Source organism: Herpailurus yagouaroundi, unplaced genomic scaffold (genome assembly GCF_014898765.1).
Source record: "Herpailurus yagouaroundi ecotype Mexico unplaced genomic scaffold, PumYag 77, whole genome shotgun sequence".
Classification (NCBI taxonomy): Eukaryota; Metazoa; Chordata; class Mammalia; order Carnivora; family Felidae; genus Herpailurus; species Herpailurus yagouaroundi.
In genome coordinates, this window is record NW_024412388.1 from 93,209,636 (window position 1) to 93,281,724 (window position 72,089).

Below are 72,089 nucleotides of genomic sequence, written 5' to 3' on the forward strand. Positions count from 1 at the left end.
TGCAAGAGGGTTCCCGTTTCTCCACATCCTCTCCAGCATCTATAGTCTCCTGATGTGTTCATTTTGGCCACTCTGACTGGCGTGAGGTGATACCTGAGTGTGGTTTTGATTTGTATTTCCCTGATAAGGAGCGACGCTGAACATCTTTTCATGTGCCTGTTGGCCATCCGGATGTCTTCTTTAGAGAAGTGTCTATTCATGTTTTCTGCCCATTTCTTCACTGGGTTATTTGCTTTTCGGGTGTGGAGTTTGGTGAGCTCTTTATAGATTTTGGATACTAGCCCTTTGTCCTATATGTCATTTGCAAATATCTTTTCCCATTCCGTTGGTTGCCTTTTAGTTTTGTTGGTTGTTTCCTTTGCTGTGCAGAAGCTTTTGATCTTCATAAGGTCCCAGTAATTCACTTTTGCTTTTAATTCCCTTGCCTTTGGGGATGTGTCAAGTAAGAGATTGCTACGGCTGAGGTCAGAGAGGTCTTTTCCTGCTTTCTCCTCTAGGGTTTTGATGGTTTCCTGTCTCACATTCAGGTCCTTGATCCATTTTGAGTTTATTTTTGTGAATGGTGTGAGAAAGTGGTCTAGTTTCAACCTTCTGCATGTTGCTGTCCAGTTCTCCCAGCACCATTTGTTAAAGAGACTGTCTTTTTTCCATTGGATGTTCTTTCCTGCTTTGTCAAAGATGAGTTGGCCATACGTTCGTGGGTCTAGTTCTGGGGTTTCTATTCTATTCCATTGGTCTATGTGTCTGTTTTTGTGCCAATACCATGCTGTCCTGATGATGACAGCTTTGTAGTAGAGGCTAAAGTCTGGGATTGTGATGCCTCCTGCTTTGGTCTTCTTCTTCAAAATTACTTTGGCTATTCGGGGCCTTTTGTGGTTCCATATGAATTTTAGGATGGCTTGTTCTAGTTTCAAGAAGAATGCTGGTGCAATTTTGATTGGGATTGCATTGAATGTGTAGATAGCTTTGGGTAGTATTGACATTTTGACAATATTTATTCTTCCAATCCATGAGCAGGGAATGTCTTTCCATTTCTTTAAATCTTCTTCAATTACCTTCATAAGCTTTCTATAGTTTTCAGCATACAGATCCTTTACATCTTTGGTTAGATTTAGTCCTAGGTATTTTATGCTTCTTGGTGCAATTGTGAATGGGATCAGTTTCTTTATTTGTCTTTCTGTTGCTTCATTGTTAGTGTATAAGAATGCAACTGATTTCTGTACATTGATTTTGTATCCTGCAACTTTGCTGAATTCATGTATCAGTTCTAGCAGACTTTTGGTGGAGTCTATTGGATTTTCCATGTATACTAGCATGTCATCTGCAAAAAGCGAAAGCTTGACTTCATCTTTGCCAATTTTGATGCCTTTGATTTCCTTTTGTTGTCTGATTGCTGATGCTAGAACTTCCAGCACTATGTTAAACAACAGCGGTGAGAGTGGGCATCCCTGTCGTGTTCCTGATCTCAGGGAAAAAGCTCTCAGTTTTTCCCCGTTGAGGATGATGTTAGCTGTGGGCTTTTCATAAATGGCTTTTATGATCTTTAAGTATGTTCCTTCTATCCCGACTTTCTCAAGGGTTTTTATTAAGAAAGGGTGCTGGATTTTGTCAAAGGCCTTTCTGCATCGATTGACAGGATCATATGGTTCTTCTCTTTTTTTTTTTGTTAATGTGATGTATCACATTGATTGATTTGCGAATGTTGAACCAGCCCTGCATCCCAGGAATGAATCCCACTTGATCATGGTGAATAATTCTTTTTATATGCCGTTGAATTCGATTTGCTAGTATCTTATTGAGAATTTTTGCATCCATATTCATCAGGGATATTGGCCTGTAGTTCTCTTTTTTTACTGGGTCTCTGTCTGGTTTAGGAATCAAAGTAATACTGGCTTCATAGAATGAGTCTGGAAGTTTTCCTTCCCTTTCTATTTCTTGGAATAGCTTGAGAAGGATAGGTATTATCTCTGCTTTAAACGTCTGGTAGAACTCCCCTGGGAAGCCATCTGGTCCTGGACTCTTATTTGTTGGGAGATTTTTGATAACCGATTCAATTTCTTTGCTGGTTATGGGTCTGTTCAAGCTTTCTATTTCCTCCTGATTGAGTTTTGGAAGAGTGTGGGTGTTCAGGAATTTGTCCATTTCTTCCAGGTTGTCCAATTTGTTGGCATATAATTTTTCATAGTATTCCCTGATAATTGTTTGTATCTCTGAGGGATTGGTTGTAATAATTCCATTTTCATTCATGATTTTATCTATTTGGGTCATCTCCCTTTTCTTTTTGAGAAGCCTAGCTAGAGGTTTGTCAATTTTGTTTATTTTTTCAAAAAACCAACTCTTGGTTTCGTTGATCTGCTCTACAGTTTTTTTAGATTCTATATTGTTTATTTCTGCTCCGATCTTTGTTATTTCTCTTCTTCTGCTGGGTTTAGGCTGCCTTTGCTGTTCTGCTTCTATTTCCTTTAGGTGTGCTGTTAGATTTTGTATTTGGGATTTTTATTGTTTCTTGAGATAGGCCTGGATTGCAATGTATTTTCCTCTCAGGACTGCCTTCGCTGCGTCCCAAAGCGTTTGGATTGTTGTATTTTCATTTTCGTTTGTTTCCATATATTTTTTAATTTCTTCTCGAATTGCCTGGTTGACCCACTCATTCGTTAGTAGGGTGTTCTTTAACCTCCATGCTTTGGGAGGTTTTCCAGACTTTTTTCTGTGGTTGATTTCAAGCTTCATAGCATTGTGGTCTGAAAGTATGCATGGTATGATTTCAATTCTTGTAAACTTATGAAGGGCTGTTTTGTGACCCAGTATATGATCTATCTTGGAGAATGTTCCATGTGCACTTGAGAAGAAAGTATATTCTGTTGCTTTGGGATGCAGAGTTCTAAATATATCTGTCAAGTCCATCTGATCCAATGTCTCATTCAGGGCCCTTGTTTCTTTATTGACCGTGTGTCTAGATGATCTATCCATTTCTGTAAGTGGGGTGTTAAAGTCCCCTGCAATGACCACATTCTTATCAATAAGGTTGCTTATGTTTATGAGTAATTGTTTTATATATTTGGGCGCTCCGGTATTCGGCGCATAGACATTTATAATTGTTAGCTCTTCCTGATGGATAGACCCTGTCACTATTATATAATGTCCTTCTTCATCTCTTGTTACAGCCTTTAATTTAAAGTCTAGTTTGTCTGATATAGGTATGGCTACTCCAGCTTTCTTTTGGCTTCCAGTAGCATGATAAATAGTTCTCCATCCCCTCACTCTCAATCTAAAGGTGTCCTCAGGTCTAAAATGAGTCTCTTGTAGACAGCAAATAGATGGGTCTTGTTTTTTTATCCATTCTGATACCCTATGTCTTTTGGTTGGCACATTTAATCCATTTACATTCAGTGTTATTCTAGAAAGATATGGGTTTAGAGTCATTGTGATGTCTGTATGTTTTATGCTTGTAGTGATGTCTCTGGTACTTTGTCTCACAGGGTCCCCCTTAGGATCTCTTGTAGGGCTGGTTTAGTGGTGACAAATTCCTCCAGTTTTTGTTTGTTTGGGAAGACCTTTATCTCTCCTTCTATTCTAAATGACAGGCTTGCTGGATAAAGGATTCTCGGCTGCATATTTTTTCTGTCTAGCACACTGAAAATCTCGTGCCAATTCTTTCTGGCCTGCCAAGTTTCAAAAGAGAGATCAGTCATGAGTCTTATAGGTCTCCCTTTATATGTGAGGGCACGTTTACCCCTTGCTGCTTTCAGAATTTTCTCTTTATCCTTGTATTTTGCCAGTTTCACTATGATATGTCGTGCAGAAGATCGATTCAAGTTACGTCTGAAGGGAGTTCTCTGTGCCTCTTGGATTTCAATGCCTTTTTCCTTCCCCACTTCAGGGAAGTTCTCAGCTATTATTTCTTCAAGTACCCCTTCAGCACCTTTCCCTCTCTCTTCCTCCTCTGGGATACCAATTATGCGTATATTATTTCTTTTTAGTGTATCACTTAGTTCTCTAATTTTCCCCTCATACTCCTGGATTTTTTTATCTCTCTTTTTCTCAGCTTCCTCTTTTTCCAGAACTTTATCTTCTAGTTCACCTATTCTCTCCTCTGCCTCTTCAATCCGAGCCGTGGTGGTTTCTATTTTGTCATGCATTTCGTTTAAAGCGTTTTTCAGCTCCTCGTGACTGTTCCTTAGTCCCTTGATCTCTGTAGCAAGAGATTCTCTGCTGTCAGCTATACTGTTTTTAAGCCCAGCGATTAATTTTATGACTATTATTCTAAATTCACTTTCTGTTATATTATTTAAATCCTTTGTGATCAGCTCATTAGCTGTTGTTATTTCCTGGAGATTCTTCTGAGGGGAATTCTTCCGCTTGGTCATTTTGGATAGTCCCTGGCGTGGTGAGGACCTGCAGGGCACTTCCCCTGTGCTGTGGTGTATAACTGGAGTTGGTGGGCGGAGCCGCAGTCAGACCTGATGTCTGCCCCCAGCCCACCGCTGTGTCCACAGTCAGACTGGTGCGTGCCTTCTCTTCCCCTCTCCTAGGGGCGGGATTCACTGTGGGGTGGGGTGGCCTGTCTGGGCTACTTGCACACTGCCAGGCTTGTGATGCTGGGGATCTGGCGTCTTAGCTGGGGTGGGTAGGCAAGGTGCACAGGGGCAGGAGGGGCAGGCTTAGCTTGCTTCTCCTTAGGTGATCCACTTCAGGAGGGGCCCTGTGGCAGCAGGAGGGAGTCAGATCCGCTGCCGGAGGTTTGGCTCCGCAGAAGCGCAGAGTTGGGTGTTTGCGCGGAGCGAGCAAGTTCCCTGGCAGGAACTGGTTCTCTTTGGGATTTTCGCTGGGGGGTGGGCGGGGGAGATGGCGCTGGCGAGCGCCTTTGTTCCCCACCAAACTGAGCTCTGTCGTCCGGGGGCTCAGCAGCTCTCCCTCCCTTTGTCCTCCAGCCTTCCCGCTTTCTGAGCAGAGCTGTTAATTTATGACCTCCCAGACGCTAAGTCGCGCTTGCTGTCGGAACACAGTCCGTCAGGCCCCTCCGCTTTTTGCAAGCCAAACTTGGGGGCTCTGCTTGGCCGGCGAGCCGCCCCTCCGCCCCGGCTCCCTCCCGCCAGTCCGTGGAGCGTGCACCGCCTCGCCTCCCTTCCTACCCTCTTCCGTGGGCCTCTCGTCTGCGCTTGGCTCCGGCGACTCCGTTCTGCTAATCCTCTGGTGGTTTTCTGGGTTATTTAGGCAGGTGTAGGTGGAATCTAAGTGATCAGCAGGACGTGCGGTGAGCCCAGCGTCCTCCTACGCCGCCATCTTCCCTCTCCATCCTAAAGAAGAAATTTAAAAATACATGGAAGTTGGGGCACCTGGGTGGATCAGTCAGTTAAGTGTCTGACTCTTGGTTTTGACTCAGGTTATGATCTCATAGTTTGAGTTTGAGCCCCACATCAGGCTCTGAGCTGACAGCATAGAGCCTGCTTAGGATCCTCTCTCTCACTCTCTCTCTCTCTGCCCCTCCCCTGCTCGCTTGCTCGCTTTCTCTCTCTCTCTCTCTCTCTCTCTCAAAAATAAATAAATAAACATTTTTTTTCAAAATACATGGAAGCAAATGAAAATGAAGCCTGACAGTCCCAAATCTTTGGGATTCAGCAAAGGCAGTCATAAGAGAGAAGCATATAGTGATACAGCCATACCTCAAGAAGGAAGAAAAGTCTCAAATACACAACCTAACCTTACACCTAAAGGAGGTAGAAAAGGGACAGCAAATAAAGCATAAAGCCAGCAGAAGAAGGGAATAAAGATTAGAGTAGAAATAAATGATATAGATGGGGCTCGTGGCTGGCTTGGTCAGTTAAGCATCCAACTTTGGCTCAGTTCATTATCTCAGGGTCCAGGGATTCGAACCCATGTCAGGTTCTGTGCTAACAGCTCAGAGCCTGGAGCCTGTTTTGGATTCTGTGTCTCCCTCTCCCTCTGTCCCTCCCCTGCTCATACTCTGCCTCTTTCTCTCTCAAAAATAAACATTAAATTTTTTTTTAAAAAATAAATGATATAGAAACAAGCAAAAAACAGGTAGAACAGATTATAGAAACTAAGAGCTAGTTCTTTGAAAGAATTAATAAAATTGATAAACCCCTAGCCAGACTTACCAAAAAGAAGAGAGAAAGGACTCAAATAAATAAAATCATGAATGAAAGAGGAAAGACCACAACCAACACCAAAGAAATACAAACAGAAAAGAATATTATGAAAAATTATATGCTAGCAAACTGGGCAATCTGGAAGAAATGAATAAATTCCTAGAAACATAAAAACTACCAAAACTGAAATAGGAAGAAAGAGAAAATTTGAACAGATCCATAACCAGGAAAAAAAAAACAGGAGTCAAAAATCTCCCAGCAAACAAAAGTCCAGGATCAGATGGTTTCCCAGAGGAATTCTACCAGACATTTAAAGAGGAGTTAATACCTATTCATCTCTAACTGTTCCAAAAAATGGAAATGGAAGAAAAACTTCCAAACTTATTCTACAAGGCCAGCATTACCTTGATTCCAAAACCAGACAAAGATCCCACTACAAAAGCATTACAGGCCAATAACCCTGATGATCAGGGATGAAATTCTAAACAAGATACTAGCGAATTGAGACCCCAAGGTCTTGGGATCGAGCCCTGCACTGAGCTATGCACTGAGTGTGTGAGATTCTCTGTCTCCCTCTACCTTTCTACCCTGCTTGCATTCTCTCTCTCTCTCTCTCTCTCTCTCTCTCTCTCTCTCTCTCTCTCCCAAAATCCTGAAGGAAAACACAGGCAACAAATCTTTGACCTCTGGAGCAACTTGATCTGGAGCAACTTCTTACTAAACATGCCTCCAGAGGTAAGGAAAAAAAAGCAAAAATGAACTACTGGGACTTTGTCAAGATAAAAAGCTTCTGCACAGCAAAGGAAACAATCAACAAAACTAAGACACAATCTATGGAATGGGAGAAGATGTTTGCAAATGACATATCTGATAAAGGGTTTGTATCCAAAATCTATAAAGAACTTATCAAACTCAACACCCAAAAAGTAAATAACCCAATTAAGTAATTGGCAGAAGACATGAACATTTTTCCAAAGAAGATGTACAGATGGCTAACAGACATGGTGAAAAGATCCTCAATATCACTCATCATCAGTGAAATGCAAATCAAAACTATGATGAGATAACACCTTACACCTGTCAGAATGGCTAAAATTAACAACATAGGAAAGAAAACATGTTGGTGAGTATGTGGGAAAAAAGGAACCCTCTTATACTGTTGGTGGGAATGCAAACTGATGCAGCCACTCTGGAAAACAGTATGGAGTTTCCTCAAAAAAGTTAAAAATAGAACTGCCCTAAAACCTAGCAATTGCACTACTAGGTATTTACCAAAAGGATACAAAAATACTGATTCAAAGGGGTACAAGCACCACTATGTTTACAGGATCATTATCAATAATAGCCAAATTATGGGAAGGGCCCAAATGTTCATCAACTGATGAACAGATAAAGATGTCATATGTATATGCAATGGAATATTACTCGACCATCAAAATGAATGAAATCTTACCATTTGCAGCAACATGGATGGAACTAGAGTATATTATGCTAGAAATAAAGAAACAAAACAAAACAGATAAACATAGGGGAAGGGAAAAAAGAGAGAGAGAGGGAAGCAAATCATAAGAGACTCTTAATGATAGAGAACAAACAAGGTTGATGAAGGGAGGTGGGTGGGGGCTGGGCTAAATGGGTAGTGGGTATTAAGGTGGGCATTTGTTATAATGAACACTGGATGTCATATGTAAATGATGACTCATAAAATTCTACACCTGAAACCAATTTTGCCATCTATGTTAACTAGCTAGAATTTATATAAAAACTTGAAATAAAAAAAAAATTCTGTGGGAGAAACTGGAAATCACAACTGGAACACACATAACTGGAAAACACAACTAACTGCAGAAGAAATATATACCAGCTACTTAAAATATCCAGTCCTTCATTTTGAATATGAAAGAACAATAAAGGAACACCACATATATGAGGGAAGGAATGGCAGCATAAAAATCTAAAACTAAGATTAAGCAAACTAATTCCACAGAAAATAGTGACAATTCAGGAAACTACAGCTAAATAAAATAAACAATATAAGGGACCTCTAATATCGTCAGAAAAAAATCATCTGATAATAAAGCAATAAATAAAACCAAACAGGAAAAATATGCTGTAAAGGAATAGTCAAAGGGTTAAAAAGAACTCTTGGAAATCTAAAATGTGATCGCTAAAATAAGAAGTTCAATAGATGTGTTGAAAAACAAGACTGAAGAAATTCCCCAGAATTCTGAGTAAAATGACATAGTGATAGAAAATATTTATGAAAAGGTAAGAGGTATAGTAGTCCAATCCAAGAGATACAATATCCAACTACTAAGAATTCCAGAGAGAGAAAATTGAGGGTAGAAAATTAAGAAATAAAATATACTAATACAGAGGAAAGACTTAAGTTTACATTTAGAAAGAGCCCACCAAGTATCAAGCACAATGGATGATAAAAGAACCTACTTAAACTCACACTGTACAATTTCAGAACACCGGGATAGAGGCATGACTAAAAGCTTCCAGAAAGAAAACCCAGATCATCTACCAAAATTTCAGAGTGGCATCAGACTTCTCAAGTACACTAGATGTTAGACAGTAATAGGGTAATTCCTTAAAAGTTCTGAGGGACAGCATTTTTGACCTTGGTGTCCGTGCTCAGCCAATTGCCAATAAAGGGGAAAAGCAAAATAAAAATAATTTTTGGACATGCAAGAAATTGAATTTTAGTAAAAATGAGAGATTGGCCACACATGTTTATTCTTCCTCCACCAAAATCAAAATGATAGTAAAGTAAATGATAGTAAAGTAAAAAAGAAGGCAATAACTAGGATGGCCGTATATCATAGTTTGCCCAAAACTTGTCCTTCCATGATTATTTAGATTCCCCTTTTTTGAGAAAGAGAGAGAGATAGCGAGAGAGCATGCAATCAGGGTAGAAAGGCAGAGGGAGACAGAAAGAGAATCTCACACACTCAGTGCAGAGCTTAATGCGAGGCTCGATCCCAAGACCTTGGGATGGTGACCCGAGCCCAAATCAAGAGTCAGATGCTCAACCCACTGAGCCACCCAGGTGCCCCTCCCTTTCACTTTTAAAAGTGTCTTGGTCCAGATGAAAATTTTATGGTCACCCCACCACTACTTTGCAAGGGAAAAGTGTACTAGGGATTTCAACAGATGTAGGGGTGGTGGAAAATAAAGGGAAAGGTGATAACTGATTTAGAAGAGTAAAAGTTACAATTTAAGTGTCTGTGGAAGAGAATGCACAAAGAAGGCAATTTACCCTTAAAAACCCCTGAGGCTTGGGGCACGTGGGAGGCTCAGTACGTTAAGCATCTGACTCTTGGTTTCGGCTCAGGTTATGATCTTATAGTTTGTGAGTCAAGCCCCACGTTGGGCTACGAGCTGACAGTGCAGAGCCTGCTTGGGATTCTCTCTCCCTCTTTCTGTCCTTCCCCTGCTCAAGCACACACACACATTCTCATTCTCTCTCTCTCTCTCTCTCTCTCTCTCTCCAAAATAAATAAATAAACTTTTTTAAAAACCTGGCTTTATTCTCTGGAGAAAGCAAGGAAGCTTTCTTTTGAAGGCATAGGACTTTCTTTGGAAGGCAAAGAGAGGCATAGGACTGAAAACAGATGGATTAAGTAAAAAAAAAAAAAAATACGTACAATGGACAGTAGGCCTTCTGCCCCCTTCCCCTTGAAATCTAGAACACTAGCAGCCAGACAGGCTTCTTTACTTTGTATATTTTATATAAAAATTATAGAGAAATTTGTTGCTTAGTGACCCAAAAGAGATAAAAGGAGATATTGACTGAGTGTTGTCATAGGCTCATAATTTCTGTCTTGAGTAGAACAACAAATAGAATGGAAACCCTTTTCCTCTTTGTTTCAGTTGTTCAGCCAAAACTACAGAGACTTGGCCACCAGGCTTAGATAATACCCACATTGCCTACACTGTCTTCAAAGGGACCACAACAGCTCTAGAACCCCAAACTTTTCAGACAATTGAAGAATTCCATGTACAGAGCTCTGTATTTGATAAAGAATAAAGAGGGAGAGCAACTCTTTGACCAGCCTCTGATTCTTGGTGTCATAATTTCCAACCCGTGGAGAGAATCCGAGTATTGTCTATCATCTTCCCCCACCTCACAAAAAAGGAGACTGTTGGGGCGCCTGGGTGGCGCAGTCGGTTAAGCATCCGACTTCAGCCAGGTCACGATCTCGCGGTCTGTGAGTTCGAGCCCCGCGTCAGGCTCTGGGCTGATGGCTCAGAGCCTGGAGCCTGTTTCTGATTCTGTGTCTCCCTCTCTCTCTGCCCCTCCCCCGTTCATGCTCTGTCTCTCTCTGTCCCCCCAAAAAATAAATAAACGTTGAAAAAAAAAACAAAAAACAAACAAACAAACAAAAAACAAAACAAAAAAGGAGACTGCCCTAATCTTTGCCCTCCCTACAATACTAGTGCTATTATATTAGATTGCATTTAGTTATTTCTAAAATTTTTTTTTTCAACGTTTATTTATTTTTGGGACAGAGAGATACAGAGCATGAACAGGTGAGGGGCAGAGAGAGAGGGAGACACAGAATTGGAAACAGGCTCCAGGCTCTGAGCCATCAGCCCAGAGCCCGACGCGGGGCTCGAACTCACGGACCGCGAGATCGTGACCTGGCTGAAGTCGGACGCTTAACCGACTGCGCCACCCAGGCGCCCCTGCATTTAGTTATTTCTTTACATATCTGCCTCCATCACTAAACTCTAAAATACATATGGATGAGAATGGTGTATTATTTTTTTTCACTGTTAAGTTGAGTTGCCTGCCTGGCAGCTTATGGAATAAAATGAGTCTAGATTACTGGCAATGAAGTAATTTGTGCATGAGAATATAAAGGAATAGTGTTAAGACCTCTGAAACCCTTCTTTTGAAAAGCATCAAATATTATTCACATTACTCAAAAATATGCACATGAACTATGCAACACACCTGCATTAGGGTTTTTAGACATTCTAATGGTGCTGTACATGTTTGAGCACAAGTACCAGCTATGCCTCCAGCCAACAGATATTTCCATAACAGGCCAGAACTTCTTTTTTCATCAAGTAAATGAGGAAACGTCCATCTTTCTCCCATATCAATTCCCTATTAAAACAAAATAAATAAATAACACTATAATTAGATCTCAGATGAGTAATGTTCTCTTCTTATAAGATGCAAATAATGTTTTATATATCTCAGCTCCACAGCAAATTAATATCAGCCTTTCCTAGAATTTTGACTTTACCAACCAGTATAATTTTAAATAACTCACAAGTTAGCTTGAAATACTATCAATTAGAAGTAACAGTTTTAGCCAGGCACCTGGATGGCTCAGTCAGTTAAGCATCCGGCTCTTGGTTTCAGCTCAGGTCATGATTTCACCATTTTGTGAGTTCAAGCTCCACATTGGGCTCCGTGCTGACAGCATGGAGCCTGCTTGGGATTCTGTCTCCCTCTCTCTCTCTCTCTCTCTCTGCCACTCCCCCACTTGTGCTGTCTCTGTCTCAAAATAAATAAACTTTTTAAATAAATAAATAAATAAATATTTTTAGCATGTTAAAGGTAATCTTTACATTTCCCAGTTTTAAATCTATACCTTTTCAATTCAAAACTATTTGTCTTAAGATTTAATACAAAAATAACATCTGTCAAGTTCTAACAAATATTAATAGCTATGGTGAAATACAGGCTACATCAACTACTAGTGAGATAACTATTTAACTGGCAATAATGTAAAAGTATATTCAGTTTTCAAGATCTAGTGGATTCCTACATTATCTTCAGACACTCCTTACCTCTAACAAAACAAATAAAAAATATATAGCATACATTTGGAAGCAGTTTCCTTTATATCTTTCTCTATAGCAGAATTGATGAAAACCTGAGCCTTCCCATATAGTGCCTAGGGCAAGTAAAAAGCTCTGCTTTACATGTATCATAAGTAGGAGTTTACTGAGGGTTTAGAAGGCTGATCACCCATGTCATGATTAAGGACCCGAGCTCAGGAATCAGATGGGATTCAAATCCTGATGTCCCTAACTCCTAAGTGAATTAACTTTCTGGGACTTAGTTTCCTCAAATGTAAAAAAGAGACAATACTGGGGCACCTGGGTGGCTCAGTCAGTTAAGCATCCGACTTTGCCTCAGGTCATCATCTCACAGCTTGTGAGTCCTAGTGCCACATTGGGCTCTCTGCTGACAGCTCAGAGCCTGGAGCCTGCTTTGGATTCTCTGTCTCACGATCTCTCTCTCTTTCTCAAAAATAAATAAATAAACGTTAAAACAAACAAACAAATAAATAAAATGGAGACAATTAAGATTAAATACCTTAAAATATATAAAGCACTTGGCACAATGCTTGATACTAAAAAACACTCAGTAAATATTAGTTACTGATATTATTAATCATAAAACTAAGGCTGTTTAATAGAAATTTAGGCCTCCAAGTGCTTGGCTGTCATAGTCACTAGCAATAATGTGACTAGGAAATAGCTCAATACCTGTTTAATAAATAAAAACTAACATTTACAGAGCAAAGCCAGAAAGGTATTGAACAGTTATGTGTGTCATCTTTAATTTTCATAGTATCCCTAATAGAAGCAGGTATTATTATCCCACTTTTACGGTTAAGAAACTAGGCCTAGGGGCACGTGGGTGGCTCAGTCAGTTGAGTGTCTCACTTCGGCTCAGGTCATGATCTCACTGTTCGTGAGTTCAGGCCCTGTGTAGGGCTCTGTGCTGACAGCTCAAAGCCTGGAGCCTGCTTTGGATTCTGTGTCTCCCTCTTTCTCTGCCTGCCTCTCTCTCTCTCTCAAAAGTAAATAAACATTAAAAAAAATTTTTTTAAAGAAAACTGAGACCCAGAGAGACAAAATAATTTACCCAAACTCACCCAGATAATAAGTGGCAGAGCTAGGATTTGAACCAATGCAGCCTGAATCTAGAACCTGCTGTGTTCCACCCTGAAAACCTGGCTACTTTCTACCTATGTGGTATACAGTTACAGTGCCATGTATATTTGTTTCTTATGAAATTACTATAAGCCAAACAGTAGACTTGCCTCTGGAACAAATGAAGCAGTCTTTGTTAGCACTATATCCAAAAAGTCAAGTTCAATTTATATTATTTTATTACGTTATCACAGACACTGTCATTCAAGTTTCAAAAGAGCTATTTTTCCATGCCTGTTTTCTCTTTATCTTTATTATGAACCAGAAAACTTATCTTACAATAGGCATACAGTAAATGTATTTTTCGTTGACTTGAATTTCCTTTAATCATCTCTAAAAGTAAGGGTTAAGCAATCCCTATCAAAATAACACCAGCATTCTTCACAGAGCTAGAAGAATCAATCCTAAAATTTTTATGGAACCAGAAAAGACCTTGAATAGCCAAAGCAATCTTGAAAAAGAAAACCAAAGCTGGAAGCATCACAATTCCAGACTTCAAGCTGTATTACAAAGCTATAATCATGAAGACAGTATGGAACTGGCACAAAAACGGACAGACCAATGGAACAGAATAGAGAACCCACAAACATAGGGCCAACTAATCCTTGACAAAGCAGGAAAGAATATATAATGGAACAAAGACAGTCTCTTCAGTAAACGGTGCTGAGAAAACTGGACAGTGGCATGCAAAAAATGAACCTGGACCACTTTATTACACCATACACAAAAGCAACCTCAAAATGGATGAAAGGCCTAAACATAAGACAGGAAGCCATCAAAATCCAGAGGACAAAGCCAGCAAAAACCTCTTTGATCTCATCTGCAGCAACTTCTTACACAACATATCTGTGGAGGCAAGAGAAACAAAAGCAAAAATGAACTACTGGGACCTCATCAAAATAAAAAGCTTCTGCACAGTGAAGGAAACAATCAGCAAAACTAAAAGGCAACTGACAGAATAGGAGAAGATATTTGCAAATGACATATCAAATAAAGGGTTAGTATCCAAACTCTATAAAGAACTTATGAAACTCAACACCCAAAAAACAAATAATCCAGTGAAGAAATGGGCAAAAGACATGAATACACACTTTTCCAAAGAAGACCTTCAGATGGCCAACCAACACATGAAAAACTGCTCCACATCACTCATCATCAGGGAAATACAAATCAAAACCACAATGAGATACCACCCCACACCTGTCAGAATGGCTAACATTAACAACTCAGGCAACAACAGATGTTGGCGAGGATGCAGAGAAAGAGGATCTCTTTTGCAGTGTTGGTGGAAATGCAAACTGGGGCAGCCACTCTGCAAAACACTATGGAGGTTCCTCAAAAAGTTAAAAATAGAACTACCCTATAACCCAGCCATTGCACTACTAGGCATTTACCCAAGGAATACAGGTGTGCTGTTTCAAAGGGGTACATGCACCCCCAATGCTTATAGCAGTGCTATCAACAATAGGAAAGTATGGAAGGAGCCCAAATGTCCATCGACTGATGAATGGATAAAGATGTGGTATATATATATATACACACAATGGAGTATTACACAATGGTATATATATATTTATACACACACACACACACACACACACACACACACACAATGGAGTATTACTCAGCAATCAAAAAGAATAAAATCTTGCCACTTGCAACTACATGGATGGAACCAGTGGATATTATGCTAAGCAAAATTAGTCAATCAGAGAAAGACAAATATCATATGACTTCACTCATATGAGGAATTTAAGATACAAAGCAGATGAACATAAGGGAAGGGAAGCAAAAATAATATAAAAACAGGGAGGGGGACAAAACATAAAGGACTCTTAAATATAGAGAACAAACAGAGGGTTGCTGGAGGGGTTGTGGGAGGGGGGATGTGCTAAATGGGTAAGGGGAATTAAGGAATATATTCCTGAAATCATTATTGCACTATATGCTAACTAACTTGGATGTAAATTTATTTTTAAAAAAAATTTTTTTTTCAATGTTTATTTATTTTTGGGACAGAGAGAGACAGAGCATGAACGAGGGAGGGGCAGAGAGAGAGGGAGACACAGAATCGGAAACAGGCTCCAGGCTCTGAGCCATCAGCCCAGAGCCCGACGCGGGGCTCGAACTCACGGACCGCGAGATCGTGACCCGGCTGAAGTCGGACGCTTAACCGACTGCACCACCCAGGCGCCCCGGATGTAAATTTAATAATTATTTAATTAATTAATTTTTTAAAAAGGCAAAAGTAAACAACAACAACAAAAAAATAAAATCTTCTCTTAATGATTACATATTTGTTAAGAGAATGTTGGTAACTAAAGCGTTTCATATAAACAGCATGGTAAAAGTAAGGAAGGCACACCATTACAGCTAAGGTGATAGTGGAATGTCAGTAGTAATGGATCCTGCTGGTCATCTCCCTTTCTCAGAGGAATCTTTTCTAGATATAGGAAAAGCTGTAATGTATCATACAAAACTCCTTTTCACTTCTCCTTCTCCAGAAGACAATTAAAAGCAGTTAGGTTAGAATTAACTTTTGTATATTTAATTTTGGCATCTTAAGATTGAGGGAGTTGTGGGAGACAGGATGGGGCAGATTGCTATTTACTGTAACTTCTCCTTAAATACATAGACTATTAAAAGAAAGTCCAAATGTTAAAGAAAAATGAAAGAAAAAAATACAGGTTTCATAAAGAAACAATGCAAGTCACAAGTTTTGAAATACAAGTTCAAAGTCCTTTATTTTCTACCAATAAAAATGGTAACAGTTGATGCATATGGTGCTTAACAAGTGTCTGATGTTGTTCTAAGTGTTGTGTGTAAATTAACTAGTTTAAGCCTCACAACAACCTAATAAGTGGGTACAATTCTTTTTTTTTAATTTTTTAAATGTTTATTTTTACTTTTGAGAGACAGAGAAACAGAGCTTGAATGGGGGAGGGACGGGGAAGAGGGAGACACAGAATCCGAAGCAGGCTCCAGGCTCTAAGTTCTCAGCACAGAGCCCATCGTGGGGCTCGAACCCACAAACTGAGGTCATGACCTGAGCCAAAGTCTGATGCTTAACTGACTGAGCCACTGGGGTGCCCCAGGTGGGTACTATTCTTAACCTCATTTTACAAACATTGGAAAACTTGACTTAGAGAGAGGTCACCTTGCTTATAAAAGTGGGGCCAGCATCTGAAGCCAAGTCGAGTAGCTCCAGATTCCTTGTCCTTGACCATCTACACCATTTATTGGTGACTTCTGTTTACTAAGCATTGCGCTAAATATTTTACATGGATTGTCTCATTAATCCTCATATCAACCCTATGTAGTAGGTAATATTACCATCTTGTCTTTATAACTGAAAAAGTTCAGCCTAGCAAGGTTAAATGATGTCCCTTAACTCACAGGCCTAATAAGTTAGGGGCACTTAGGAAGCACACTTGGGCAATACGATTCTGGAGTTCATGATCTTTAACGTTATACTAAACTCCTTACCTACAAGAAAGCCAGTTACTTAGCCTCCTTCTGCCTTGATTTCCTTATCCTAACACAAGAATAATAATCTCTACCTCAAAGAGTTATAGAAAAACAGTGCATATTTTAATTTGGATTTACTAAGCAAAATTTTTTTAAATTTTTGAGAATTTTAAGAAATTATGAAGCACAGATCTCTGAGTGCTCAGGGAAACAAGAGCCATGCAGACTATGAGATAAATATTAATATGAAAAAACTAGAACCTTAGCACTCTTTCAAAAGAATTCCAGTTATAATTTATTCATCTATCCAACAAATCTTTATTGGGAATGTACTGTATGACACAGCAATCAGCAATTCACAGTCCCTACTTTCAGACAAGAAAATAAGCAACCATAATCCAGAATAGTGGTGCTGTGTAGGAGTAATCAACTGTTAAGTTGTTAATTATTCCCAACAAATGGGTGCCTTTTGCAAGTCAAAACTTTGATTGAAGGTGATATTATATGTCACTTCAGATATTTGGCACTATACAACTTGTGAGAAAACAACATTCTATATCATTCTTTGTTAAAAAAAACGAAACCTTACTTGCTAATATTCTGGCCCCCTAATTTTCTAACAGTTTATGATGCATTACATTTTATGCCCATGAGTCGTGGTATAAAATATACATATACTAAAGAAGAGACCACTTACGATAAAATGGTTCCAGTGATGGGCAATTTCCTCAACATTTCTTGCAGGTTTAAATAAAAAATACTTCCTCCATTCATCCCAGTCAACTGTCATTGACCCATCGGTATCCATCCGATGGGTATATTTTTTAAAAGAATATGCTCAAATATAAATTATGAAACATAAATTTCAAAAAGCATTATCAAAATAACATCTTATTTCTTAAAGTCAGAATATTTGGGTTATAGTTGAGGTCTGTCCATTGTTACTTTCATGATGTAGAGAGTGCATCTTACATCTCTAAACTTCAGCTTCTATGGGAATAAGTCCTACAATATAGAGCTACTAGAGTATTAAATGGAATTATATATACTATGGCCTTATAAACTGTAAAGAACTACAGAACTGTAAGCCAGTGTTCCTACATCCCAATCTTCTCACATTTCTTAAACATGTCCCCTTCTTTCCGTCTGGTAACCTCATCTTGTAACTTCTCTAGCAACAGAACGATGGCTGAAAATTACCTTCTTAGAATATGACTCTTAAAATATATATATGTTATATATATGTATATATATAACATATATGTAATATATATGTAATATATATCATTTATATATTATATATAAAATAAGAAATCCAAATTATACATATATATACATATATATTATATTACATTATATACATTATATATATGTGTATATATATATATATATGTATATATAATAAGAAACCCAAATACCCATGGAAATATAACTTCCATTAATACCATTAATATATTTGGGACAATTTTAAGAATTTTAAAGAGGGGTGCCTGGGTGGCTCAGTCGGTTAAGCGTCCGACTTCAGCTCAGGTCATGATCTCACAGTCCGTGAGTTCGAGCCCCGCGTCGGGCTCTGTGCTGACAGCTCAGAGCCTGGAGCCTGTTTCGGATTCTGTGTCTCCCTCTCTCTTTGCCCCTCCCCTATTCATGCTCTGTCTCTCTCTGTCTCAAAAATAAATAAACGTTAAAAAAAAATTAAAAAAAAAAAGAATTTTAAAGAGTTCCCATCAGAGAATTTCTCAAATCCTTGAATGAAATTAAGAATTTGAAGAAATATAGTGAAATATATTGCTAAACTTCTTGTCTCAGTTTGCTCCCTTTTTCATCTTCCTCTACTGCTCAACTTCATACATCTCCTTAAGCCACCAAATCAATTACAGACACTTACACTCAGGCCATTGTAATCCCCTATTTCTCCCCAAAACATGAGTGTTCAAGCATTCTCATTATTTTATTTTATTTTATTTTATTTTATTTTATTTTAGAGAGAGAGAGTTCAAGCAGGGGAGAGGGGCAGAGGGAGAGAGAGAGAGAGAGAGAGAGAGAGAGAGAGAGAGAGAGAGAAGGAGAGAGAATCCTAAGCAGGCTCCATGCTCAGCATGGAACCCGATGCAGGGGTTCCCCACAACCTGGGATCACAACATAAGCCAAAATCAAGAGTTGGACACTAACAAGCTGAGCCACCCAGGTGCCCCTCATGCATTCTCATCTTAAAAAAAAATATGTTGACTTTATTTTCCCCCACTATCACCTTTATCTCTCTTTGCCTTTGCAGTAACCCTCCTTAAAGAATTGTCTATCTTCTGTCTCCAATTTCTTCTTATTCTCTCTTGAACGCAGTCCCAACAGGCTCTCACCACAATTACCCCACCAATGGCTTCAGCAGTGTAAAATCAGTAGTCGGTCTCTGTCCTCATTTTATTTAGCCTATCAGCATCATTTGACAAAGACAGTGCCTCCTCCTTAAAAAATTTTCTCCATTTGGCTTCCAAAACAGAGTTCTCCTGGTTCTTGTCCTTTTTCTCTAGTTTCTCCTTTTTACTCCCCTTTACTGGTTTCCCCTCAACCCCTGGCCTCTTAACATTAAAGAATACCAGGACTCAGAGTACTATACTCTCTCCCTCTTACTCATGCTTCCCTAAGTTTCCATAGTTGTCACTTTTGTAATGAAAAGGGTTTTAAAGCAAATAAAAAATAATTTTAAAATCTATGCACACATGTAAGGGCTTACTTTTCAAGAATCTTCACTGCCTCTTTTTCCAAAATACGTGTACTGATTAAGTTGAGAGTATTGATGATTTCCGAAGTATCAATCACTCCTTTAAAGGAACAAAGAAAATAAAGATTAATTGGAAGACATGACAAGATACAAAGGCAAAGAGTTAAGCAATATTCACTACATTGTTGCAACATTTCCTTAAGACATTAATATTCCAATTATTTCTTTTACCTGCCAAGCTAAAAAGAAGAGACTGGAGAGTCCATATGATATTTCCTATACCAATAATAATATTAACAGTCTCCAATGTTGCTCAAACCAATTGTTCTTGCCTCTTTCCTTACCTTCATCCTGCAATTTCAGTCACCAAATATGATCTTTTCTATGACTAAACATCTGCCAAATTATTTATTCTCATCACCACAATATCATCTTAGCTCAGATGCCAGTCCATGCTCCACACAAATATGGTGGTGCTACTCCTCTTACTAAAAACTCTTAAGTGCCTTCCCACTTCATTCCCCCTGGGGATCAAGTCCAGAAAGCTTCACAGGTCTCAAACACCTCCATGATCCTGACCAGACCTGCCTCTCAGCCTTATCTCTGACATTTCCCCTTGCTCTCAGCTTCAGCCTCGCTGGTCTTCCTCCAGTTGCTAGGACATGACCTGCTCTCCTGGTGTGACCAGGCTCCCAGGAAGCCATTTTCTCTGCCTGGAACACTTCCCCACTCTTCACTAAGCTAATTTTTGCTCATCTTTCCAGATTCAGCTTAACTACCATTGCTACATTGACCTTTGTATAAAAATTATCAAAATGTTATAAATATCTCTTAGATATTTATATTGTTCAAAGGTAAAAAGCATATTGTTCAAAGGGTAGGCTTTTTTGTTGGTGGTTGTTATTTTTGAAAGATAGTATGTAAATAAAAATTATATCATTTAAAAATATTCCTTAGAAGTAATAACAGTCAAACAAATGATGAATTAAATAAATGACTTTTTAATAACCTTTCACAGAATCCAAATATCAAGGAATAAACCTTTACTAAACTGTAGTTAATTCTTGGCTACACGTTTGCTCACTGTATAAGAACAAACCATCATTATTTGCATCCAAACTCTTAAAGTTCATCTTCATTGTCTTCTCATTTCTTTAAGGTACTGCATAAATGTGCCAAAGTTCAGCAGATTGCATGTGTTAATATCAACAGATTTTAATATCTGTAAGAGAAAAGAAATGTTATTAGAGACATGGATTCAGACAAGTTACATTACAAACTGTAGTGCTTAAACATTTGTACATTTATCTTAGGTAAATTAGAATTCTACCATAGATTATTGGTACATAAGTTTTAGAATAAAATTTCTAACACTGAAAACATAGAATCTTTTGGTATTGGAAATTTAAAGTGGTTTAGCAACTGACTAGTCTACTCTTCTACTCAACAGTCCTATATGTATTCATTTACTCAGTAAATGCTTAAGAAAAAGAAATGAATCAGATATAGCTTCTGGGAGTATCCAAGATGTTTCCAAGAGCAGCATGGAGACCCTGAGCTTGTCTCATCCCTGAAATGCAACCAGATCAGCACAGAACCATTTTGAACACCTAGGAAATTGATCTGAGGATTAACACAACAATATGCATAACTTGAGCCACAAAACTTGTCAGGTATGTGGTACAGAGAGGTGAAGTGGGGGAGAGAAAAGCCACGGAGGGTAGGGAGCTGTTTTTGCAGAGAGAGGACAAAGAAAGGGAAAGGGGGAGAGTGCAGTGCACCATGAGAGTGCAAGAAAACCACTCTCCCAAAAGTAGCTGGAAAGAAAGAAAGAGTGAAAACACTCGCAGGGGACTGAACAAGAAATCTGTTCCCCAAAACCATTGATAGGAAGAAAGAAGAGGGTTTCAGTACCACCAGGATTCTATAAACAGTGGCATGCAGAGCCTGAAGTTTCAGAGCTCAGTGCCTGGTGGTGGTCTGGTGAGGAGGTAGGACAAATCTCCAGGAGCAGGCAGCAGTGTCTAAGGGGTCCATATGCCACACAGGGAGAAGCAGTTCCCCTGCTTGGAGTGCATTTAGTGGAGGCCATACAGCCTCCCCACAGGCAACGGTCCCAGCAGACCCTGGAGAGCAGCCACATTTGCTGGTATTGAGACAAAGACACTAAAGTGCAGTGAAATCTGGCACTGGCTGTGTGTTGTCGTTTGCTATAATCTATGATCCTCTGCCACTGCACAATCCCACAAACATCTTCTGGGGGAAGCCAGCACCAGCCATTGCTCAATGAGACCCTTCCCCAGAAAGTTGGCATGGGTCCTAGCCACAAGGGTCTATAAAATGTGGGGTTTTGAAACACAACCCCATCTCAGATAAGACTCTGGAGGGAGGTGCTGCCTGGTAGGCAAACAGCTTGGACATAGACAAAGTAGAGGTGAGGAGTATATGGAGAACGAAGACAAAGGGGGAGTGCTTGATGGCAGGTCAGTGTGAGTACAAAATTCCTGTGTCACAGACTAGGGAGCTAGGTAAAGCCATTCTCAAAAAAAAAAAAATAAAAAATAAAAAATAAAAAATAAATAAAAAAAAAAAAAGCCATTCTCACCACAACCATGTGTGCATATGCACACACCTGCACTCCGAGCAGGGGAACCACTTCTCCCCATGTGGCACACAGACCCCTCCTTATTGGTCCACCCCAGTAAACTAAACAGTGCCACCTAGTGAAGAACAGAGCCATTACTCCAAGTCCCACCCAACTGCACCCTCCAAACACATCCCATAGAAAACCAACACAAGTCACTCTACCTGCTTAGTATATGGACTATAGAAGGCTTCATAGTTTCAGTTCTAGGGGAAACTGGATGTAACTTCATTCAGGTTTCATTCTGTTCACTTGTTAATTTATTTATTCATTTTATTTGCTTCCATTTTTGCTTAAATTGTTTTTTTTCTTTTCTTCCTCATTCTTTGATACAGAAGAAGAAAATTTTATTTTTTTACTTTATTTTCTATTTTTTTACACTTTTTTACTCTATTTCATTTTATTCTTTTCTATTATATAATTTTTTTAATTAAAAAGTTTTTTTCTTACCTTCTTTTTTTTCTTTCTTTTTTTTCTTTCCCTTTTTTCTCTATTCTATCAAGCTTCTTTCAACAAGCAGACCAAAACACACCCAGGATCTAGCTTCCTTTATTTGATCTTTCATCTTATTTTTAATTTTTAATTTTTTACTTTATCAATTTTTTTCTTCCTCCAAAATGACAAAATGAAGGAATTCACCCCAAAAGAAAGAAAAGGAAGTAATGACAACCATGGACTTAATCAACACAGATATAAGATGTCTGAACTATAGTTTAGAACCATGATAATAAGAATACTAACTGGGGTTGAAAAAGCATAGAATCCCTTTCTGTGGAGATAAGAGAAATAATATCTAGTGAGGACAAAATTAAAAATGCTGTAACTGAGATGCAATCTCAAATGAATGCCGTGACAGCAAGGATAGATGAAGAAGAGCAATGAATCAGCAATTTAGAAGACAAAATTATGGAGAATAATGAAGCTGGGAAAAAAAGGGGGGGGGGAAACAAAGGCAAAAAAGCATGATACAATACTTAGAGAACTCAGTGACTTATTAAAAAGAAATAACATCTGAATCATAGGAGTCCCAGAGAAGGAAGAGAGAAAAAGAGGCAGAAGGTTTATGTGAGCAAATTATAGTGGAAAATGTTTCTAATCTGGGGAAGAACACAGATACTAAAATCCAAGAAGCACAGAGAACTCGCATTAGATTAAACAAAAATCGACTATCACCAAGGCATATCATAGACACCTTCACAAAATAAACATACAAGGAAAGAATTATGAAAGCAGAAAAGGGGGAAAAAGTCGTTAACCTGTAGGGAAAGACAAAACAGATTTGCAGCAGACCTATCCACAGAAACTTAGCAGGCCAGAAAGGAGTAGCAGGGTATATTCAATCATTCAGTGCTGAATCAGAAAAATATGCAGCCAAGAATTCTTTATCCAGCAAGGGTGTGATTCAAAATAGAAGAAGAGATAAAGAATTTCCCAGACAAAGAAAAATTAAAGGAATTCGTGACCACTAAACCAGCCCTGGAAGAAATTTTAAGGGGAACTCTTTGAGTGGAGAAAAGTCAAAACAAAACAAAAAAGACCAAAAGCAACAAAGACTAGGAAGGACCAGAGAGCACCATCAGACACACCAATCTACAGGCAACACGATGGCACTAAATTCATCTTTCAGTACTCACTCTAAATGTCAATGGACTAAATGCTCCAATCAAAAGACATAGGGTATCAGAATGGATAGGAAAACAAGACCCATCTATATGCTACTTACAAGAGATTCATGTTAGATCTAAAGACACCTGTAGATTGAAAGTAATGGAATGGAGAACAATCTATCATGGTAATGGTCATCAAAAGAAAGCTGTGTACCCATACTTACATCAGGCAGACTATATTTTAAACTAAAGACTATAACAAGAGATGAATAAGGGCATTATATCATCATTAAGGGGTCTATCCAACAAGCAGATCTAACAATTATAAATATTAATGCCACCAACATGGAAGAATCGAAATATATAAATCAACTAATCACACACATAAAGAATCTCATTGCTAATAATACCATAATAGTAGAGAACTTCAACACCCCCACTCACAGCAATGGACAGATTGTATAAGCAGAAAAGCAACAAGTAAACAATGGCTTTGAAGGACACACTGGAACAAATGGACCTAACAGATATATTCAGAACATTTCATCCTAAAGCAGCAGAATACACATTCTTCTTGAGTGCACATGGAACATTCTTCAGAATAGATCACATACTGGGTCACAAATCAGCCATCAATAAATACAAAAAAAAATTCATATTTTTGGAACACGCTATGAAACTCAAAATCAACCATAAGAAAAAATTTGGAAAGACCATGAATACTTGGAGATTAAAGAACATCCTACTGAAGAATGAATGGGTTAATAAAAAAATGAAAGAGGAAATTTCAAAGTACATGGAAACCAATGAAAATAAAATCATAGCAACCCAAAAACTTCTGTGATGCAGCAAAGGCAGTCATAAAAGGGAAGTATACAGCAATCTAGGCCTTCCTAAAGAAGGAATAAAAGTCTCAAATACACAACCTAACCATACACTTCAAAGAGCTGGAAAAAAACAGCAAATAAAGCCCAAGACAAGCAGAAGAAGGGAAATAATAAAGATTAGAGCAGAAACCAATGATTTCAAAATCTATTAAAACAGTAGAACAGATCAATGAAATCAGGAGCTGGTTCTATGAAAGAATTATAAACCCCTAGCCAGATTGATCAAAAAGAAAAACGAAAGGACCCAAATAAATAAAATCAAAAAAATTAAAGAAGAGAGATCACAATCAACACTGCAGAAATACAAACAGTAATAAAACAATGCTATGAGCAATTACATGCCAACAAATTGGGCAATCTGGAAGAAATGGACAAATTCCTAGAAACATATAAACTACCAAAACTTAAACAGGACAAAATAGAAAATATGAACAAACCTGTAACTAGTAAAGAAATTGAATCAGTAATCAAAAATCTTCCAACAAACAAGAGTCCAGGGCCAGTTGGCTTTCCAGGGCAATTCTACCAAACATTTAAAGAAGACTTAACACCTATTATTTTGAAGCTGTTTCAAAAAATACAAAGGGAAAGAAAACTTCCAAACTCATCCTATGAGGCCACCATCACCTTGATTACAAAACCAGACAAACACCCCACTTAAAAGAACTACAGACCCATTTTCCTGACGAACATGGATGCAAAAATTCTCAATAACACATTAGCCAACCTGATCAAAAAATACATTAAAAGAATCATTCATCACAATCAAGTGAGATGTATTCCTGGGATACAGGGCTGGTTCAATATCTGCAAGTCAATCAGTGTGATACCTCACATCAATAGAAGAAAGGACAAGGCCCACATGATCCTCCCAATAGATGCTGAAAAAGCTTTTGACAAAATACAGCATCCATTCTTGATAAAATACACTCAAGAAAGTAGGGATAGAAGGATCATACCTCAAGATCATAAAAGCCATATACGAAAGACCCAATGCTAATATCATCCTCAATGGGGAAAAACTGAGAGCTTTCCCTCTAAGGTCAGGAACACAACAAGGATGTCCACTCTCACCACTGTTATTCAGCATAGTGTTGGAAGTCCTAGCCTCAGCAATCAGACAACACAAAGAAATAAAAGGCATCCAAATTGGCAAGGAGAAGTCAAACTTTCACTCTTCGCAGATGACATGATACTCTATGTGGAAAACCCAAAAGACTCCACCAAAAAAACTGCTAGAATTGATAGATGAATACAGCAAAGTCGCAGGATATAAAATCAATGTGCAGAAATCGGTTGCATTTCTATACACTGATAATGAAGCAGCAGAAAGAGAAATCAAGGAATCAATCCCATTCACAATTGCACAAAAAACCATAAAATACCTAGGAATAAACCTAACCAAAGAGGTGAAAAGTCTATACATTAAAAGCTGTAGGGGCGCCTGGGTGGCGCAGTCGGTTGAGCGTCCGACTTCAGCCAGGTCACGATCTCGCGGTCCGTGAGTTCGAGCCCCGCATCGGGCTCTGGGCTGACAGCTCAGAGCCTGGAGCCTGTTTCGGATTCTGTGTCTCCCTCTCTCTCTGCCCCTCCCCCGTTCATGCTCTGTCTCTCTCTGTCCCAAAAATAAATAAATGTTGAAAAAAAAAATTAAAAAAAAAAAAAAGCTGTAGAGAGCCTATGAAAGAAACTGAAGAAGACACAAAATAGTGGAAAAACAGTCCATGCTAATGGATTGGAAGAACAAATATTGTTAAAATGTCGATACTTCCCGAAGCAATCTACATATTCAATGCAATCCCTATCAAAATAACACAACCATTCTTCACAGAGCTAGAACAAACAATCCTAAAATTTATATGGAACCAAAAAAGACCCCCAAATAACCAAAGCAATCCTGAAAAAGAAAACTGAGGCTGGAGACATCACAATCCCAAACTTCAAGCTGTATTACAAAGCTGTAATCATCAAGACAGTATGGTACTGGCACCAAAACAGACACTCAGATCAATGGAACAGAATAGAAAACTCATAAATGGACCCACAAACGTATGGGCAACTAATCTTTGACAAAGCTGGAAAGAATATCCAATGGAATAAAGACAATCTCTTCAGCAAATGGTGTTGGAAAACTGGATAGCGACATGCAGAAAAATGAACCTGGACCACTTTATTATACCATACACAAAAGCAACCTCAAAATGGATGAAAGATCTAAACATAAGACAGGAAGCCATCAAAGTCCTAGAGGACAAAACAGGCAAAAACCTCTTTCACGTTGGCTGCAGCAACTTCTTACTCAACATGTCTCCAGAGGCAAGGGAAACAAAAGCAAAAATGAACTACTGGGACCTCATCAAAATAAAAAGCTTCTGCACAGCAAAAGAAACAATCAGCAAAACTAAAAGGCAACCAACAGAATGGGAGAAGATATTTGCAAATGACATATCAAATAAAGGGTTAGTATCCAAAATCTATAAAGAACTTATCAAACTCAAAACCCAAAAAACAAATAATCCAGTGAAGAAATGGGCAAAAGACATGAATAGACACTTTTCCAAAGAAGATATCCAGATGGCTAACCGACACATGAAAAAATGCTTAACATCACTCATCATCAGAAAATACAAGTCAAAACCACAATGAGATACCAACTCACACCTGTCAAAATGGCTGAAATTAACAACTCAGGCAACAACAGATGTTGGCAAGGATGTGTAGAAAGGGGAACCCTTTTGCACTGCTGGTGGAAATGCAAACTGGTGCAGCCACTCTGGAAAACAGGATGGAGTATCCTCAAAAAATTAAAAATAGAATTACCCTATGGCTCAGCAATTGCACTACTAGGTATTTATCCAAAGGATATAAAAATGCTGATTCAAAGGGGCACATGCACCCCAATGTTTATAGCAGCACTATTAACAATAGCTGAAGTATGGAAAGAGCCCAAATGTCCAAATGTCCATCGACGATGAATGGATAAAGATGATGTGGTGTATACACACACACACACACACACACACACACACACACACACACATACTCAATGGAATATTACTCAGCAATAAAAAGGAATGAAATCTTGCCCTTTGCAACAACATGCATAGAACTAGAGTGCATTATGCTATGTGAACTAAGTCAGAGAAAGACAAATATCATATGATTTCACTCACATATGGAATTTAAGATACAAAACAGTTGAATATAAGGGAAGGGAAGCAAAAATAATATAAAAACAGAGAGGGAGATAAATCATAAGAGACTCTTAAATACAGAGAACAAACTGAGGGTTGCTGGCAGGGTGTTGGGTGGAGTTTCAAAGGGCTGAAGGGGTGAGGAGCATTAAGAAGGACACTGGATAGGATGAGCACTGGGTGTTAAATGTAAGTAATAAATCACTAAACTGTCTTCCTGAAAAAAAAATTATCTTTGAATCCTCACAGAATGTTGCTAAATATTCATTTAGCAGTTAATAAAATAGCCTCTGCCCTCACAAAGTTTATAGGCTAACAGGGAAGACACCAAAGCCACTATGATAGAAAATGTTCAAGGGTCAATAGCCCAATTATAGAAGCAACCCAAGTTTCCATCGATAGATGAATAAAGAAGAAGTGGTATACTAATGTATCTATCTATCTATCTATTTATCTATCTATCTATCTATCTAAATATTACTTGGCCATAAAAAAGAATGAAATCTTGCCATTTGCAACAACATGGGTGGATCCAGGGAGTATTATGCTAAGTGAAATAAGTCAGTTGGAGAAAGACAAGTACTATAGGATTTCACTCATATGTAAAATTTAGGAAACAAACAAAAAAAGGAGACAAATAAAAAAAACAGACTCTTAATTATAGAGAACGGAGGGGAGGTGGGTGGGGAATGGGTGAAATAGCTGAAGGGAATTAAGAGTTATCTTGATGAGCACTGGGTAATTATAGAATTGTCAAAGCACTATATTATACACTTGTAACTAATACAATGTTGTATATTTAAAAAAAAACTACAGACTTCAAGCTATACTACAAAGCTATAATCATCAAGACAGTATGGAACTGGCACAAGAACAGACACTCAGATCAATGCAATAGGATAGAGAACCCAGAAATGGATCCACAAACGTATGGGCAACTAATCTTTGACAAAGCAGGAAAGAATATCCAATGGAATAAAGACAGTCTCTTCAGCAAATGGGGCTGGGAAAACTGGACAGTGACATGCAGAAGAATGAACCTGGACCACTTTCTGACACCATACACAAAAATAAACTCAAAATGGATGAAAGACCTCAATGTAAGACAGGAAGTCATCAAAATCCTCAAGGAGAAAGCAGGCAAAAACCTCTTTGACCTTGCCCGCAGCAATTTCTTACTCAACACGTTTCTGGAGGCAGGGGAAACAAAAGCAAAAATGAACTACTGGGACCTCATCAAAATAAAAAGCTTCTGCACAGTGAAGGAAACAATCAGCAAAACTAAAAGGCAACTGACAGAATAGGAGAAGATATTTGCAAATGACATATCAGATAAAGGGTTAGTATCCAAAATCTACAAAGAACTTATCAAACTCAACACCCAAAAAACAAATAATCCAGTGAAGAAATGGGCAAAAGACATGAATAGACACTTTTCTAAAGAAGACATCCAGATGGCCAACCAACACGTGAAAAAATGCTTAACATCACTCATTATCAGGGAAATACAAATCAAAACCACATGGAGATACCACCTTACACCTGTCAGAATGGCTAACATTAACAACTCAGGCAACAACAGATGTTGGCAAGGATGCAGAGAGAGAGGATCTCTTTTGCATTGTTCGTGGGAATGCAAGCTGGTGCAGCCACTCTGGAAAACAGTATGGAGGTTCCTCAAAAAACTAAAAATAGAACTACCCTATGACCCAGCCATTGCACTACTAGGCATTTACCCAAGGAATACAGGTGTGCTGTTTCAAAGGGACACATGCACCCCCATGTTTATAGCAGCACTATCAACAATAGCCAAAGTATGGAAAAAGCCCCAATGTCCATCAATGGACGAATGGATAAGGAAGCTGTGGTATGTATATACAATGGAATATTGCTCGGCAATCAAAAAGAATGAAATCTTGCCATTTGCAACTACGTGGATGGAACTAGAGGGTATTACGCTAAGTGAAATTAGTGAGTCAGAGAAAGACAAAAATCATATGACTTCACTCATATGAGGACTTTAAGAGACAAAACAGATGAACATAAAGGAAGGGAAACAAAAATAATATAAAAACAAGGAGGGGGACAAAACAAAAGAGACTCATAAATATGGAGAACAGAGGGTTGCTGGAGGGGGTGTGGGAGGGGGGATGGGCTAAATGGGTAAGGGGCATTAAGGAACCTACTGAAATCATTGCTTCACTATATACTAACTAATTTGGATGTAAATTTTAAAAAATAAAGTTAAAAAATAAAAATAAAAATAAAATAAAATTAATTTTATGTCGGGGCACCTGAGTGACTCAGTCAATTGAGCATCCAACTTTAGCTCAGGTGATGATTTCACGGTTTGTGAGTTCGAACCCCACATGGGGCTCACTACTGTCAGAGCAGAGCCTGCTTTGGAACCTCCCTCCCCCCTTCTCTCTCTGTCCTTCTCCCAATCATGCTTTCTCTCTCTCAAAAATGAATAAACATTTTTTTAAAAAAAACTAGAACTCTTAGGAAATATGTCTACATATTTTATAAAATTCTTTTTTTATGTTTATTTTTGAGAGAGAAAGATACAGAATGTGAATAGGGGAGGGGCAGAGAGATGGGGAGACACAGAATCTGAGCTGTCAGCATAGAGCCTGATGCAGGGCTTGAACCCACAAACCACAAGATCATGACCTGAGCTGAAGTCACTTAACCTACTGAGCCACCCAGGCACCACTAAAATTCTTTTTTTTTTTCTTTAACATTTATTTATTATTGAGAGACAGAGAGACAGAGCATGAGAAGGGGAGGGGTAGAGAGAGGGGGAGACACAGAATCTGAAGTAGGCTTCAGATCTGTGCTGACTGCTCAGAGCCTGATGCAGAGCTCGAACTCACAAACTGCGAGATCATGACCTGAGCCGAAGTCGGTCACTTAACCGACTGAGTCACCCAGGTGCCCCCTAAAATTCTTATTACAATAAATGTTTTATTAAAGAACAGAAATACTGATTACATCATAAAATATATCAAAAGAAAAAGAATGTTCAAGGTTCAGTGGAGAATAAAGATATGAGAGAAATCTTCATAGAAGTGACTCCACTTGAATATTTTAAAAATGTCTAGCAAAAGGTGAACGAAGATACAAAAGTGCGAAGGATGTAGCAGAGACCACTAGAATTCCACCAGAATTCTTTCTTGCCTATTTGGGCACACAGCTAGATTACATTTCTTAGTCTCACTTGAAGTTAAACATGGTCATATGAGCAAGATTTCACCAATACAATAAGAGTGAAAGTAATGTGTACCACTTCTAAGCCTAGCTAACAAAATCCTGTGTGTATATATGTATATATATGTGTGTATATGTGTGTGTGCATATATATATATATATATATATATGCCACAAGAAAAAAGGAATCCAGATCTTTGAATAACTGCAAGGTGGAAAACTGGATAACTGCCCCATGAACCTCAACACCTACCAAGAAATCATCTTATAGGGGTGCTTGGCTGGCTCAGTCGGTAGACCATGCAACTCTCAATCTCAGGGTCATTAGTTCAAGCCCCATACTGGGTATGGAACCTACTTTTAAAAAAAGGAAGGAAGGAAGGAAGGAAGGAAGGAAGGAAGGAAGGAAGGAAGGGAGGGAGGGAGGGAAGGAAGGAAGAAATCGTCTTACATACCATGCTAAGAGGCTTGGACTTTCCCACTGACATTGTAAGCCCCAAAACAATCAGATGTATCTTTTAGAAGGGTCACAGGGTGGCAATGTGGAGGAAGAAATGGTGAGAGGAAAGGGCAAGAAGACTGATTATAAAACTGGTTACAGCAACTTAGGTGAGAGATGGTGGGAGCCTGGGCTTACCAGGAGCAATAGGTATGGAGAAGAAAAGAACTTGTTATGAGATATACTAAGGAATTACATAGGACGCTGTGATTAACTGCATGTTGGGATAAAGAAAAAGGAATATAGAATGATTTGGTGGTGGAACACTTAACCAAAGCTATGATCATAGAGGGAAATGGAGAGACTCAGAAGCTGGGGATAGCTATCCATTTCTGAGTCACCCACACTAGGATGATAGTTGGAGCCTTGAAAAGTAATCTTGAAGCTCACCCACATTTGAGGGTTGAGTCAAAAAAGAGTCTATAAAGGGATCTGAAAAGCAACAGCCTGAGAGCTGAGACATAGTGCCAAAGGAGGAAATATAGGAGCCATCACCAGTGTTCCATGCTGAAGAAAGGCCAAACAAATAACTAGAAAGATCCCATGGGTGCATAATGCAGAAGTCCTTAGTGACCTTTCACAGAGGGAAAGAATGGAAGCAGAAACCTCACCACAGACAAGAGAAGGCAGAAAGCATAGACATAGCTTTGTCAAAGACCCAGACTACACACAGAGGAGAATGATAGGACAATGTCTGGGTGGGGGGGCAGGGCCATGGGAGGATCATTGTTATTAGAGAGGAAGAGTTTGAAAATATGGGACAAAGAAAAGGAATTACAGAAGCTGTACTTTTCCTATTTGAAAGGAGATGGAGAGGACATGAAGTCGACAATGTACTGGAAGAACCAACTTTGAAAAGAAGAAATACCTCATTCCTTGGGACTATGGAAATGAAGTGATCAGGAATGTAAATAAAGGAAAGATTATAGTCTGTGTATCAGATTTATAGAGGCTTACTAGCAGCTTTAAGCTCAGGAAAGAAGTTTAAGCATTTTTCATTTGTTTGCTCATTAATCATCATAACAACCCTATGAGCTAGGTACTATTATTATCCTCATTTTACAGCTGAGGTAATTTTACAGGAGAGCCAGAAACCCGAAGGAACTTCTATTTACTCGTTGACATACAAGGCATGTACAGCTACTGGAAGATGGGAGCAAGGAATGACAGGGGCTGTGGCTGAGGTAAGTCAGTGTTTCTCAAACTCGACACTATTGATATTCGGGACCAGATCATCTTTTGTTGTCCTGTGCATTATAGGATATTTAGCAACATCCCTGGACTTCATTCACTAGATGCTAGTATCACACACACACACACACACACACACACACACACACACACACATCCCCCACTGTCATGACCATCAGAAAAGTAAAAATTGCCTGATGTCCTTGAGGGGCAAAATCACTTCTAGTTGAGAACCACTGGGATAAATTGAATGAAGATAGAGCTGACACTGGTCAGTCTGACAAAACAGAGGACCCAGATCTTCATTGAGAAGGGAAATAGAATATTAAGATTCTGGGTCTATATTAGAAGAAAAGCATAATGTCATGAGTTTCTTTTCTGGATAATGCAAAGTGAATGCAGCAAAAAGCCTTGGACACAGAGAACGCAGTGAAATCAATACAATAGGTATATATAATCAAAACCATCATCTGTGGTTGGGTAAGCCCCAGGGAACAAATCATCAATTTCTATGACAAAATGTGACATAGCATAATCAAGGGTATGTAGTTATCCCCTCATTTCTCTGGCATGCATTTTATAAACCCCGAGGATTATGGACTTAAGAATAAATGTTACCGTCCTGATTGTATGTTTTTCTGGACTCCATGTTGTGTGACCTCACATCCATTATTCAATTCAAGCCTACCAGATGGAAACTTATTAAATATTGTCATTTCCTCTTACTGAATTTAATTAAGCCTCCTTACAAGAAAAAGGTTTCTACAAAACCTGGTGTCCCCTTCCCCTTTTCAAATGCATGTGCACACATATTCTTATGCTGCTGCTCATTGTGTCTTAGAGAAGCTTAAATTAAAGCAGCTTTTTTTTTTTTTAACTCTAGTTGGTCAACTGGTTAAATGTACAGCTGTGGAAGTGAGGCTTCTTTGAAAACACAGCAATCAGTATGGATACTGTCATTTGTTAAGCTTAATGATAAGTCCACACTCTAGTGAATGGTATATTGTTGTAGATTCTTCGGTATAGATTCTTTGGTAGTGCTAGAGTAAACTGAAAATACATGGTTGTAATTCATGTGTTAGTATCAGAACATCTCCAGCTACAGCCTGCAGAGGAGCCAGTGCACACCCAGGAATGTCCCAGAAGGGCATGATGCAGCCCTGAGGCAGGGGCATTCTGGAGCAAATTGCCCTGCAGGCTGCATAGCTCAACCTATGGGGTGCCCTTGTAGGATGAGCCATCACAGGCCATCAAGGCAGATCCTTAGAGTTCCCAAAAGCTAACCAGATTTGAACACACGCCATCAGCATTTGGCTCAATGAGGGTTTTTGGTTAACGTTGCGATGATGCAAGCAGGCCTTTTAAGAGTTTTGATGGCTTGTCCCCCACTTAGGCAAGATGGTAAAGTCTTCAATATGTTTTACCATGGCAGGTAATTATTAGGACAAACTTGTGACAAGTGTTCCAACAGCTGGGCAGTTTTAAGCAAAGCAGCTCACACAGAAAGAATTTCTGAGCCCAGAGAGGAGTTCGGGAAGGGGTGAGGGGGTCTTCTCCGTCCCCACCCCCAGTCCCAGCCCCACCGACACCTCCTAATGGCTCCAGAAGACCTGCAGCCCTGTACAATATGTGGCCTGAACGCATCACGGCCCACCTCCTCGTCCTGGCCCACAGGGATGCCCATAGCTTCCAGTTCTTTTTGCAGTTCTGTGATGTCCACCATCCCGTCCCCGTGATGGTTCAGTTTGTGGAAGAGCTCTTCAAAAAGGCGGTCGGATTCCTCCTCCTGGCCAGCCACGGTGGGCAACAGGAAGCCCCGTACTCGGCGCAGCATGCTGACACAGCGCTAAGGGTACCCTGAAAAGTGGGAAAGCCCCACCCTCAGGCTGAGCTGCCACCGGTACCGGCGTCAGGGAGCCTCAGAGGCAGCGCGCAGCAACGGACCCTGGAACGTGTGGGCTCCCAAGTCTCTGGGTTTGGAGCAAGTGGGCCAGGATGGTTCCCGCCTGTCCGGCAACAGCCCTGGTTCTGGATTTGATTTTGCCAGTCTTGGCTGGGGGAAAGCAGCTTCGGCCCGCCCCCCCCCCCCCCCCCCCCGATTAATGTTTGGCCAGGGATTCCCAGACAGTATTTTTGTTTTATGTTTTATCTGTTTTTGAGAGAGACCAAGAGAGAGCCCGAGCAGGGGAGGAGCAGAGAGAGAGAGAAAGAGAGAATGGAAAGGGGGCTCTGTGCTGACAGCAGGGAGCCCCATGTGGGTCTCTAACCCAGGAACCATGAGATCATAACCTGAACTGAAGTGGGTTGCTTAACGTACTGAGCCACCCAGGTGTCCCCCCAGACAGCATATTCTCAATTCAAACTCCAAACTGAGTGAGGGTAGTCCCATGGTTATGAGTTTTCAGAGGAGGTTTTTTTTGTTGGTGGTGTTTTTGGTTTTTTGTTTGTTTTTCAGTTTTGTGCTCAGAGCCAAGGTTGACACAGATCCATGGGGCCATCCTGGGCCAATTCTCTCTCCCTTTTATTAGACCAAGACTTCATCTGTCATTCCCATAGGCTAGTTGAAATCCAAACCTTAGTAACCAAGGGAGTAAATGTTAAGACTTCTTTTTATATTTATAAAAGTTAAAGAGGAAAATAGGCTTTCTAATATTTAGCATGAACTGACAACTGCACATATGTAATATTTAAATAAATGTACACAAATCATGGGTGGATAAACAAATTTGGAGCCCATTGCTCTTGTGTAATGGGAGTGATCACCTGGTCAGTGGTCAATTTGATAAGAAATTCAGGAGTCTGGGGGTGCCCAGGTGTCTCAGTTGGCTAAACATCTGACTCTTGATTTGGGCTCAGGTCATGATCTCACAGTTCATGCATGAGTTTAGAGCCCCACATTGGGCTCTGTGTTAACAGTGCAGAGCCTACTTGAGATTCTCTCTCTTTTCCCCTCTCTCTGACTCTCCCCCACTTACTCTCTCTCTCAAAATAAATAAATAAACTTTAAAAAGAAAAAAAGAAAGAAATTCAGGAGTCTGCAATCAGCACCTGCCAATGAGAGCCATCAGAAGCACTGCTCAAGTCAAGAGAACAGACCAGCCACAGCAGTGGAGCAATAGAGACCAGCACTGCATACATAGATGAAGGGCCAGCTAATACCAACCAGCATGCTCTAAGGAGCTGCACAGGAAGTTTGACCCTTAGCCCCAATGTCACAGAAGTCACAAGTAAACCACATTATGATTTCAGACATCCAGATTCTCTCCTAGGGAGAAAATTAGTGAACAAACACATTTTATCTAAAAGAAAGTAAATGCTATATAAAAGGGTTTAATCAGTTACCAGACAAACTAAGCATTAAAACAAATTAGATATTTGCTTAACTTTATTATTATTATTATTGTTATTATTATTATGCAGCAGGTGGGACTCAGGATAAAGACCGGCAAAACCAGGTTAGGCAAAGTTCATATTATGCACATATCTGAATTTTAGTATGAGCTGAAATTTAGGGAGACTTTAACTCATTAATATTATTTTGGATCCATGCTTTTAAGTCCTCTCTGTGTGAACTGATACTGCTGATTGTTTCCTTATAATCTCTATTGATGTTGGGTCAACAAGACAAGGTGAAAGTCAAAACCTAAGGATGGCAGAGCAGAAGGATGGAAAGGGCCCAAGTTCTTGATTGCATCACTGAGCCAGTGAACCAACTCTGGAAACCAGTTTCCACTGGACCTGTTTGGACAGGCAACAAATTCAACCTCTGTTATTTAAGCCACTTTCTTCTGGGTATTCTGTCACAGCTGAAAGCATAGCTCATAGAAAATCATAACTCACAAAATAATTACAAACTGAGATGAATCCAATTTTCCTTCATTATGCTCACCTCAGTTTGTAATTATTCTAGGAAGATGTAACAGGAGCCATAATATATTGGGTAATGAAGGAAGGCTTCCTGAAGTTTAGGTGATATTTAAGCTAAGGCTTGAAAGATAAGTAGAGGTTGGCCTGTGAAGAGTAACGAAAATAGCATTTTTTGTATCTTTAACATTCCTGAGAAGAAAAGAACTTGGGAAGTTCAAGGAACTAAAAGAAGGTCACTGTCACTGGACAATAATGAACAACAGAAAGAATGGCCCAAACTGAGATTAAAAACACAGGCTCAATTGAAGATACTGGCTTTTATCCCAAAAACAATATAGAGTTGTATCAGCCAGGACAAACCAGGTTATGCTGTGATAACAAACAACTCCAGAATCTCGGTGACCTACAGGGTGAATATCTCATTTGTTTTTTTTTTTTTTTTTTTTTGGTTTTTTTTTTTTTTTTTGGTTTTTTTTAATATCTCATTTGTACATATACCCATTATAGGTCAGCAATAGGTTCTGCTCCTGAGATGTCATTGTCCCTACCCTGGGACTGAGGCAGCCACTTCCTGGAACATCATTGGTAGCCATGGCAAAGGGAAAAAAAGAGCATGGAAGGGCAGGCTGTGGATCTTAAAAACTCTGCCTGTAGGTGACATATTTCATTTCTTTTTATATTTTATTGGCCAAAACAAGTGACATGCTCTCCTGACTTCAATTCCTCCTTCACCTCCTTTGGTGAAAAATATTACAGCCTACACCAGGAGGCATTTATGCATTTTTAGCAGCAGAATAACATGGCTTAATGCACAGTGTAAAGATCCTGCTAGCTATTGCGTGGAGAATGGGGGGAAAAGGCAGGAGCCAGTGCAGTGAGATCGGTTAGGAGATTCTCAGAGTAGTCAGCTTGAACTAGAGTGGTGGCAGTGGAGGGGAAGAGAATCAGACAGATCGTGATATATTTTAGAGATAGAATTGAAAGAATTTTATGAAGGATTAGGTGAAAGATATGAGGAAGAAAATGATACCTGTTATAGACTAAATGTTTATGTCCTCCCAAAATTACCTATGTTGAAATCCTAACCCCCAAGGTGAAGGTATTAGAAGGTGAAGCTTTGGGGAGGTGATTATGCCTCCTGACTGAGATTAAGAGCCCTGATAAAAGACACCCCAAAGAGTTCTCTTGCCCCTTCCACCATGTGAGGGCACAGCAAGAAGGCATCTATGAACGAGGAAGCAGACCCTCACCAGACACTGAATCTGTTGGTGCCTTTTTCATGGACTTCCAGCCTTGAGAACTGAGAAAAATAAATTTCTGTGGTTTATAAGCCACCCAGTCTATGGTATTCTGTTAGAGCAGCATGAAGGGACTAAGGCAGTATCAAAAATAACTTTTAGGTTTCTAGAATGAGACACCATGTAGATGAAGATGACAATCTCTGAGGTGCAGGAGATCAATTGGGATTAAGATCAAGAGTTCAAATTTAGATGTATTAAGTTTAAGATGCCAGTGAGTCATACAAGTGGCAAAACTGCATGCCTATCTCAAGAAAGAGGTCCAAGATGGAAATATAAATTTGTAACTTATTGGCATACAGAAAGCTTTTAACACTGCAGGAGAGAAGAATATCACTTAAAAAGTATAGAGTAAGAAGAGGGCCCTAGACCAAGTTCTGAAAAACCCTACAATGTACATCTCAGATGCAGAAAACAGAGCCATCAAATGCAAACTGCCTGCAACCAAATAATCTTGGGCACATTACATATTTTCTCTGAACCTCAGCTTCCTCATCAGTACCAATTCTGTCTCAACATTCTGTTGTGAGCATTAAGTAGAAAAAAATACTTAACACAAGCCCTGGCACATAGAAAGCATTTCATAAATGGTAATTATTGTTAATGTCATTTTTATTAAAGGAGAACTGAGAAGGGCATCTGGGTGGCTCAGAGCCCATTTTGGATCCTCTGTCCCTCTCTCTGCCCCTCCCCTACTCACACGCTCTCTCTCTTTCTCAAAAATAAAAGTAAACATTAAAAAAAAAAAAAGGAGACTGAGAAAGAGCCTTCACAGAAGTAGGAGGAAACAGGAAAATGTATTATTAAAGAAAGCATGAGAAGAGGCTATTTTTAGAAAAAGAGAGTCCAGTGCTACTAAAAGTGTCAAATGCTGAGTAAAATTAAAACCTAGGGCCAAAAAGGGTCTTTTGGATTTGGCAAGAAATGCATAGGAATTTTGGTGAATTGGTGGAACAGAAACCAGATTGGAGAGAGTTAAATACTGAGTAGATCATACCTCATACCATGCATAAAGATAAATTCCAAGTGAAGTAAAGACCTAAAAGTAAAATGTGAAACCTTAAAATATTATGAATAAAATGTAAGAGAATACCTTTGTGATCTCAGTGCATAGGGATTCCAAAATAAGACATTAGAAAGCATAAACCATAGAATACAATTTTGATAACATTGAAAATATCTGTGCATGAAGATACATCATTTAAAAGGTGAAAAAGAGTCACAAATAGAAAATCCAACATTACGGCTTCCATAAAATAGTATTCAGAATATATTAGGAATCCTAAATCAATAAGAGAAAGACAATTGACCTAAGAAACAGGCAAATAATGTGAGCAGAGATCTTACCAGGACCTTTAATCTAATAATGTTTCTGCATTGTCACTGTTCTTATTTCATTGTGCCCTCATTTTTCTCTTTCCTTCCACTTAGATTCCATAATCCATCATCTTAATCACTACCTTCCATACTCCTTTACACATTTGCTCCTGCTTTCTTTGCCTTATTCATTTTGCAAAACCATAACCTTGAGTAAATCCAACTCTCCACATTCTCTGCAACTTCACTTCTCCCTCTCCCTCATATCCCTTATCCAATCCTTCATAACATTCTTTCAGTTCTATCTCTAAAATATATCATGACCTGTCTGCTTCTCTTCTCCTCCACTGCCACCAGTCTAGTTCAGGCTTACCACTCTAAGAATTTCCTAATGGATCTCACTGCACTGGCTGACTACAGCTATGGATGCCCTTTCTCCAATGCAGTGAAAAAATAGATGCAAAGTCTGTTGAGAGTTTGTAAGTACAATGGTGGAAAAATGAAGGGGGCCCATGCAATGGCTTCCATTTCTTCAATAATAAATGAAGAACTAATGGAAATGGGATGTTAAATATGAAGGAGAGAAAGTCAAAAAAAGAGGATGTGAAGGCCAGAAATTTGAAGAAATAGTAGAAAGTATAGCATAGTTACTGTGGAGAGTGAGAAGGCTTTGCTATAAAAGAAACTGGGTAAGATTTTTGAGCACCATGAGTACCAATTTGTGGTCATGAATTTATAGAATGTCAATTTGTGAAACTTACTGTGCATCACATAACCCAGAATTGGGCACACCAATCTCATATAGTTTTAATGGACCAAGCCCGTTACATCAGCACCTTTGGTGAGAACTACCAATTCACCAACTTCCACTGTGCTGTGGCATGGATTTTATTCTGGTCTACTCTCTCAAAGGCTCTGCATCTATTTATTCCACTCAGCACATGCAGCACATGCATAATGGAGCAGTAAGACAGAAAGAACCAGGATCCTGATGACTACAGAGCCACCATGTCAGCCTCTGGACCATGTTTATATGGAACAGAAATAAACACAGACCATAAGCAACAATTATTTCTGGTCTCCTGCATCTCTCACCCCCCAGCTGATCCTAAATATAAACAATAAAAATCCTCAATTAATAATGTAGAGATATTCAGAATAACATGTAACCAGAAAAATGCCCAGATTAAATCACAATCAAGATGACTATGAACATGGGATTGAAACTGTTAAAAACATACAGAAGTTAAAGTAGCTTCAGCATTTTATATGAAACCAATATATTCAAAATATGTTTCACTGTTACATAAATCCACATAGTAATTATATTTATGAGACAAAGAACTTTATAAAGTAATGAAAAATAAAGACTACTATAATTGCAAAAATTGCCTCAACATTTTATTTATCCTACTGTGCTAAGCAGTAGGCTGGCTGCTAGAGAAACATAAACATATCATTTGCACATACTTATTTTCAGTATGATTTTTTAAAATTCATCATCAGATTTTGTAGATTTAGCAAATAAACAAAAATACGTTTTTTGGTCTTCAAACAAGAATCCTCTTTGGCCAAGGAAAACAGCTGAATGTAATTTGGCTCACTGATCAGTAGAGGGTGATAGAACATCAGAATGATAGCTTAAGAATGCCTTTATGAACCATGTTGTAAGCATTTTTCTATAGTTCATTCAATTAATATTTTCCCCCAGACTCAGTGACATATTTAACTGTGAATATACAAAGTATATAAATCCATTCTGGATAAAATGCATTAATCACCTGGAAACACTTGGGTGAGAAAAACAAACAATTTTCACCATTCCTCTTTTATTTATCATTCCTTTTTACATTTTTTCTCTATGTCCTACAATAAAAAGTTCATCAATCAAGGAAATAAATCACATCATTTTTTTTCTCATAAGTGTTGCAAATATAGTTTGTCATATCGATATCTTTCCAAGAGTGGTCAAATTAATGAAACCCTACTGTAATGGGTGAACTGAGCCACCTGTGGCTGGTAACAGAAGGTAAATGATAAAATCTTTATGTTATCTGTGGGTAACATCCTTCTGAAGCATGAAATTTGATCCCCTTCATTTATGTCTGTTTCTTTGACTATAATTCATATTATATAATATTAATGAGATCAAATTTTTCAAAATGCAATTGTAGTAGGCATTTTATATTAAACTATAGTGTTTTTTAAAGAAAGAGAGAGAAAAAGAGGCTTTTCTGCATCATAAAGTGTTTTGTTTAAAATTTTGTACAAGTGCCTCTCTTGTTCAGTTATTATAGTCTTAATTAATTTTCCCTTATGAAGGATATCAACTGGCAGTTATTTATGGAGTACCAACTAGACGCTCAATTTATGTTTTCAATAATTAACAAATTACCAAAATCTGGGTGGCTTAATACAACAGAAATTCACAGGATTTACACATCCTGTGATTGTACAAATGATATGTTTATTTACATATCATTTGTACATACTTATTTTCAGTATCACTTTTTAAAATCATTTAAAAATACTGTGAATTTACACAATTCAAGACAGAGTCTGAAGTCAAGATGTAAAGAGGGTCAGCTTCTTCTGGAGGTTCTGAAAGGGAATCTTTTCCTTGTCTCTTTCTCAGTTTCTAGTAGTATGTAGCAATCCTTGGCTTCTAGCTGCACCATTTCAATCTCTGCCTCCATCATCACATGGCTTTCTATGTGTCTTTCTGTGTCTTTACAGGTATTTTTTTTTAAGATTTATTTTATTTTTATAGAGAGAGAGCAAGCAGGGGACATGGGCAGTGGGGGAGAGAAACAGAGACAGAAACAGAGACAGAGTATCCTAAACAGATTCCACACTCTGCATGGAGCCCTACACAAGGCCTGGTCCCACAACCCTGGGATCATGACCTGCACCAAAATCAAGCATCAGACACTCATCCAATGGAGCCACCCAGGAACCCCTATTGGCTTTCTTAAAAAGATACCAGTTATTGGATTTAGGGCCAACTAGTATGGGCCCTAGTATGCCCTCATCTTAACTAATTACATGTGTAAAGACCCTACTTCTAAATAAGATCATCTTCTGAGGTTCTAGGTAGCCATAAATTTCAGAGTACTACCCAGTACATGTAGTAATGCTATTTCATATATCTTCAAAGAAATCTTAAAAGAGAAAAAATAAGATGGTTCTCCTTTATGGAAATAATATGGAAACTGAATATATTATATTCAGAATAGACAAATCCCATTCAAATAAGTCTTTTTATTTTACTTTATTTTCACATTCATGTGTATATAACTTGCCTTGTTCTATAATAGCTTTGAGGTATCTTATAATAAAAACACTTAGTACAGTGCACAATATAAAATGTGTGTAGCTCACTAATAAATAGTATATACTTTTTGTTGAGACCCAATAGAATTAGAGATTTAGTAATAAAGGAAGATAAAAATCCTCTCTATAAATGCAATCCCTAAAATTCCATCACATAAAATTCATAGTCACATTATTGCAATGTAAAAGGAAACAACCCTTTTCAATTAATCTTCCAATTACCATGTGTTTAATTTATTTGTTTTCATTTATGAGATGTGTAAGAAACAGACCAATTATTACAAAATGTACATCATACACTGAATTGAGAAGGCCCCAAATAATCACAAAGTCATTTTCTGACACTTTACCCTTTACACTTTACACTTTAACTGGTTCCTGGTTAAAAATTGTGGCCAGGTGAAGGATGGGAGCCACTTGCCAATTGAGTTCTATCTGAATTCACATTTTGTCAAAGACATTATCACAATTTTAAGATACAGTGGAAAGTCAAGACCAGAGAATGATAAAAACACAGATAAGGGGAAACACAACCTGTTCCACAATTCTCATTATCAGACAGGAAAGAACACATCAGCTCCATGGGAGAAACATGGAACTAAAGTTTTATGTAGCAATGAGTTGTTCAAAAAATGTCTCACTGAGTGATGAAAGGAAAAGATAAGGTCCTTTAAAAATTCCTAAAGTAATTGCAATAAGAGATGCTGATTCTCATCAGCAGTTTGCTAAAGTGGAAGCCATAATGCTAAAACACACTTAGCAAAGGCAGTTTTGAGAATGGCTAAGATAACACAATTCCAGTAATTTTGTCAGCTTATTCCAAGGACAGAAATTAAAGGAACTGGAAGAATGAGGTGCCTGGGTGGCTCAGTTGGTCGAGCTTCTGATCAGGTCATAATCTCACGTTCATGAGTTCAAGCCCCGCATCGGGCTCTGTACTGACAGCTCAGAGCCTGGAGCCTGCTTGGATTGTGTCTCCCCCTTCTCTCTCTGCCCCTCCCCACTCATTCTCTGTCTCTGTCTCTCTCTCAAAAATAAATAAACATTTTTAAAAAATTAAAGTAACTGGATGAGTAACTGAAACAAATATCCTTCAAACACACCTCCCCAAATATTACTCCCCAACCTGGCCTTGGGGAGGTGTTGAGTGGAAGACTCTGCCACCTTGTGCTCACTGATGAGAATCCAGAAAGCTAATATTCTGAGATGCTAGATCTAGACATTCTTTAAAAACAAGTAAGCAGAGAACTTCCGGGAAAGATGGCAGAGTTGGAGAATTCTAAGCTCACCTATTGCCACAGATACAACTAGATAACACCACATCCACATAAATAACCCAGAAAATGACCCCAAAACTGGCAGAACAGGCTTTCCACAGCTAAATATAGACAAGAAGCCACAGTGAACAGGGTAGGAAGGGCAGAGACATGTTTGGGAGTCAAACAAACATGTGGGACTGCCCATGGAGGAGAGGGACATGGCAGGCACAGAAAAGGGAGAGGACCAGACCCCACAAAAGGCATCCCAGGTACAGGGTATCTGCAGAGGGAAGAAAAAACCCTGTAACATCTGGCTCTGAAAAACAGAGGGGCCTAACCATCAGTTCAGCTTAATACCTGGAAATTTCTTGGAGAGCCAAGAGGGTAGAATTCCCACCCATGAAGAGACAGCATAATAAACAGCCCTTCTGAGATACAGCATAGAAGCAGCAGTTTGAAAAAAGCGTGAGATACATCAGAAGACTTACTTACTAATCTCAGAGCATGTGCTGGAGGGACAGAGATCTTTGGGAGACTTCTCCAAGAATAAAAGCTGACAGGCACCACTGCCCTCCTCTGCCTCCCAGCATAGATACATGGACATGTGCAGGAACCAGTGTAGCACCAACACTCTCCACCTAGCTTGCTAAATAACAATGGGCCCTGCCCCCATGAGCTTCAGTGATCTGTCCCCTCCATCCATGCCTGAGCAGGGATTTTCCCAGGCAGTTGCATGTCACTTTCTGCAGTGGACCAGTGCAGACCCTAGCACCTTGTGCCCCACCTCCCACAGACCTCTCTACAGACCTGCCCCACCAATATTTTCTTGGTCTGAGCCCATCCAAAGTGATGCCACAAGCCTGGCCGTGTGAAAGCAGTCCTGACAGGGTCCAGCACTACTCCACAATGACTACTGTCCCAGGGATAGGGGAAAGTAACCATACATACTAGTTCAACTATGGCCCCACCAGTGAGCTGGGGGCAGGCATCTGGTCTGACTACAGGCCCTGCCCACAAACAAAAGCTTTTCAGGGGAAAATACAGGGAAAGCACTCTGGAATTCGGTGCTACTACATCTCTGGCAAATACCAGGTATGACTCAACTCAAGTACAAGGTGGCACCAGACTGGCCCACTAACAACACAAAGACCAAACCCTAACCACAAGAGGCAAAGTGAACTATTACAGATGACTGGACTGAAAGGAAAGGTGGCTCAGCCACAATAGCAAGTCACACACAACACATATGGAAGATATACCTGGAGCACCAGGCTCTGACAAACAGGAGACATTGCACTGCAGGGCACTATAACTCCTTTTCTTCATAAGGCCACTATTTTCAAGAGCAGGAGATGTAGCTGACAGTCCTCTTTTTTTAATGTTTATTTGTTTTGGGGAGAGAAAGAGAGAACACAAGCAGGAGAGGGACAGAGAGAAAGAGGGAGATAGAGACTCCCAAGTAGGCTCTGTACTGTCAGCACAGAGCCTGATGTGGGACTCAATCCCATGAACAATGAGATCCTGACTTGAGCCAAAATCAAGAGTCAGATGCTTAACTGATTCCACCACCCAGGTGCTCCCAATGTAGCTAACATTCCTAACACATACAAACACAGAGGTAGACAAAATGAGGAAACAGAGAAACATGTTGCAAATGAAAAAATGGAAAAAAATCATAGCAAAAGAGCTAAATGAAACAGAGATAAGTAATATGCCCGATAGAGAATGTAAAGTAATGTTCATAGAGATACTCCATGAACTTGAGAAAAGAGTGGAGGACATCAGTGAGACCATTGACAAAGAGATAGAAAACACAACAAAGAGATAGAAAACAAAAAAGAACCAATCAGAGATCAAGAAATCAGTTAAAACTATACTGGATAGAATAAACAGTAGACTAGAGGAAGCAGAAGAACAGATCAGCAACCTGAAGGACAAAGTAATAGAAAGCAATCATGCTGGACAGGAGAGAGAATAATAACAAAAAACAAAAACAGACTAAGAGAACTTAGCAACACTATCAAGCATAATAACATTCACATTATAGGAATACACAGAAGAGAGAGAAAAGGGGGCAGAAAATTTACTTGAAGAACTAATAGCTGAAAACTTCCTGAATCTGGGGAAGGAAACAGCAATCCAGAACCAGGAGGCAGGAGCCCCTCAAAAAATCATCCAAGGAGGTCCACATAAAGACACACAGTAATTAAAACAGCAAAAAGTAGTGATAAGGAATTTTAAAAGCAACAAGAGAGGGGCATCTGGGTGACTCAGTCAGTTAGCGTCCGACTTCAGCTCTGGTCATGATCTTGTGGTTTGTGGGTTTGGGCCCCACATCAGACCCTGTGATGACAGCTCAGAGCCTGGAACCTGCTTCAGATTCTCTCTCTCTCTCTCTCTCTCTCTCTCTCTCTCTCTCTGCCCCTCCCCTGCTCACACTCTGTCTCTGTCTTTCTTTCAAAAATAGATAAACATTAAAAAAAATTTGAGTAACAAGAGAATAAAAAATAGTTACATACAAAGGAAACCCCATAACTCTATCCCCTGATTTTTCAGAAATCAGAAACTGATTCTGCAGGCAGAAGGGAGTGGCACAATACATTCAAAGTGCTGAAAGAAAAAACCTGCAAATAAGAATGCTTTCTCCAGCAAGGTGCAAGACTCCTTCAAAATAGGAGGAGAGATAGTTTCCCAGACAAACAAAAGTTAAGGAATTTATCACCACTAATGCAGCCTTACAAGAAATGTTAAAGTGGACTCTTTGAGTGGAAAGGAAAGACCATAAGTAGGAGTAAGAAAAATAGGAAGCACAGAAGCAGTAAAATTAAGTATAGCTATAAAAACCAGTCAAGGGATTCACATAAGAGGATGTAATAAGAATAAGAGGATGTAAACTATGACACCATGTATCTAAAACATGCAGGGAGAAGAGTAAAGAATGAATTCAAACTTAAGCAACCATCAATTTAGTATAGACTACCATATGCAGAAGATGTTACATACAGACCTAATGGTAACCACAAATCAAGAGCCAGTAATAGATATGCAACAAATAAAAAGAAAGGAATCTAAGTATATCACTAAAGAAACCAAACAAAACCATGAGAGAAGAGACCACAAGAAGGAACAGAGAAGAACTGCAAAAACAAGCATGGAACAGGTAACAAAATGACAAGAAATTCTTTCCTATCAATAATTAATTCGAATGTAAATGGACTAAACACTCTAATTAAAAGACATAGGATGATGGAATAGATTTTTTAAAAAGGAAGACTCATCTATATGCTGCTTACAAGAGACTCATTTTAGACCTAAAGACACATGCAGATTGAAAGTAAAGGGATGAGAAAACATTTACCATGCAAATGGAAGTAAAAGAAAGCCAGGGTAGCAATACTTATATTGGACAAAATAGACATTAAAACAAAGACTATAACAAGGGACAAAGAAGCACACTATAGAGGCACCTCTGTGGCTCAATCAGTTAAGTGTCCAACTTCAGCTCAGGTCATGATCTCACAGCTCTAGAGTTCAAGCCCCGCGCTGGGCTCTGTGCTGACAGCTCAGAGCCTGGAGCCTCAGATTCTGTGTCTGTCTCTCCCTTCCCCTCCCCGCTCCTGCTCTGTCTCTGTTTCTCTCTCTCTCTCTCTCTCAAAAATAAACATTTTAAAAAAGGACACTATATAATAATAAGGGGAACATCCAACAAGATGTTTGGAAACATCCAAATACGTGCAAAATTGTACCTATTTATGCACCCAACATGGGAGAACCCAAATACATAAAGCAGCTAATAACAAACATAAAGGAAGTAATAAATAGTAATACAATAATACAGGAGACTTTAGCACCCACTTACATCAATGGATAGATCATCTGAACAGAAAATCAACAAGGAAGCAGTGGCTTTGAACAACATTTTGGACCAGATGGATCTAACAGATATATTCAGAACATTCCATTCTAAAACAGCAGAATACGCATTCTTTTCAAGTGCACATAAAAACATTCTCCAAAACAGATTAAGCCCCAAACAAGGCTCAACAAATTCAAAATGATCGAAGACATACCATACATATTTTTTAAACCACAACACTATGAAACTAGAAATCAATCACAAGAAAAAAATCTGGACAGAACGCAAATATATGGAGGTTAAATAACATGGTACTAAACAATGAGTGGGTCAACCAAGAAATCTAGAGAAAATCAAAAAATACATGGAGACAAATGAAAATGAAAACACAACATCCAAAATCTTTGGGATGCAGCAAAAGCTGTTTTAAGAGGGAATTTTATAAATATACAGGCCTACCTCAAGAGGCAAGAAAAATCTCAAATAAACAACCTAACCTTATACCTATGGGAGCTAGAAAAAGAACAACAAATAAAACCCAAAACCTGTAGAAAGAAGGAAATAATACAGATTAGAACAGAAATAAACAAAATAGAAACTAAATAAATAATGGAACAAATCAATGAAACCAGGAGCTGGTCCTTTGAAAAAATCAGCAGAATTGATGAAACCTTTACCCAGACTCAGAAAAAAAAATGGAAGGAGAGCTCAAATAAAAAAATCAGGGGGCACCTGGGTGGCTCAGTTGTTTGAGCATTCGACTTCAGCTCAGGTCATGATCTCACAGTTCGTGAGTTCAAGCCCCACATTGGGCTCTGTGTTGATACCTCAGAGCCTGGTGCCTGCTTCAGATTCTGTGTCTCCCTCTTTCTCTGCCCCTCCCCATACATGAACTCTGTCTCTGTCTCTCAAAAATGAATAATTGTTAAAATAAATCAGAAATGAAAAAGAAATAACAACCAACACCACAGAAATACAAAGGATTATAAGAGAATATTATAAAAAATATATGCCAAAAAATTAGACAACTAGAAGAAATGTATAAATTCCTAGAAACATATAACCTCCCAAAACTGAATCAGCAGAAAACAGAAAATTGAACAGACTAATTATCAGCAAGGAAATTGAATCAGTAATCCAAAAAGTCCCAACAAACAGAAGTCCAGGACCAGAGGGCTTCACACATGAATTCTACCAAACATTTAAAGAATTACTATCTATTCTTCTCAAACTATTCCAAATAATATTAAAGAAAACTTCCAAATTAATTATGTGGGCCTACATTACCATGTTACCAAAACCAGACAAAAATACTATAAGAGAGAACTATAGGCCAATATCTCTAATGAACATAGACGCAAATTCCTCAACTAAATATTAGCAACCTGAATCCAACAATATATAAAAAAAATCATTCACGATGATCAAGTGGGATTTATTCCTGGGATGTAAACATGATTCAATATTCATAAATCAATGTGACATCACATCAACAAGGGAAAGGATAAAAACCGTATGATCATTTCAATAGATGCAGAAATATTCTACAAAGTACAACATCCATTCATGATAAAAGCTCTCAACAAAGTAGGTTTAGAGGGAATATACCTCAAAATAATAAAGGCCATATGTGAAAATTACACTAAAATTATACTCAATGGTGAAAAACTGAGGGCTTTTCTTCTAAGGTTCAGGAACAACACAAGGATGCCCACTCTCACCACTTTTACTCAACATAGTCTTGGAAGTCCTAGCAATCAAATAAGAAAAAGAAATAAAAGGCATCAAAATTGTTAAGGAAGAGTAAAACTGACACTATTTGCAGATGAGAAGGTACCATGTGTAGAAACCATAAAAATGCCACCAAAAAACTGCTAGAACTGATAAATGAATTCAGTAACATCTCAAGATACAAAATCAATATACAGAAATCTGTTGCTTTTCTACACACTAATAATGAAGCAGCAGAAAGAGGAATTAAGAAAACAATCCTATTTACAATTGCACCAAGAATAATAAAATACCTAGGAATAAACTTAACCAAGGAGAGGAAAGACCTGTACTCTGGGGCACCTGGGTGGCTCAGCCATTTAAGTGCTTGACTTGATTTCAGCTCAGATCATGATCTCACAGTTCATGGGATTGAGCCCTGCATCTAGCTCTGTGCTGACGTTACAGAGCCTGCTTGAGATTCTCTCTATCCCTCTTTCTCTCTGCCCCTCCCCCACTTGCTTGCACTCTCTCAAAATAAGTAAATAAACATTTTTTTAAAAAAAGAAAGAGCTGTACTCTGAAAACTATAAAACATTGATAAAGAAATTGAAAATGATACAAACAAATGGAAAGATATTCTGCGCTCATGGATTGGAGAAAAAATATTATTAAAATGCCCACGCCACCCAAAGCAGTTAACAGATTTAATACAATCCCTATCAAAATACCAACAGCATTTTTCATAGACCTAGAACAAATAATCCTAAAATTTGTATGGAACCACAGAACACTGTAACTAGACAAAGTAATCTTGAAAAGAAGAACAAAACTAGAGGTGTTATAGTCCCAGATATCAAGATATACTACAAAGCAATAGTAATCAGAATAGTATGATACTAGCACAAAAATAGACACATAGATCAATAGAATAGAATACAGAGCCCAGAAATAAACCCACAATGATATGGTCAATTAATCTTCAACAAAGGAGGCAAGAATATGCAAAGGGAAAAAGACAGTCTCTTCAACAAATGGTGTTGGGAAAATTGGAGAGCTACATAGAAAGAATGAAACTGGATCACTTTCTTACACCATTCAAAAAATAAACTCAAAATGGATTAAAGATCTGAATGTGAGACCTGAACCATAAAAATCCTACAAGAAAGCATAGACAGTAATTTCTCTGACATCAACTGCAGCAACATTTTTCTAGATAGGTCTCCTGAAGCAAGAGAAACAAAAGCAAATATAAACTATTGGGACTAAATCAAAATAAAAATCTTCTGCATGGGGTGCCTGGGTGACTCAGTCGGTTGAGTTTCAACTCTTGATTTTGGCCAGGTCATGATCCCAGGGTTGTGGGATCAAGTTCCAAGTTGAACTCCACACTGAGCATGTCGACTGATTGGGATTCTCTCCCTCTCTCCCTCAGCCCTTCTCCCCAGCTCACTCTGTCTCTCTGAAAAAAAAAAAAATTAAAATTAAAAAAAAATCTTCTGCACAGCAAAGAAAACAATCAACAAAATGAAAAGACAGCCTACTGAATGGGAGAAGATATTTGCACATGATATATCCAATTAAAGGTTAGTAGTCAATATATAAAGAACATATACAAATCAACACAACACAAAAAAATCCAATTAAAAACTGGGCAGAAGACATGAACACGCATTCCTCCAAAGAAGACATACAGATGGCCAACAGACACATGAAAAGATGCTCAAATCACTCATCATCAAGGAAATGCAAGTCAAAACTACAATGAAAGTGTGCCTGGTTGGCTCAGTCGGAAAAATATGCAACTCCTGATCTTGTGGTCATGAGTTCCAGCCCCACATTGGGGGTAGAGAATATTTAAATAAATATTTTTTTAAAACTACATCTGTCACAATGGCTAAAATCAAAAACACAAGAAACAAGTGTTGATGAGGATATGGAGAAAAAAACCCTCATGGGCTATTGGCAAGAATGCAAAACTTGTGTAGCCACTGTGTAAGTATGGAGTATGGAGTCTCCTCAAAAAAATTTAAAAAAGAACTATATGACACGGTAATTCCACTACTGGGTATTTACCTAAAGAATACAAAAACACTAATTTGAAAAGATATACGCACTCCTATGTGTTTGTAGCATTACAATAGCCAAATTATGGAAGCAACCCAAGTGTTCAAAGACAGATGAATGGATAAAGAAGTGGTGTATATGAATGTTACTCAGCCATAAAAAAGAATGAAATCTTGCCATTTTGCAATAATATGGATTGATCTAGAGGGTATAATGCTAAGTGAAATAAATCAGAGAAAGACAAATACCATATGATTTAACTCATAAGTGGAATCTAAGAAACCAAACAAACAAAGGAAAGAAAGAGACAAACCAAAAAACAGACTCTTAACTGTAGAGAACAAACTGATGGTTACCAGAGGGAAGGTGGGTGGGAGAATGGGGGAAATAGGTGAAAGGGATTAAAGAGTACACTTATTGTGATGAGCACTGGATGATGTATGAAATTGTTGAATCACTATATTGTACATTGAATCATTATATTGAAACTAATATAATATTGTACGTTAACTATCCTGGAATTTAAAAAAAAAACAAGTAAGCAGATAGTAAAGTTATATTCTTAAGAAAGTTAAAGAATCTAAATAGAACTGTGGACAAATACTCAAATGGTTCCTGCAAGAAAACTCAGGACTTTCCTCAAGAAACAGTTCTGGGGCCTCAGTTCAATACACTATATTTCAAGAAAAAAAAAGTTCTATCTTCCCCACCTTCCTACCTTCTGAGACCTAATGATAACACAGGAACAAATGCAGAACAGTAAAGAGAACACAAGGAGAGTTGTCAGTGTGTGAGAGACTAAAGCCAATATGTGAAAATGGAAAAAGACTAAAAACCTGTGGTTAGATAAGAGAGAACAGGCAGTCCAGAATATGCAGGAAGGACATTCAGAGTAGGAGAGGGTGAATCTCCATGGCAGAAACCCACAGAAGTTTCAGACAGAGTTGGCAGGTGCCTCAGAGGGCAGGAGGCACAGAGGAGGCTAAAACAGAGGGATTATTTGAAATTGTGTCTAATACATGACTGCATCAGACACCAACTAACATTCCCCACCCTCCTTTCCTATTTCTAAATACACGGAATACTAACTAGCATCTACTCCTACCCATTGCCCCTGCCAAAAGTTGCCATTAAAAAGCTGAATAAACTGAGGAGAAACAGGAATGCTAAAGCTGGATGCCAGTGTCCCAGGTAAAGCTCTCTCTAGTCTTGCATTTTGGAGTGCCAAATATCCCCCCTAAAACAAAAAGACTCCAGAACTCTTACCCTAAAATGAAGACAACCAGTGGTTAAGTCTATTTATAGAAGCAATGGCTGACTCTGCACCAAAAATTTGTGCTCCTCATTTCTTAGTGTGACATACTTCTTCTGGGAAATAGGTACCCAGCCAGAGACTTCATTTTTCAGTTTTCTTATACCCAGGTGTAGTTCTCTAACTAGTAAAATGTAAGTAGAAGGGATGTATGACACTTTTCGCTTTCTTATTAACCCCTCTGACAGCTGGAACAAAAGGCACCAAGGCTCAAGGAGATGCTAGTGGAAAGATTTGGGGCCTCTGAATTATCACATGCAAGATAGCCACCTACCGGTCAGAGACATTTGCTTTGTATTGTGACACAGATGAGAAACAAACCTATTGTGTAAAGCCATTGTAATTTGGAGGTTTACCTGGGTGACTGGAATTCCCATAATCAATGATCCCTCCCATGTACACAGAGCCATCCCACAGGAAGACAGACCTATATATACTACAGCAGTAAACTCCTAAAAGCTATCTAGAACAGTCCAATTCTTAAACCTGATGGGCAACTCAAGATGCCAAGAGAGAAAACAATAAAACAATAAAAGAGAAAGACTGAGATAAATAGTACATGTACTGATCCTAGGGAAAGATTATTGGAAGAGAAAAATAAGCTTTTAAATTTTTAAATTAGCATTTTCAAAGAAATGTGAAAACATATTACTTCCACAAAGTTCAAACTAGATGCTCCTTTCTCACATCCTGACCTTGAGTTGTATATATATATATATATATATATATATATATATATATATATATATATACACACATACATATATATCCCTTGAGGAAAGACCTATGTATTCCCAATAAAGGAGATAAAAGAAGTGCCAAGCAAAATGAATGGAAAAAGATCATCTAGACATAGCTTCAGAAAAATTTTAAATACCGCATATTAAGAATTTTTTTTTCTTTCTTTCTTTTTTATTTGAAAGGGAGGAGGAGACTCCATACTCCAACCACGCCTGCATGGTTGAGTTGGTTAAGCATCCAACTTTGGCTCAGGTCATGATCTCATGGCTCATGAGTTCAAGCCCCTCCTCGGGCTCTGTGCTGACAGCTCAGAACTGGAGCCTGCTTCAGATTCTGTGTCTCCCTCTCTCTCTGCCCCTCCCCTGCTCATGCTCTATCACTCTCTCTCAAAAATAAACATTTTTAAAAATTAAAAAAGAGAGGATGCACAGGGGAAGGGCAGAGAGAAAAGGAGAGAGAATCTTAAGCTGGCCACACTGCCCAGGCAGAGCCCGTCAAGGGCCTTCATCTCATGACCCTGAGATCATGCCCTGAGTCAAAATCAAGAGCTAGACATTCAACCAACTGAGCCACACAAGCATCCCAAGAGATTTTTTAAATTAACTTTTTTATCATGGTAAGAACATATAACATGAGATCTCTTAGTAAAAATTTTAATGTACAATGGAATATTGTTAACTATAGGCACAATGGTTTTTTTTTAATGTTTTTATTTTTTTCAACGTTTATTTATTTTTGGGACAGAGAGAGACAGAGCATGAATGGGGGAGGGGCAGAGAGAGAGGGAGACACAGAATCGGAAACAGGCTCCAGGCTCTGAGCCATCAGCCCAGAGCCTGACGCGGGGCTCGAACTCACGGACCGCGAGATCGTGACCTGGCTGAAGTCGGACGCTTAACCAGCTGTGCCATCCAGGCGCCCCAAGGCACAATGTTTTAAAACAGATCTCTAGAGTTTGTTCATCTTGCATAATTGAAACCTTATACTTGTTGGAAATCAACTCCCAATTTTTCTCTCCTTCCAGCCTCTGGTAACCACCATTCTCTCTGCTTCTATGAATTTGACTATTTAAGATACCTAATAGAAGTAAAATCATGCAGTATCTGTCCTTCTATGACTGACTTACTTCCCTTAACATAATATCCTCAGTATTCATCCATCTTGTCACATATGTCAGGATTTCCCTTTTTTTTTTTTTAATGGCTGAATAATGTTCCATTGTATGTCTTTTGGTTTTTTTAGTGTTTTTGAATCCATTCATCCATTCATTAGTGGACATTTAGGTTGTTTCCACATCTTGGCTATTGTGAATAATGCTGCAATGAAAATGAGAAGAGAAAATCTTTTAAAGCCTTTAGATAAGAAGAGCAAAAAAGGTCACTTACCAAGGAACAATAATAAACTAACATCAAACTTCTCATCAGCAATTCTCATGCTAGAAGATAGTAGAACAAAACCCTCACAGTTCTGAGGGGAATAAAATGTTTGAATACAGAATTCTGTGCTTTGCCAAACTATAAATCAATGGAAGAGCATACTAAAAACATGTTCAGATTTACAGGTACTCAGAAATTTCATCTATTTGTGTTTTCTGATGAAAATTTGTTTAATATATTCCAGACAAATGAGGTAGAAACCAACAAAGAGGAAGATATGGAATATAAAAAAGGTGAAACTAACCCAAGAGTCTAATGAAAAACAATTCCAGAGTGAAGCTGTGCACAGGGTTTACAATCTAAATCAGAAGAGGAAGTCAGTGGGCCGCGACTAGAATGTCTTCAAGAAGAAAAAAGAAATGTAGTCTGTGCAGAAGATATAATGACTATAGAAATGGATGGTATCAGCTATATGGTAAAGAAAACATATTTTTTTTTCTCAATAAGATACAAAAAAGACAATTGGAAATTCTAGGGGGAGACAATAAGAATTACATTTTTAAATGATTCATGATTTAAAAAAAAAAGGAAGGCAGCTAAAATGTAGGATAATTTTAAGCAACTTTTGAAATTATAAAAGAAAATTTATTTAATTTGGACACTGGAACATTCTTCTTCAAGGAGCCCAGAGGCCATGATCTTGGATGTATTTATGTTTAAATGTAATTTTTCCATATTATTTGGCTATGCAATAAACAATAATTAAATAGGAAAGGGTTGATTGTTAACTTTCAGGATCAACCTATAAACAACACATGAAAGATTACAATAACGAATGAACTTGGCATTAACCTTGAAAATGTAAAAACAAAAGTATGATTGACAGAATATAGTAGATAGAAGAGTATATAAAATGGAAGAAAGGGGAAAAGAGCTGATAGTCTCATCAAAGTATATCCAGAATGTGACCACTTCTCACCAACTCCACAAGCACTCCCTACTCAGAACCACCTTTATCTCTATCTGGATTACTGCAGTAGCCTCCCAACTAACCCCTGTTTCCACCAACACCTTCCTATACTTATTCTCAACATGGAAGCTATACAAATCCTTCTAAATACAAGTCAGACTATGTCACTTCTCTGCTCAAAACCTTCCAATGGCTTTCCAGTGCACCCAGAGTAAAAGTGAAAAGTCCTTCTATTGGTCCATATGGCACAATTTCATGTCACCTTCTGTTATCTCTCTCACCTCAGCGTCCACCACAGGGCTCTTTGCTCACTCCATTCCAGCCATACTAGCCTCCTTGCCAATCCTTGAACGTGCCAAGCACACTCCTGCTTTGAGGCCTTTGCTGGTTTCCTCTGCCTGAACTCTCTTCCCTAAGATATTCACATGGATAACTCCCTGCCTGCCTTTAAGTCTTTGCTCAAACATCACTTCTCATTGAGGCCAAATCTGACCATCCAGCCTAAAATTGTTACTCCCACCTCCCTACCTCCTGATTCCTCTTACCTTATTCTCCTTTTTTTCCCCCCATTAAACTTGTCAATGTCTACTATATAATTTATGTGTCTCAACACCCCCTCCCCGACTAGAATGTACAGGCCAGTGAGGCTAGGATCTTTCTGTTAATGACTGAGCATGTGGAATAGTGTCTATCATCACAGTAGATACTCAATAAATAATTGTTAAATGAATAAATATAGCTTAAGAATCAAGAAATATTATATAAGGTTGTTGGGACAAAACCTAGAGGCTGAAGCATATTATTTAGAAACATAAAAGCAACTGATAATAAAACTATAATATCTATAATATCTATCAAAATTCAAGAAAGTATAGCTAAATCCTTATTTTTCTTATAGGCAGTGAATAGATAATGTCTTTTAAATTGAAAAGTCAAGAAATGGCACCAACAGCACATAATTGAAAGTTGAAAAAGAAAAGAAAGTTGAGAGGTAATTAATGGACTACTAAAAATAAAAAGTTATTAAAAGTAGCTGCTACTACTATGTGTGTATATGTTTGTTATAAGCATAGAAACAAAGACTTGAAGGATACAGACCAGATTACTGCCAGTTGTAACTTCTTAAATAGTTTACAGGAATAAAAGAGTAAAAATCAGTAATTATTAAAAATAATTTTAATCTTTATACCAAATAAAGGAAGGTTGTTTGCCTGTGGAAAGTGGTACTGAGTAGTAGATGGTAATGGTACTGAGAGAGATGTTTTTCAGTATAAATTCCTCAGTTCTGTTTTATTTTTGCCATGTGCATGTATTACTTTGACAAAAATTGAAGAAGGGAAACAAATTTTGAAAAAAAAATTAATGTTTATTTTTGAGAGAGAGACAGAGCATGAGCAGGGGAGGGGCAGAGAGAGAGGGAGACACAGAATCTGAAACAGGCTCTAGGCTCTGAGCTGTCAGCACAGAGCCCGATGCGGGGCTCAAACTCAGTAACTGTGAGATCATGACTTGAGCTGAAATCAGAAGCTTAACCGACTGAGCCACCCAGGCTCCCCGAAGGAAAATAAATTTGAAAGAATAAAAAGCATAAACAGATCTAGTTTTACTCTAGCACAGAAACAAATATCCCATACGTTCCCAAAGCACCATATCATCAAGACCAATATCATGCCAACCTTGGGAATTTTCAAAGCAGGTGTTTCCAGTTGATCACCATGACTATAAAAAATAAAATGAGATGAAATAACATTAACATTTGGTTTTACTTTAACTTCCTGGTATATTCCTGGTATGGATTTCAAAATGTTCCTTTATTATCTAAAATAGTCTCTATTTGAAAGCAAAGGACTCCCCTCATATCCACCTGCTAGAGAATTAGTCTAGTATTTTAACATTTGACTTTATTTTCTCCTTTCTAGATCATGTGAGTCAGCTTTACCTCTTTATGAATTTGCCAAAAGCAAAAGTAAAATGCCAAACTAAATATCTGTCACTAAACAGGAGATTTAGTACTTTTACCCATAGGAATGTTTGTTATAACAGGAATACCATAATCATTAAACCAAGATGAGGCCCCAGCCCTGGCAGATAGTATAACCTTAGACACCAAAGGCTTAGGGAACAACCTGCTTCTTCTGACTCTTACAGAGTCCTGAAGGACAGAGCATCTTCTTCTGCAATACTGTTAAGAACTGGGAGGGAAGTTCTGATAATGAGAGGCTATGCATATCTACACAGGGTTCTACAAAATGCGAGGGCTCAGACTAAAAGCCCTTAGCCACTTATTCATTGGTCAGCCCTAGCATCTTATACCAATGTTCTTCTAATCCCTAGCAAGTCTGAAGGGGTTAATAAAGACAGCTATCAGCAAGACTTCAAGCAGAAGAAAAATTCTGGCTCTCAACACTGACTGCACGACCAAAGGGTGGAGAAGAACACAGTACCAGTTAAAACCAAAGAACAAAAGTTTCCTTTATCTCCACAGCATATCTATAGTATGGGAAAGCCATTACTTTATTTACAAAGATCAACTTAACTAAAGCAAAGTTAAGGTGACACACCATTAAAGGCATTTAAACTAATAAGTGCTAAAATTTTATCTGTGCATTTATGTGTGTGTGCTTTTGAAAAAAAAAAAAAAAAGATCTGAATGCTATATTGAAGTCCCCACTGGATAAGTTTATTTTGTAGTTTATTGAGTGTATTAAACAAAGGACAACTAAATTTTGGAGGACACCAAAGATAACAATGTTAGTTTTAGAATTGTTAATATGCTATTTTTTTCTGACGTTTATTTTACAAAGATTGATTACCCGTTGAGGTCATTCTTGGTTCTTGAAAGAAAAACTGTGTTATCACACAATCACCTACTCACCATGCCCTCATTTTTTAAAATGATGAGGGCAAAGGGTCAGAAGTTGATTTTGTTTTGGAGCACTTTCAATTTCAGAAAAACTACTCCTGTGGTGCCCAAATCTTTCAATGCTATTAAAATGAATACTTTAAAAGCATCAGCACCCATGAATCTTTATTAAGCCTGCCTGAACACAATCCCTGTCTTCCTAAATCTCAATAATCTCAATTCCACCCAGATGTCCAAGCTAGAAATCTGGGAGCCATTCTTGCCCTCTCCCTCTCCCTTATTCTCCTCATATCTGATCATCCCCTACAAACTCCTATTGTCTATAATTTTAAAATACAGCATGAACTTTTTCATGCTCTCTAGTTATAGATATTCCAAGTCACCACTGTCTTTCATTTGGGCTGCTACAATAATAATGTTTAAAGTAAAAACAGCAACAAATACTTCATAATATTTACTTTGGGTCAGGCACTGCTTTAAGTACTTTACATGTTAGCTCATTTATTCCTCTCAACAACCCTGTTAAGGTTTTTTAGTACATTTCTGCACTAAGACAAGGAAACTGATGCACAGAGGAGTTCGGTGACTTGTTCAAAGTCACACAACTAAGGAGGTGGAGAAGCCAGCAATCACCTCCTTACGCTCCCTTTGCATTCACACCCATCATCCTCTGATCTGATATCCACTCAGCAGCCAGTGTGATTCTTTAAAGCAAGTATCCTTTACCCAGACCCAGAAACTCTCTTAAGGTGAGAACAGAAAACAGATTTATTCTTTTTTCCCCCAGAGCCTGATAAAATCAGCTCTACAGAAAGGCTCTTTCCTAATGCCAAAAAGTCCCTTGACTTTTTTGGTACTCTCAGTTAATCAAAATTCTTCCCGTTAATCACAAAGTAGTTCCAGTTCAATAATAAAAATGCCCAGTACAGCGTGTTGGTCAAAATTCTGAACTTTATTGCAGTTAATGCTTCCTACTGCTAGTTAATGCTAGAACCTTTGCAGTGAGGATCAACAAATTTTCATTCTCTCAGCTGGCCTTTGGCCAATCAAGGGTGGAGGGGCCAGAGCAGGAAGAGCAGTAAGGGCTGGGTCTTGTTTGACAGGCACAAATGTAATCTAGCACTGGTATACTCTGGCCGTGGCAGGTATTTAAAATTGACTCCTGTTCTCAGGGTTGGCTTTATGAGCACCTTGGATATTCTGCTGTGAGTTCCCTTGTCTAGAGCTTCCTTGAAGTAGGCAAAATCTCTACCTGAACCAAACACTCATGCAGGAACCCAAGCCCCAGCCTCACCTTCAGCCTCTGATGGTGCATCTGCAGCCTCTTTCTGATAAGGTTGTCTGGATTAGGCAGAAGGCCTCTTGGCATGATCCCATTTTCAGTAACCCAGGTACATAGTCCTACCAAGGATTTCATACCTTTAAGATGCTAATGGAGGGATCATAGTTACTTCCCAAAGGCATTTCTTTGGTCTCATGCCAGTAAACTATTTTCCATGTATTTCTGTGTTCCATGGAATCCAGGGGATACAAGTCAAACTCTCCACCTTGTCACCTTAAACCTTCCTCACCAGGCCTGAGGTGAAGTAAAAACACCCGTACCACCAGTCCCCATGGGTATAGGGAAGACTCACAACGCACTGAAAATTTTTTCCAAGGGGAGCTTCTAAATCTTGACTAGTTTCTCAGCTCCTTCAGTTTTAGCCCTTTTATAGCCTTAAGATAGGCAGGGGAGTAAGGATCCACAGAACTGGCTTTTAGCACCTTCTCTGTAATTCTGCCATTAATGATCTGACTCTAACACTTCACTTGGGAACGTAGGGGTAATTGAAAGAGTCAGCTGAGTCAGTGAGTCAGAAAGAATCCCATTTTAACATCCTGTTAGAAATACTAAAATATGATGTCTTTCCACTGCTATTAGGATTTAATGCAAACTCTTTATTTTTTTAAAGTTTATTTATTTATTCTGAGAGAGAGAGAAAGCAAGTAGGGGAGAGACAGAGAGAGAGAGAGAGAGAGAGAGAGAGAATCCTAAGCAGGCTCTGCACCACCAGCACAGAGCCCAACACAGGGCTCAAACCCATGAACTGTAAGATCACAAACTGAGACAAGGTTGGATGCTCAACCCAACAGGCCACACAGGTGCCCCAAATGGGAACTCTTTAATATGTTCTATGGAGTGCTGCATGATGTGGCCCTTGCCTACATCTCCAGCTTTGTCTTGTGCGACTCTTTCCTGGGCTCAGCCGTGCTGGTCTTGCAACTCCTTAGGTTATCTAAGCTCCTTCTGACCTCAGAGCCTTCATACATGCCTAGAATGTTCTTTCTTGTACCTCTCTTTTTCTTCTCATTTCTCAGGTCTCAATTTAAATATTATCTTATTATTACAAAGAAATTTCCTGAAATAGCTCCCCACCTCCACTCCATTATTCTCACTCATACATGCTATTTTATTTTATAGAATTTATCACAAGTTATGTAATCTTATGTTTACTAGTATGTAGTCATATGGCAGAAACTGCTTAACTATTTACCAAAGCATTTCCATTTTCCTCCTAGGTACACAATTGGACTACATTTCCCAGCTGCCCTTGCAGTTAGTGCAGCCATATAACTAAGTTCTAGCTACTGGAATAGAGGCAGAAAAAGACCACTCCCAGATATAAAGCCTTCTAAATTTGACTCAATTACAGTTGTGGACCTCATTTAGGAAACCCAGATATAGGGGGGTTCTACACTGATTGTGTAACCTTGAGAGAGTGACTTAATCTCTATATGCTTCAGTTCCTTTACCTGTAAAAGGAAAGAATGATATCTACCTCACTGAATGGTGAGATTTGAACAAATGAATACATGAAGGTGCTTCGACTAAAACAATGCCTACAACATAGTAAGTGCTTAATGAATGCTGATATTATTCCTGTTATTATGGAATAATAATACCAGCAAATATATGGAATAACAGAAATACATATTTGCAAAGTTTAAATTAATATGGTAGAAGAAACAGACATTTTTCACTTACAAAGGAATTTAAAAATCATAACCAATAGGGGCCCCTGGGTGGCTCAGCCTAAGCTTTGGACTCTTGATCTCGGCTCAGGTTGTGATCTCAGGGTTCGTGAGTTCGAGTCCCACATTCGGCTCTGCACTGACAGTGTGGAGCCTGCTTGAGATTCCATCTTTCCCTCTCTCTACCCCTTTCCCACTTGCTGTCTCTCTCTCTCTTTCTCTCTTTCTCTCAAAACAAATAAATAAACTTTAAAAAATAAAAAATAAAAATAAAAGTAATAACCAATAAACATGTGTTCAGATTGACAAAGCAGGGCTTAACTAAATGAGAGGTAAGAAATAGCAGAGAAATTTAGAATTAAAGTCTTAGAAACCTCTGCCAATTAAAGATCAATCAGAAACGAAAATAAAGGAATTCCGGAAATAAGGTATAGACGTTCAGATTTGATTAACAACAACAAAAGAATCAGTTTATACACAACTTTTCAGGAACATGTCTACAGTGTTAAGTCAAAGCACATCTGTATCCTTCAATACCAAATGTCACTCTAATCAACAAAGACAGATGGGAACCCTTTCCTTGTGCTATTATCCCTTTTGTACCACGTAACCACTGTATCCTCCTTTTACTAACAACTTCTATCTGGGAGACAGCAACATCACCCTTGTTCTAGCTCACGTTTATCACACTAGTACAAGGCCCCAGAAAAGGTTCCATAAATGAATATATTTGATTAACTAAAATACGTGCTAAGCAATCAAGCCTACACTGAAAATAAAGCCAAAAATTGACAAACCACTGGATAATTTCAATAAAACTTGCTTTTAAATTAGTTTATGAATTTATCTCAGTTTTCTTTCCTACATGTCACTGGAAAAAATTTTTTTCTTTTAGTGTTTTTTATCATCCACATTATTATTTTGTTTTTTTTTTCTTGCTTCATAGTAAAACCATCAGGATGAGATTATGCTACAGCCTCCTTTGGCCAAACTGACCTGCCAAGCATGTGGCAATCTTCTTGTTCCCACAAAGCAACCACCCATCTTTTCTTAGCTGGGATTCTGAAGCATGCCAAAGAGAGGAAATGATACAGGGTATCTCAACATACCTTAAGTCTTGGCCCTCCTCTCCCTCAAACAACAACAACAACAACAACAACAATAGCATTTTAAAAAGATAGCTCTTAAGAGTCAAAGGAGAACTTAAAATGAGTAAAGTTAAATATGGCATTAAAGGTATCAGAATAAATAGTAGCTTTATTGTACATTCCTACTGTAATTCTTTTCATATTGAAAATTAAAAACCACAGGTTTTCTAAGTAAGGTCCTACTTAGAACGTTTTGTGTTATAAATGGGCTCACTTTAACAGATTCATCCCTATCTACCTAGTTAGAAAGTACTCTAGTAAAATAATCACTAAACCCTTAAAAAATATTTTTTTATCTTGACCAATTCTACAGAAACCTGAATATTCTCTCTCAGATCATACAAATGAAAATTATGCTTTCCAACTGGGAAATTATATTTGATTGCGTTAGTCATGATAACGACAGTAACCTGTCTCTATGCTGTTTATTTGAACTACATTAACCACACCAGATTTAATCTAGAAAGCCTGAGTTTAAGTGTTCAAAGACCATGTAAGCTAAAAGCTTAAATCAAGTCCATCCATGGATGGGCACTTCTGTTGTTGTTGCTGTTGTTAAAGATAAAGATCGGTGCTATTTTAAGAATCTCCTTGGTTAAAGATTTTGAATGCAGTTAAAAAAAAAATCTATATACCTCAGACACTTGGCTAACCAAGAAGGTCAGGCTAAGGTTACAAGAGGCGGTTCTCCAATTTATCAGTCTGAGAACATAAATATACTTAAGTAATGAAGGGGACAACACTGAGTACAAGTAACGTGGACACTCATTATCACAGTGCAAAATTTAAGATGTTCCCCAATGCATTTCATACTTTCATCACTGATATCAGTTCAATCTTCAATTGAATATATATATTTCCAGCATAGAATATGAACGTATTTCTTCCTTACAAGAGCGTATTTTGCATATCAACCTTAATCCATTTCTCCTCCTGCATTCCTTAAATTAGCTTGAAGTACCACCACTCTTTTCGTCATGGAGACTCATAATATTGAAGTCATTTTTTTTTTACTTGTTCCCCTTATTCCATCACTATATGCAATAGGTTGCCAGGACCTATGGATGCTACTTTTACAGTAACCTCTCATGCATCCTCTGTCTCTAATTCTCCTGCTAGTATCCCAATTCAGAGCCTATTTCTGCACTTTTGTAATAACTAGCCTTCTGACTGGCCCCTGCATTAGCCTCTCCCTAGACTAACTTATCTTAAATACTGTCAGAGCAATGTTCCTAATGAACATCTCTGATTTTTCATTCCCTTGCTCAAATGCCTCACAATCTACAAAATAAAGTCGAGACTACCCAGCCTAACATTTAAAACCAGGTTCTGGCCACAATCTATGTTTCCAAACCTGGTTTTCCTCTACTTCTTTTCATAGCTATTTTTTCCTTTGTTTCAACTCAGACTCTTTTGCTCCCTAACTTCATGTTTCCTGCCTCTCTGCCCTGGCTCAAGACAGAAGTGACCTTTCCTTCCTTCTCTACATTGGCAGAACCTACGCTTCCTTCAAGGCTCAAGGTCTAGCTCAATGCCACATCCTCCACAAAACCTTCTCTTAATGTCTCATCTGGAAGTAATTGCTTCCTCCCCTGAAGTATTCTGGTAGTTATGTAAATACGTCTTTCTCAACTTTCTTCTGTTTTTTCCCCCCATCCTCAACTTTTCTAGAAGTTTCAACTCTTATATGCTTTTGTATTCTTTAATTGAATACAAAATAATAGGGATTTAAGGCAAGTAAACATTTTATATCAAAGAAGACATAATCTAATGCATAAAAAAATATTGGACTTAGGGCACCTGGGTGGCCCAGTCAGTTAGGCATCCAACTTCGGCTCAGATCATGACCTCATTGTTCATGAGTTCGAGCCCTGCATTAGGCTCTCTGTTGTCATCAAAAGAGCCCACTTCAGATCCTCTGTCCCCCTCTCTCTCTGCTCCTACCCCACTCATGATTTCTCTCTCTCAAAATTAAATAAAACTTAAAAAAATAAAAATAAAAATACTGGACTTGATAATATAGCTAGACAGCAGTAAAAAAGAAGAAAGAACATTATGATAAGGAATGAGTACTTATATTTATATAACAAAGTAAAATACTCTTTTCTAAGGAATATGTCCTCAAATTATTTATTCCGCTATATTCTACTGCAAAACTTATGAGTACTTTTTAATAGACAAACATGCTTAATCCTTTCATTTCCACCTTTTTTGTTATTAACACTAATCAATGCTGCTGACCTATCTCTAAGTAGTTGAAATAACATTTGAAACACTATCAATTCATTGCTTCTCGGCCTTTTGGCTAAGATCAAGTGAAACACTATCAATTCAAACTATGATCTGAGAGGTGATTTGAGATCACCTTTAAAACATCATCGAATTCATTTTTTTCACAGATGTCTAGCCAAGTGCTTGGTACATAAAGAAATACTAAATATTGAGTGAATTAATCTACAAAATAAGAGTTTTGATAGTATTCATTAGCTACTATCTCTGAGTGATAATGCTGTACTCAGAAATCAAGCCAAGAATGAGCTGGACAGAAAATAGGTGCTCAGTAAATATTTCTTGAGTCTCGTTTATATAATTTTAGAACTGGAGAGGATGTTAGAGATGATTTGCCTTCTGGTAATTGCTTTCTCTTCTATGCTTTTTGCATATGTTTACTGAGGCACATGTATTAGCAAGTATTTATTTCGCTTTTCCCCATGTTAACTCCTTGAATGTAAAGATACTATGATGACCCCCAGGGAAGCCTGATGCTTGGCAAAGTAAAGGCACTCAAATGTTTTCTGAGTGAGAGTGAGACTAGAACACTGCTGTGCAACATGGTAGCCATTAACCACATGTGCCTATTTCAGTTAATTAGAATTAAATATAATTTAAAATTTAATTCTTTAGTCACACCAGCCACATCTGATGTGTTTGATAACCACATGCGGCTAACATCTACCATACTGAACAGAGTAGAGACTATTTCCATCAGTGTGGAAAGTTCTATTAGACAGTGCTGGTCTAGACTATTTCCCTCATTTTGCAGAACAAAATGAGCTCAGGGAAAGTGTCGCTTGCTCCAAATCAAACCTCAAAAGCAGAACTAGGATTAAAACTTGGAACTTCTAAATCAATGTTCATCATTGTTAAATCATAACTAATTTAACATAACTCATTTCAGAGCTCCAATTGTATGTAGCCATAACTTAGAGCTGGTGATATTATGAGAGGCATGGTATTTGTCTTAGGATTGCCATAGAGGATATTTTATTTTTGTATTGTAATTGATCAATGTACATATTTTAGAAACAGGAAATATATGACAGATAAAAAATGTACATAGAAGTTCTGTACTTCTGGTGTAAAAGTAGAAAATAATGCTATTTTTAAAAATGCTTTCCAGCTGCCTAGCTAAACAAAATAGTATTCTGGCCTTCTGCCAATTTAATTAGAAAATGCATAGAATAGGTTCTGGTTTAATGGTTGCTTTTTTAGTTTGGTTTCTTTAAAGATTCCTCTTTGGTTTACTAATTGAAAAAAGAATATTTGGATCAAAGTCAACAACTTAATCAGGTTTATTCAGATTTGGGACTCAAGATTGATTTGGTGTGAATTCTTTTTTTTTTTTTTTAATTTTTTTAATCTTTATTTATTTTTGAGAGAGAGACAGCACGTGAACAGGGGAGGAGCAGAGAGAGAGAGAGAGACACAGAATGTGAAGCAGGCTCCAGGCTCCGAGCTGTCAGCACAGAGCCTGACGTGGGGCTCCAACTCACAAACACTGAGATCATGACCTGAGCCGAACTCAAACACTCACCTGACTGAGCCACCCAGGCACCCCTGGTGTGAATTCTTAAAAGATTTTCTCAGCTTTTTTTTTTTTTTTTTTTTGAGAGCATCTGTAATTTCTAAAATGCTTTTAGAGAAATAGCCATATTTTCTATGATTTCCATAATGTATTTGCTTATGAATTTATTATTTACTATTCTCTAGAAAGAGAAATCTAGTTCTGCCTGATATGAATAATTATAAAGAAATGAAGAAGTGATCATTCCCATAGCTACCTTAATATTAGACCATGAAGGAGGCAAGAGAAGAAAGGACCAAATCAGGGTTTAAGGATCCCAGAAAATGTTTCAGCCTAGGGTTTCTTAGGTTTCTTAGGTTATCACACTTGAACAGCTAAAGAACCCACTGTAATCCACTGTAATTATTCCCTGGCTGGAAAGAGTTGTTAACTAAACATGGTGGTTTCTGATAGAAAAGTGTACAATCCAGTGTTTGTTTTTTTAAGAGCTGCAAAGGCAATTTGCCATCTTTCAACAGAAATTTGAAAAAAGGTAAAAAGAATTAGTGATGAAAGAAATCAAGTTTTCAAATTACTGGAGACACCTCAGAAAGTAACCTAGTTCTTTCTTTGAAAGCTTTTATTCTTCTATCAGGCAAACTGATATTTAAGACACCTAAATATCAGTATTTAGGTATCAGTAATATCCCTATTTAACCACAGGACCCAAGAAAGAAGGAGTGTTTTTACTGCCATGTTTCCTTTGATGTGAAATTAAAAAGCTTTTGCTTGGCTAGGAATGTTTTATTCAAACTTCTATTTCATTCTCCTACAATCATTCCTGAATAACTCTAGTTTGGTTTCAGGCAATGGAAAATTAAGGCAAGTATTTGAATTAACACTTTTAGAATATATGCTTTTTCCAAACTCAATATAGCAGTATTTCCCATGAAATGAACAATGTACAGGGGAAAAATATGTTATGGACTCCCAATGTTAATTTAAATGATTGTAATTATAAGGTTTCCTAAATTACATTCAACATAAAATCGGGGGGCACCTGGGTGGCTCAGTCAGTTGAGCATCTGACTCTTGCTTTGGCTCAGGTCACAATCTCACAGTGGTTTGTGAGATCAAGCCTTGCATTGGGTTCTGCATTAACAGTGTGGAGCCTGCTTGGGATTCTCTCCCTGTCTCTCTCTGTCTCTCTCTCTCTCAAAATAAATAAATAAACTTAAAAATAATTTCATAAAAAAATAAAAATCACACACAAAATTAAATGCTAATTTCTCAGTCACCTCACAAACCAGTATTCTGGTCAAGGGTTTGGGAGAGTGAGTGAGGGGCTCTGCTATAAGTTGCTGATAGAAAGACCTGGGCTGGGGAGCCTGGCTGTCTCAGTCAGTAGAGTGTTTGACTCTTGATCTTGGGGTTGTGAGTTTGAGCCCCACATTGGGTGTAGACATTACTTAAAAATATAAAATCTTAAAAAAATTAAAAAATGAGAAAGACCTAGGCTGATGGAGGCTTTCTCATCTTTAGCACCTGGCTTCCAAGGCCAGCTTGGCATCAACATGCAGACGTTAGATGGGGAAAGAGTAAAAGAATCGCATGCGGGAGGTGTGGAGACATTTTTTACTGTCACAACTAGGAAGGAGGGTCATCTAGGGAGTAGAGGCCAGGGATGCTGCCAAACATTGTATAATGCACAGGACAGCCCCACACAACACAGAACTGTCTGGTTCAATGTGTAAATAGTGCCAAGGGTGAGAAGCTCGTTGTGACCTATATAATCTAATAAGGTATCTTCCCCAATCACATCCAGTATATAATTATGAAGCAAATGTATTGCAGCAAATACTTCCAGGTGGGAAAGAGGAGAAAGGGAAAGACTGACGCACTGCAAAGATGAAATTCTGCATGAAGGCATCATGATGACCCTGAAGTGAGAGAGGTTCCTTGCTTCTACATTCTGCAATGACCCCTCTTGTTTATTGTTCTCTGTGGTCACTGGCTCTACCCTCTGAAAGCTTTTTTCTCTAAGCCCGCATGTGAAAGAGGTGTGGAGAAACGTGAATTCCTTGTAAAAAGTACAGCTTTTAATATAGGCAAATGGTTTCTTTAGCAATATATTCCCTCAAAAACTGAAAGACTTCTGATCTATTTGCATCCAGTCAGTTCCATTTGCCAGTAACACTAAAGTTCTTTCCTAGAAATAATTCTCAACCTAATTTATTTCTTTGCTTTTTCACCCCTATGCTTCTCTTCTTCCCAAAGGGCTATCAGATTTAAATATGAAGGCCACACCCTAAATCTAATCTTTGCTGCAGGGCTGAATTTTAATGGACCTTTGTTGCTCAAAAGCTTTTTCAATCCTATTTCCTATTCTTTGAAGTACAGAGCAGTTTTTCCAATCCCTTGAGGCTCCAAATTTCTGTACTTTCTATATTCCTTTTCATTTATGCTTGCAAATCTGCTTATTATTGCATGAGCTCATCTCATCTTTCTATTTTTTCTATCTTTTTTTTTTTTAATTTTTTTTTTTTCAACGTTTATTTATTTTTGGGACAGGGAGAGACAGAGCATGAACGGGGGGAGGGGCAGAGAGAGAGGGAGACACAGAATCGGAAACAGGCTCCAGGCTCTGAGCCATCAGCCCAGAGCCTGACGCGGGGCTCGAACTCACGGACCGCAAGATCGTGACCTGGCTGAAGTCGGACGCTTAACCGACTGTGCCACCCAGGCGCCCCTCTATCTTTTTTATTCTAGAGAAAGAGAGAGAGAGTGTGTGAGCGGGGGAGAGGGGCAGAGGGAAAGAGTGAGAGAGAATCTCAAGCAGGCTCCACACTCAGCACGGAACCCAACACAGGCCTCAATCCTACAACCCTGGGATTATGACGCAAACTGAAATTAAGAGTTGGACGCTCAACCGATTGAGCAACCCGGGCACCCCTCATTTTTCTAATATCTTGCTAAATGCAGCATTAAACTTAACCTACGAACATTTCATTTTCCAACCTCTTCTAGAGCTATGGACTTTGTAGTCACCTTATTAGCCTTCTCAAATACTGCACGGAACTTTTTTTACCCAATGTCTTGCCGTGGGTTTCCATTTTCAAGCTCCTAATAATAGTTTTCTTGTTGTCTACTGCCTGCCTAATTTTAGATTTGCACTCTACTTCTGTAACAATTTCTGTATTAAGGTAATGCTAGCTGTTGAGGAAAACATACCTCAAAAAGTCACAGTAAAATCTGTTTCTTGCTCCCATAACAGTTCAGTATAAGTGTTCCTGGTCAGGGTTGGAGGAACAAAAGAATAACCCTTTGCCACACAGTCACCTAGGGCCCCGGTCGTATGGAGACTCTATGATCTTCAGCAAGTAACTTCAAATTTTTCCCTTTACACCAAATTCCAACCAGCAGATGCCAGAAGAGAGGGAGGATTATGTGTAGGAGGTTTCTGTGAGCCAGGCCTGGAATTGGTGTCATTATTTCTGTTCACATTGCACTGGATGTTACAATTGAAGCAAAAGTGGAGTGTGCATCTTTCAGGAAGTATTCTTGAAGGAAGGAACATATCTTTGTTCCTTCGCGCTTCTTGCTGGCTGGAACGGACAAATGGCGCTAAAGCTTAAGCAACCATCTTAGACCACAGGATGAAAAGCACATGTTAAGGATGATGGAGAAACAGAGTTTGGGTCCCTGGTAATCATAGAGCTCTCATTCAAGTTTTGGACTCTTTACCTCCTGACCTTAATTAGGAGAGAAATAAACTTCTGTCATATTTAAGCCACTGTTGTTTTGAGTTTTTTGTTTTTTGTTTTTAAGTTGTGGCTTACTCTAACTTTAACTTATATAGTTATTCTCTAATTGTTTGCTATGGTTACTTTTTCTTTTGCCCACTCCTTTTGGTTGAAGACCTTTAATACTTTCTTCTCATGGTAGAGGGGACCATAAGAACTACCAAATCTCTGACACAAGTAGTCTCAGCTCAGTCGAGAGCATCTTTATTGTTTTACCTGAGAGGTAAAACACTTAGGATTGGCCCATAAGTTCAGATCATTTCAAGAAACACTATTGAATACCCACTAATGTCAGATACTGGGTGAGATACAAGAGATACAAAGGTGATTACAAACCATCCCTGCCTTTGGGAATTTTATTATAGGCTGTAGGGTAAATACTTAGATCTGCTGCCTCAACTTCCAGTCTATCACTCTATTTGAAGAACTTGGAAAGCTAAAAATTATATTTCTCAGACTCCCTTGCTACCCAAATTCTAGGTACAAATAAGGTCTGCCAAATAGATGCACTTATGGGGGAAAAAAAATAACAGGTGCAAGTAAAATGAAGCGAAATGTTCCTGCTGCAGTAGCCATGTACAAGCAAGATGTGACAATGTGTTTACAGCATCCAGCCTCTTCACATGGGCTTCATGGTGGTGGTGGCAGCAGAAACAGGGTCCCATTGTCAGCTTCCCAGCCCAGCTACGTTGTATAGTGTACGAGATATAGCCTATAGTCAGAATAGGCTAGTAACATGCTGTAGTAACAAGCAATCCCCAAAATCACAGTGGCTTAATGCCACAAATTTTCTTTCTCAGTGACAAAAAAAAAAAAAGTTTACTGCATGCACAGCAAAGGAGACCATCGACAAAATGAAAAAAGCAACATATAAAGAATCATACAGGGGCGCCTGGGTGGCTCAGTCGGTTAAGTGGCCGACTTGGGCTCAGGTCATGATCTCACGGTCCATGAGTTTGAGCCCCGCATCTAGCTCTGCGCTGACAGCTCAGAGCCTGGAGCCTGTTTCAGATTCTGTGTCTCCCTCTTTCTGACCCTCCCCCGTTCATGCTTTGTCTCTCTCTGTCTCAAAAATAAATAAACGTTAAAAAAAATAAAATAAAATAAATAAAAAATTAAAAAAAAAAAGAATCATACAACTCATAGCAAAAGAACCCCCAAAAAATCCAATTAAAAAATGGGCAGAGGAAATGAATAGACATTTTTTCCAGAGAAGACATACAGATGACCAACGAGTACATAAATGCTCAACGTTACTAATGATCAGGGAAATACAAACCAAACCACAATGAGATATCACCTCACACCTGTTAGAATGGCTATTATCAAAAACATCGGAAATAACAAGTGCTTGGAAGGATGTGAAGAAGAGGAAACACCTGTTCACTTGTTGGTGAAATGAAAATTGGTGCTGCCACTATGGAAAACAGTATGGAGGTTCCTCAAAAAATTAAATGTTGAGCTACTATATGATCCAGAAATCCCATTTCTGGGTATATATCTGAAGGAAACAAAAATCACAGTCCCCCAAAATATCTGCACTCCTGGGGTGCCTGGGTGGCTCAGTCAGTTAAGCATCTCTTGATTTTGATTCAGGTCAAAATCTCACATTTCATGAGATGGAGCCTCATGTCAGGCTGCATGCTGACAGGGTAGAGCCTGCTTGGGATTCTCTCTCACTACCTCTTTGTCCCATCCCTGCTGGCATGTGCTCTGTCTCTCCTTCTCTCTCTCTCTCTCTCTCTCAATAGATAAACATTAAAATATGTATCTGCCCTCCCATGTTCATGATAATTATTTATAATAACCAACTCATGGAAATAAATGTGTCCATCAATAGCTGAAAATATTAAAAAAATGTGGTATGTTTATACA

General features: G+C 38.5%; 1 long non-coding RNA gene across 1 annotated transcript; it reads left to right on the forward strand.

Annotated features, from left to right (window-relative positions):
- The first annotated feature begins 32,384 nt into the window (after positions 1-32,384).
- Positions 32,385-58,322, forward strand: LOC121027599 (uncharacterized). The gene is made up of 4 exons (XR_005788818.1): positions 32,385-32,491; positions 54,879-55,109; positions 56,503-56,595; positions 57,939-58,322. It is a non-coding gene; the product is annotated as an uncharacterized LOC121027599 (long non-coding RNA).
- The last annotated feature ends 13,767 nt before the right edge of the window (positions 58,323-72,089 follow it).